Source organism: Schistocerca americana, chromosome 10 (genome assembly GCF_021461395.2).
Source record: "Schistocerca americana isolate TAMUIC-IGC-003095 chromosome 10, iqSchAmer2.1, whole genome shotgun sequence".
Lineage (NCBI taxonomy): Eukaryota > Metazoa > Arthropoda > Insecta > Orthoptera > Acrididae > Schistocerca > Schistocerca americana.
In genome coordinates this window covers 65,316,444-65,388,532 of record NC_060128.1, presented here as the reverse complement: position 1 = coordinate 65,388,532, position 72,089 = coordinate 65,316,444, and the positions used below count along the sequence as shown (strand labels likewise).

General features: G+C 45.0%; 1 protein-coding gene across 1 annotated transcript; it reads left to right on the top strand.

Moving 5' to 3' along the window:
* Positions 1–20,918: 20,918 nt before the first annotated feature.
* Positions 20,919–70,968, top strand: LOC124552534 (venom allergen 3-like). The gene is made up of 8 exons (XM_047126850.1): positions 20,919–21,114; positions 42,342–42,490; positions 45,415–45,536; positions 54,018–54,099; positions 57,831–57,994; positions 59,817–59,917; positions 63,307–63,401; positions 69,524–70,968. Exons 2-8 carry the CDS (start codon positions 42,361–42,363, stop codon positions 69,598–69,600), a joined length of 771 nt encoding a protein of 256 aa, XP_046982806.1. The 5' UTR covers positions 20,919–21,114; positions 42,342–42,360; the 3' UTR covers positions 69,601–70,968.
* Positions 70,969–72,089: the final 1,121 nt, after the last annotated feature.

Sequence of the window (72,089 nt, the reverse complement as noted above, 5' to 3'; positions counted from 1 at the left end):
GTTTCCGAAACAGGGAGAGAATTTTTATGGGTGACAATGCGAATGTCAACCGGTCATAATTTTTCGCTATTGGTGTGAAGAACGTTCTTGACACTTCGAGCTAATGATTTCGCCACCCAGATCACCAAACACGAATGCCATCGAATATTTATGGGCAGGTCAGTTCGTCCACAACGTCCTGCACCGGCAACAATTTCGTAATTACGGACGGCTATGGGGGCAGCATGCCTCAATACTTGTCGAGCGAGTGCCACGTCGGGTTGCTGCTCAAAAGGGAGTCCGACACGATATTAGGAGGTACACCATGACTTTTTTCACCTCAGCGTAGATTGAAGTAAATGCCCAAAGGGGAAATAATTTTTTCCACAAATTCCCGTCACTTCATCTTGGAGGAAGTGACACGTTTGTTGACTGTTCACCGTGGCGCGCAACGCCTCGCTTGTGTGGCTGGGCAGTTCCGTAACCCTGTCGCGCTAGCTGTACGCACCAGATATAAAACAAGGCCCTCCTATTTCCATGTGTCTGTCATTAATAATAAATACCTGTTGAAGATTCCAACCTGATGAACAATTGTAAAAAATCGGTCCAAAGACGATCGTAACAGCTTCTTTATCACCAACAGTGCAATCTGACACACTATTCTTTCCCTTACTTACGCGCATGTACCACATTCAGATTAAGTTGTTGGGCAGCTGCTTTCCAATACAGCAACCGTCCATTCTTTTGAAGGTTTCCAGCACAGCGATACAGTCTTGTGGCGCAGGGACGTCGCTGAACATAACAAAATCATCCGCGAAAAACGCAAGGAGCTTCTGGCGTTAAAAATAGGAGGTAATTAAAAATCCATAGTCGCAGTTGTCAATATCAAACATTCTTAACCGATGTCGGTTATCCAACTCTCATCAGACCTTCAGCAGCTGCCACAGTGAACTGGAAGTACATTAGTACCTAGGTAGAGACATGCCCCCTGCCAGGAGGCCCTGACAGCTTCTAACGATATCCACCAGTTTATTGAATACATCTGCATCTCAAAATGTGTCCTGTCAAGCGATGCCTTCTTCTAGTCAGGTTGTGCCACAAATTTCTTTTCTCCCCAGTTGCCTCCAGTACATGCTCATAAGTTATGTTATGTAGCCATATAATCTCCAGGAGGCAAGTGTGGGGGTTAAAAATGATGAATACACTAAGCAGATTCAGAAGGATGTAGGCTGCATTAGTTTAACTCGCGGATGAAGAGGTTCCAACAGGGTAGAGTAACATGGACAGCTGCATCAAACCAGTCTCTACACTGAAGGCACAACAGCCGGCCGGGGTGGCCGAGTGGTTCTAGGCGCTACAGTCTGGAACCGCGCGACCGCTACGGTCGCAGGTTCGAATCCTGCCTCGGGCATGGCTGTGTGTGATGTCCTTAGGTAAGTTAGGTTTAAGTAGTTCTAACTTCTAGGGGACTGATGACCTCAGAAGTTAAGTCCCGTAGTGCTCAGAGGCAGTTGAACCTTTTTTTTTTAAGACACAACAACATCAACAACAACAATATCTATATCTACATCTGCATCTACATGGATAACCTGCAAACCACTGTGAAGTGCATGGCAGAGGGTATGTCCCATTGTGCCAGTTAATAGGGTTTGTTTCCGTTCCATTAAGTTTTGGAGCGCGGGAATAATGATTCCTCTGTGCGCGCTATAATTAACATTGTCCTCGGAATGCAGGCGAGAGCAATATGAAAAGAGGATGTAGTATATTGCTATAGTCATGATATGAACCCGGTTGTTGAAACTCTGTAACAAACAGTCCTGTTAGGGGAACATCCACAAATGACCGTCGTAACAGACATGGAAATCACCGCTTCACTTGTAAGCTTCAATATTTAAATTCACAAACAGTTTATGGCTAACAAAAGCCATCGTGAGGTGCAGTTACTGAAAACAAACAAGAGAACTGCGCCAAAACATAATCTTTGCATACGCTTGTATGCATAAAACAAAGCAAATGAGAACTATCATTTGCCGGCCGGTGTGGCCGAGCGGTTCTAGGCGCTTCAGTCTGGACCCGCGAGACTGCTACGGTCGCAGGTTCGAATCCTGCCTCGCGCATGGATGTGTGTGATGTCCTTAGGTTACTTAGGTTTAAGTAGTTCTAGGGGACTGATGACCTCATATGTTAAGTCCCATACTGGTCAGAGCCAGAACTATCGTTTATAAAATTGTAACAGCGCTCGGGCTAGATATGGTGAAAAGTGACAAAGAGATAGGTCGCAATACCAGGGCGACAACTAATAATGAAGCAGAGAAACCGCTTGAGTGAAGAGGCACGGTGTAAGATAGGAAACGAAACATTCACGTCATGTGATGCGACTCCCAGTGCAGCGCAGATGACCACCGCTGGAGAGCGCAGAGCACGTCTTGGAATCTGATTGTTTTAGAATTATGTTCAGTGCTGAGTCCCGCCGCGATGACCTGTGAAGACGTTTTGTGAGTAGTCACCAAGTGACATTTCCCTCTTTTAGTACCTTTCTCGTTTTAATTGTGTGTTTAACTTCATGTACAGCTACTTTTATTTTTTCTCCGTTCTTTTAGCGCATGTGACATACAACGATTTTGTGGTGGATTCCAGTGCATGGGTGTGGAACAATTTTCGAGGATTCAGCCAAATTCGTTTCTTTTAATGAGTGTAAGTGCGCCGATAACACCGCCGTTAGCGCCCATAAGCACCAAACAACCATACACACACACACACACACACACCAGCGAACACCTATCACGAGACGCCCGGACAGCGCAGGGATACCAACCTGCGTGTCGCGCCATACGGCCCGACAACCAAGAGTGATGGTCACGGGTGTGAATTCTCTCCATACCAGGACCCCTTTCGTTGTCATCCGTGGCATCATTACAGCCGAGCGATACGTGGACGGTATTTCGCGCCGCATTTTTTTCCCAGTCGTCGCAACCTATCCGTGGCTTAGATTTCTGCAAGATAATGCCCTCCTGCGCATGGCGATAGTTTATGCTGCTCGTATTCGTACTTGCCAAACCTTACGTTGGCCAGAAAGGTCACTGGTGGTCTCTCCAATCGAGAACGTTTGGAGCATTATTGGCAGTGTCGTCCAACCACGTCGCGATTTTGGCGACGTAACGAGTCAACTGGTCAGATTTTGGTAGGACATCCCTCGGGACGACAATCAGTGCCGAGTCTAATAACTGCCTGCATAAGGGCCACAGGCAGGCCAACGCGTTGTTGACATGCTCGATTTCTGAAGCTCTGTCTCTTGAATACATCATCCTTCTTCGATTGTAATCATTTGTCTGTGCGTGTACATCACATCTGCCGATTTCCGCCCCATTCTGATAATTCCTTCCTGGTGAGTCGTTTTTTTGCCCTGTACAACAGTTATCAGCATTTATTAAAAAACTAAAGAATAAAAAATATCCTCTAACTTATACTCGAAGGAAATTGTATGTAATTTCTTTAAAACCACAGAAATCGCAGTATGTGTAAAATCGGAATGTCTTAATTTCTTAGAATCATATGCAAATGTTCGCGTGACGTTCTTTACATTGCGGCGGTACTCCAGTTTATTAACGCTGCTCTACACCATGCAAGTGTCTCTCGCCTGTGCTAAAACTTTAGCGGTAAACGACCCGCGAGAAGTAGTAATCTCGACTGAGCATCCAGTAGCACAGAGCAGTCCAGGAAAATGTAAACACTCTTCGATAGCCAATATTAATGGAACAAAATGATATGCCGTCGCAATCCTTGGAAAGGGGGACGGTTATTTTATGTATTCAAAGTGACCCCCCATTAACAGCCAAACAACGCCGACCTCGCTGAACTGTTGACTGAACCACGGCTGTCAGCGTTGGCAGTGTGATGGCCGCACAGCACGCCTCGATGGTTTCTCGTGGCTCGTTCAGTGTTGACAAAATTCATTTTTAAGGTCCCCTATAGCTAAAAGTCAAGATGTTAAAAAAATGTTCAAATGTGTGTGAAATGTTATGGGTCTTAACTACTAAGGTCATCAGTCCCTAAGCTTACACACTACTTACCCTCGATTATCCTAAGGACAAACACACACACACACATGCTCAAGGAAGGACTCGAACCTCCGCCGGGGACCAGCCGAAAGTGAAGATGTATAAGGTCTGGAGACCACGGTGAACACTCAACAGGTCTTCTTCGACCTATCCATTGTCCACGTAGATTTTCATCCAAGTACACTCTGACGTCTCTGTAGCAGCGAGCCGCAGCGCCATACTGTTCTAGGCAAAATCTTTCATTTGGAAACCCCTCCCAGATGGTATCTAAAATCTATGTCTGCAGGATATCAAGATACACCTCACCTACAGTAACTTCAAAGAAGAATGGCTCAATCAAATCGCGCGTTGGCAGACCACTCCACACATTAACGCCTGGTAGAATAACACGTTTGTCTACGTGAACGTGAGGCTTTTCAGGGCTCAATTTGAACTGCGTCTCGTAAGGCAAGATAACCAGACCTGCAAACCGTTCGTCCTCGCTAAGCACACCTTCAAATCACTCGCAGTACTCCATCCTTCGATCCGGTTCGTCCTCGTTCGAAGCGTGCAACGATCTTGGAATGTACACTTTCCACTTTGCACCCTTCAGAACTCGGCTTACCCCGCTCTCATGTTCACCCTGCATCACCGATTTCTGACGTGACGCAGTGGAATGTTGCAACACAACAGCGCCAGAAGCCGGAGTTGTTCATGTTTCTGGTCGCCCACACCTGTCCTATGGTCATCCTCAACAGTACCGTCGGCCGATAAATTTTTGCACATGTTGATGCTTTAGTTCCGTACACACTACGCCATTACCATTGTCCCTCTATCATGTTTTCGTACTTCCAGTACCACTTCAATCCAGTCTTGCCTTAGTCAAACGACAGCCTTACTTCATCCATTCCTGCACTGTCATCTACTTGGAAAATGCGCGCCGAGATCTGTTGAAGAAACAATGGACTACTTTACCGCGCGACGTAGTACCGATCTGTCTATTATTCCACCGATATTAACTATCAAAGAGTGTCTACATTTTTCTGTACACCTCGATATGTTCCCGACGGCTCGCGGTGAAAAACTGCCCGTTTAAGGTCTGCCCTGATTTCAGCTGCTGCCATCCATTTGCTCGCTCGAGCCAAGTCGAACACCTTACCACCCCCTCTATAAGGAGCCGTGCCTATTCTTCACACACTGTCATCGTGAATGCACCTAATCACCATTCGCTCTGCAGTCAGCGCATTACACCCAACTGTGTGAGATCTTTCGTTATGATGCTCCCATGTCCCACAAGCGAATGATTCGACTTATCTCAGACTCGGATAAGCTGCACTTGAACCTCCTACACTGTGTTATGATAATCACCTGAGAAGTTCCTGAGATGTTGGACACACTCAAAAGGAACCATGGACTCACTCCATTCTTTAACTGAACTAAAAATAAGAGCGCAAAAGAATAAAATATTTACTCAGTATATCGCGCAAGGGTGAAAATATCGGAGTATTCATTACACTTACTTTTGTGTATTCTGTAACTTGTGTCAACAAGAATTAAATGTTGGTTCCTTGCCTGAATACAGAACGATTCAAAACGTAGCGCACAAATATTAGGAGCTGACAATGGAGTCGAAATACAACAATTATGGAATAGAAACCTATGGTCTTGCAAGTAATTACGAGTCAGTGAAAACTAGGACAATTAATGCACACACGCTTTAGGGAGGGTCGTATGAGAAAACATACAGGTAGACATAACGTAGCTTTTGCGTTCGAGACATAATTTAACCGTAGTTTGTGCATGTTGTCATTATGATATTGGCTGCAATCTGGATTTTTTTGAAATTATTTGATCAGGACGTTGCTAGATACTTTTAGAAAACACGCTATCACTTGAGGAGCATTTTCTCGAAATTCACCTTATTGATTAGTTTCAAAAAGTGTTAGGTTATTTTTAGTAATGAGATCAATTGTGTACCAGTTTTGTAATATCAGTCTTAAAACTGTGTATGACACAGTTATTTTTATTTAATGAAATTAAATAGATTTAACAGTAATGCAATTTCAAAAATTTCGTACCAGCGGAAGTTGCACTGTAGTATGTACAAAGTATGTTAAGTCTGTAGCAAATTTAACCTCTTTATTTGCATTTGTTCAGTAGATGTTCCTTACACACTTAAAAACGTTGCTGGACATGCAAAAAGAGAGAGAGAGATTTTAATAGCATTTATGGCAGAAAAAAGCATCCTTATTTTCACCACAGCCATACGCTTGACCTTTCTGGTCTTCATCATGTAGTTCTTTTCTTCTGGTTAGTTTCTTCTGGCGTGCGCTTTTGCCAACATCGTTCGCTGACATTTCAGAACTAGCAATACGATCATCTTCAGTCTTCTTCAGTAGGTTTTGAGTGAAGCAACCTGCATGAAACTGTAGTCTCACAAGGTTCCTGATTCTTCCAGTGTTGCCATCATCGAAAACCACACAAGCACTATACGAAGAAATTTTAATGATAGTACACGAGCAAAACACTGCTATTGGACATCTCTTGTGCATGACGTTATTAAAGCTTTCGTCGGATTTTTATGTTCCACCATGTTTGCTCTTTAACAAATCGTCATTACTCGCATAGTAAACGACTCACAACCTTCTACACTCTAAAGATGTCTTCTGTGATGGCAGGGAATAACAAAATATCGCGAACAAGAACAGAGTCGTGTACGGAAAGGGGGCATCGCACGGCACGTTCGTATAAACAAGTTGGCTTATACATCGTATGTTGCACAATTTGAACTATAAAAATTGTAGACAATATTTCTAACATGCTACAGAATTATCTCCTGGGAAAAAATTAAATAAAATTAAAGGTAAAAAATAAACTTTTTACCGAATTTTACGTACAGCCGCTCTTAATCTCAGCAAAAACAATTCACTATTTATTCAAGAATGCTGCACATTACGGTATGTGTCCAAAATAGCGACCATCACATTCAATACTGACATTAACAGCTTCTTAGAAAACTCTGGCGCACTCCACCATGTGCACCAGGTATCGCACGAACGTCATCAGGCGCTGCAAGCTTCTTTGCGAGAAGATCTTCGTCGCGAACTGTTGTCACGTCCACGAGGCTTTCTATAAGCTCCCACAAAAAAGAAAATAAAATAAAATAAAAAATAAAGAGGTATTAGGTCAGGGAAACGAGGTACCCATGCAAATGGACCTCTCCTTCCGATCAAAATTCTATGATAGGCCACTTTGAGAACGTCCCCATATTGCTCAGAAAACTGTGCAGGTTCCTTGCCTATTTGCATCCACATCTCACGACGTATGTTAAATGGTACATCCTCTAACAGATCCGGAAGAACATGCACTGCTTGACCTAACTGAAGTTTCGAACTTTTACTGGTTCAGGACTTCTTCCAGGACCACAACTTCCTCTTTCAAAGATGTCATGCTTCAGCTCCTCTATCAGTTTGTGTGCAGCCCTCTGTAGAGTTCTGTAGACGCAGTTAGCGATCCTCTTTCGTCTGCATAGTTGTAATCCTGAAGGTGGTAGGACGCCAAACGGGCCGACTTGGAGCAGGAGAGGCACGACAGGACATTTTAATTTTACAAATAAATTCATAAAACTGTCAGCATGACCAGGAAGGATTCAGAATTCTCACTCATAGCAGTGGAAGTTCAAAAACATAACGAAATGATTTTTGTTACATGTGAAATTTCATCATTTTTTTCACTTACTAATGTCAGTATTTGTTGCTATAGGTGCACTTTTCTTACTAAGTAAGACAGATTCTTCGATGAATTTTGCAGACCATACAAACCATCCTTAAAGGTGTATCAAACTCTAGAATTTTCCAAATCTATTAATAACTGTGGTAAACATTTATATAACTACAAAATTTAAGTTTTTTCTAAACATTAAGTTTAAATTTTAAACAGCTCGTTCATTTTTTCATTAATTAAATAAATTCTAGACTTTCATACACCTGTAAGTAAATGACCTAGTATATAGTGCCGCAAATTCCATGCGGCTTTTCGCGGATGATGCTGTAGTTGCAGCATTAGAAAATTGTAGCGAAATGCAGGAAGATCTGCAGCGGATAGGCACTTGGTGCAGGGAGTGGCAACTGACCCTTAACATAGACAAATGTAATGTATTGCGAATACATACAAAGAAGGACCTCTATTGTATGATTATATGATAGCGGAACAAACACTGGTAGCAGTTACTTCTGTAAAATATCTGAGAGTATGCGTGCGGAACGATTTGAAGTGGAATGATCATATAAAAGTAATTGTTGGTAAGGCGGGTACCAGGTTGAGATTCATTGGGAGAGTCCTTAGAAAATGTAGTCCATCAACAAAGGAGGTGGCTTACAAAACACTCGTTCGACCTATACTTGAGTATTGCTCAACAGTGTGGGATCCGTACCAGGTCGAGTTGACGGAGGAGATCCAAAGAAGAGCGGCCCGTTTCGTCACAGGGTTATTTGGTAACCGTGATAGCGTTACGGAGATGTTTAACAAACTCAAGTGGTAGACTCTGCAAGAGAGGCGCTCTGCATCGCGGTGTAGCTTGCTGTCCAGGTTTTGAGAGGGTGCGTTTCCGGATGATGTATCGAATATATTGCTTCCCCGTACTTATACCTCGCGGGGGGATCACGAATGTAAAATCAGAGGTATTCGAGCGCGCACGGAGGCTTTCCGGCGGTCGTTCTTCCCGCGAACCGTACGCGACTGGAACAGGAAAGGGAGGTAATGACAGAGGCACGTAAAGTGCCCTCCGCCACCCACCGTTGGGTGGTTTGCGGAGTATAAATGTAGATGTAGAATTATGGTATGTATGCTGTGCAAAAGTGATCGAAGAATCTGTCTAACTTATGAAGAAAAGTGTACCTATAGCAACAAATGCAGCCACTAGTAAGTGAAAAAAATGATGAAATTTCGCACGTAAAAAAAAATTATTTTGTTATGTTTTCGAACTTCCATTGCAATGAGTGGGAATCCTGAATCCTTCCTGGTGATGCTGACAAAGTTTTATGAACTTATTTGTAAATGTATAGACACTGGAAATTAAAATGTCGTGTGATGCCTCTCCTGCTCCAAGTCGGCCCGTTTGACGTCCTACCCCCTTAAACGTTTATGACAGTCTACAATAGTACCGTCCGCAGAAATGTCACGAAGCGTCCTTCACTCTGCATCACATCATTTACAGATATGACCACCGGCTGTGTTCGACGTCAACGTGCAATAACAACTCACAAACAGCAAATGGCAGCATTTGTCGTAATGCAAAAACTGAGAGATTTGTCTGACGTACAAACGGGTGTGATCACCGGTTTTTGGGCCAAGCATTGAAGCATTTCTCAGAAGCCTAAGCTTGTAAACTGTTTGTGTTCCAGTATGGTTAAAATATACCGCAGAGCAAAATGGCGCCATCCAAAACCGACGCTCAGGCAACAGTGGTGCACCGCAGCCCATACATAGGTGACAGGAGGCGTGTGAGCAACTGACCGTCCAGGCGAACCAACAGGTTACCAACAATGTCTCCTCAACGACCGTTCAGCTGTCGCTGAAGAAGGCGCCTGGCTCATGAACCCATGCTGACTGCTGTTGACCGGCACCGGAGACTGGAATTTGCACGCCAGGACATCAACTGGACGTCCACTGAGTGCGACAGGCCGGCTTTTAAGATGAATCACGCTTTGTGCTCCATCGGACAGACGGCCTTTGTCTGTACGGCGTAAAATTTCAGAAAGCAGACGCGCTCTAACAGTCGTCCGTACGGTCCAGATCGAAGGAGGGAGCGTTCTGGCCTACACAATGTTTTCGTGCCATTCCCCGGGCGATCTCGTCATTCTGGAAGCCACAGTGGATCAACGGAAATATGCATCTTGAAATGTGGGTTCGCAGGACAGAGCGGATCAGGTTATGGTTGTGGGAAGGGGCCAAGGTCAGTTACTGCTAGTTGCACAAAACACACAAACTTTAATTTCCTAAAAACACTTAATCACACATGCCTTTAAAAGGATTCAAAAACAATACGGCTGAAAGCCCGAAGACAAGTTATTAAAATTGCTTAGGCCTTACTTTTAAAAAATTACGTAAATACTCGGCTGAAGGCCACACACTAGACATAGAAGAACTGAGGGGTAAGGCCTGGATAACAAGAATTTCAGGTGGAGAAAAATATTTTCAAAGTTTTAAACAATTGATTTTTCAAAAAAATTTCAAATGTGTGTGAAATCTTATGGTACTTAACTGCAAAGGTCATCAGTCCCTAAGCTTACACACTACTTAACCTAAATTATCCTAAGGACAAACACACACACCCATGCCCGAGGGAGGACTCGAACCTCCGCCGGGACCAGCCGCGCAGTTCATGACTGCAGCGCCTGAGACCGCACGGCTAATCCGGTGCGGCGAGTGATTTTTCAAATTTTATTTATGCGGCTGAAAGCCTTATCTTAAAATATTTCACGTAAAATTCGGCTGAAGGCCACATACTGCACATAGAACAATTCAAGGCTTAAGGCCTGGATAGTAATAAGGATTTCTAGTGGTCAAAATCCCCCTTAAAAAATTAGTCTAAACAAGAATCTTCAGAGTTTTAATTTAAGACGGCTGAAGGCGATAGCTTAACGTTAAAACAAACTAAATTAATAGACGGCTAAAGGCCTCGCACAGTACTTGAGACTAAAAGAAAATCATAATCTCAAACAACAGAACAGTGGTGCTCCCAAGGGAACTTCCCCATCGCACCCCCCTCAGATTTAGTTATAAGTTGGCACAGGGATAGGCCATGAAAAACTGAACACAGATCAACCGAGAAAACAGGAAGAAGTTGTGTGAAACTATGAAAAAAATAAGCAAAATATACAAACTGAGTAGTCCATGCGCAAGGTAGGCAACATCAAGGATAGTGTGAGATCAGGAGCGCCGTGGTCCCGTGGTTAGCGTGAGCAGCTGTGGAACGACAGGTCCTCGGTTCGAATCTTCTCTCGAGAGAAAAGTTTAATTTTTTATTTTCAGACAATTATCAAAGTTCAGGCTCTCACACATAATCAACTTCGCTCTCCACAATTCCAGGGCATGTTCAGATTTGCTTGGACATAAACAGGATTTGACGGTCTACACACGGAAACATTTGAAAACGTAAAAAACATATGTTTTGACAGAGCACAGGGAAAACTGTGCGACTGTGAAACTGTTGCATTCATTTGTTGCAGTTTATGTGACAAAGTCGTGTGTTTTCATCAGTTTTTTGCGAGAGATTATCACATCTACAAGAAAACCTAAATCGGGCAAGGTAGAAGAATCTTTTTACACATTCGCCTAGTGTGCAAGTTAGGTGGGTCGACAACATATTCCTGTCATGTGACGCACATGCCGTCACCAGTGTCGTATAGAATATATCAGACGTGTTTTCCTGTGGAGTAATCGGTTGACCTATGAACTTGCGATCAAATGTTTTCGGTTCCCATTGGAGAGGCACGTCCTTTCGTCTACTAATCGCACGGTTTTGCGGTGCACTCGCAAAACACAGACACTAAACTTATTACAGTAAACAGAGACGTCAATGAACGAACGGTCAGATCGTAACTTTGCGAAAATAAAGGAAGTAAAATTTTCAATTGAGGGAGGACTCGAACCCAAGACCTCTCATTCCGCAGCTGCTCACTCTAACCACGGGACCACGGCGCTCCTCAGCTAATAATGTCCCTAATATTGCATATGTTACAAATGGACTACTCAGTTGCTTATTTTTTTCATAGTTCCACACAACTTCTTCCTGTTTCCTCGATTGATCTGTGTTCAGTTTTTCAAGGCCTATCCACTGTGTCAATTTATAACTAAATCTGAGGGGGGTGCGATGGGGAGGTTCCCTTGTCAGAAGTGCTCCAAGGGCCGGCCTGAGGAGGTAACTCTAACGTAAGGTGAGGTGAGACACGCAGCCATGCGTAATACTAAATAATCGGATGGCAACCCGACCCAGGGACGGCTGAAGGACCGACCAACAACCACATCAATTCCCTTCCGCCCGACAACAGAAAAATCAAGGAAGGCGAAGATACCAGCAGCACCACATCTTGAAAATTGGCTTCTGAAATACAGCCAAGGCACAAAAACCACTCAAAAATATAAACAAACACCACAGCTTGTCGAACTACACGCCGTGCCGGACAGCATCGACACGGCGAGCAAACTCACACTCGCTGCTCTGTCCCAACCGACCGACTGCCTACTCCAGTACGCAGAAGCAGCACCATAACTGCTCAGTCGAAATTACGCAAGCTAGACACAGTTCCTCGTAAACACTTGCACCAAGAACTCGAACAATTGTAAAAGCAATCACTGTGGAACGGCCAGGACGAATGAAGACACAGACAGTTTCCGTAAGCGGTCGGCGACCAAATACACGTCTGGTGAGACGAGCGACCGAAGGACCAACCACTCAAGTTATGTGTCGGCAACGGTCGGGCGAGTCATGGCTGTCCGGAGCTCACTGCAGATCCATCCCGACCGTGATGTCCGTTCGGAACTCGGAGACACGGCGACCCGGGCACACTGGCTGGGACCCAACCATGCAGAGGAAACACTTGCGCGTTGGCCACCCGACATCTCTGCACAAGGAAGGGAGCGACCCACGTCCGGCAAGATGACCAGCTGATGAGGCCCAGAAACGGTCAGAAGACCAAACACACGTCGCGCGATGAGACGACCAATCGAACGACCAACCAGCGGTCGTTCCCGCTCCAGTCTCACGTGTGTCGCCAGCGGCAACACCGACTCAAAGGATGGCCTCGGCGTTTGTTGGTGACGTCACGTCAGCTAGGCACGACGAATGCCAAGTCTGTTGCAGGCATACTCATGATGGTGGTGTCTCCCTCTCTGACACGGGAAAATGTGAAACTATTGGCGGTAGTTGACCGACACACATTGTTCTGAGAGATTTCTCCAATCAATTAATTGTGCAGTTCATTACACTTCTTAACAAATAGTGTACTCCTGAACTTAAATTTCGACCTGTTTTAAGAATTGACATACAAAAACAACTTCACGGCCTCGAAGCAACAGAATTCGTGCTTCTTTACCTTATTTGTAAATCTGAGGAAGTTACGTTTGTACTGGGTTGATTTTACAAGAAACTGTGAACATATTGGTGCTCTTCTTTAGGTATCTCGGTTGACTATGGGGTGAGGAGCACTTAATGTTAATGAAATATCTTGCGATTGTACACGTTCGGGAAGGGCGTGGGGGACAGAAGAAGAGACATACTTGTTTTATCAAATAAAATTTTTTTTATCTTACAAAGTTTCTCCTTTCAGTTGCAAGAGGGGAATATTTATCTTTTCTAAGGTGCATGTTTAAAAAAGTTTAAGCTCAGCAGTATTTTCGATGTATCAAGCTATTTATTTCCTGTTTAGAATTCCTTTCGTTGAAAACGACTGTATTCTAATGACTGGCAACAGTTGGATTTTTACACATGTAAATTAGTTCGCGTTTCCAGTGACGATGTCAAACGAAAATAGATAAAAGAAACGAGTTCATTGTAAGGGGGTTGGGGTAAGTTTCGATAGCAAAATGGATCAAGTAAATATAGTTACTTGAATGTATAATTTCCGAAGCTTGCAATGGGGCAAAGGACGAACTCATATTGATCTACGTTTGTTTCGACAGGATTCAGTAATACAGAACTATGATCTTCATTTGTAGCTTTACGATAGTAAGAAAAACTTTCATCTCAATAAAATTGCAGAATCCAAAACAACACCAAACATTTTCTCCAAAAATAAGAGATTTATAGTGATAAGCACGCCCAGGGGTTTGTGCCCGCAACAGACCTGTCGTTCGCCGTGCCTAGCTGACGTGACGTCACCAACAAGCGCCGAGGCCTTCCTCTGAGTCGGTGTCGCCAGCGATGGGCGAGCCCTCGCTGTCCGGACCTCACTGGCGCTGCGTCCCGACTGAACTGCCGACAGACCACGACGCGGAAATACTCGCGGTCGCTCCAGAGATAGTACTACAGTGCACTTATCGATAAGCGCTGCTGCTGCCACTCACGAGCAAGCAAACCAGCAACTTAGTGACGCCAGTAAATGGAATAAGAAACGAGACGGCGGCACAGCCAAGACAAGCTGTCAAACAATAAACAGCACGAACGCGAGCCGCGCACGGCTGACATCTATCGTTGAGGACCATATCCATCCCTACATCCAGTTTGATTTTCCTCGGTATGATGTCATCTACGAGCGAGACAATGCAGCGTGTCATATAGCTCGCACAGTATGTGCGTGGTTCGAAGAACACCAGGACGATGCAACATTATGTGATTGCCTTATCATTTTAAATCATATACTAATCGAGCAGTCGCTCGGCAACAGCTACAGTTAGCAAATAATGTTGTGAGAATGTAAAAGGTGAACCACCTGTGACGTAACTTGTTTATTGTCGAAGCGCCGTCAGAGATGCTGTGAGTTACTGACTTTGAAAACTGCGGCGCGAAAAACGGACAGAAGAAGAACACTTTTACACATTCTTTTGATGTCGGAGATATTAAGAGTTACTGATTTTTTTCTTCTCTTGTCTCTTGTAGTTTATGTCGGACGTGCACGTCTTGCCGTCGTATTGTTATTGTTACAAATAATATTGTTTTAGTGTAAAGTAAAAGTGCAATACTAAAAGTGTAATACTGCATAGCAGTAGATTTATTGTGCGACGCGTATGTGAGAACGTCAAAGGAATTATTTTCATTACGAGAAGAGAAGTGCCAGTCAAAACGGCATCCATGTTAAATCCTTCATTGCAGTGTAAGTTCATCCATTAATTGCCATAAATTCAGAGTTAAATGGAACTGGTGTATGGACTATGTCTCACTCCTTCATGAAGTTACTTAATTTTTTTTCTGCCAAATAGAGTGTTCACAGTCACGAATTCTTTCGTCGAAATCGACCGGAGGTTGCATGCGGCGAAATATTTTCTCCGCGGCCTATTCTACTGGTAAATGCATGATAAACTACGGTCCCTTAGGAAATTCATGTTGAGCTATCCAAAAATAATTATATTTTGAATAGGCATTTACGCTTCTCTGCAGTGCAACTTCCGACTGATCAGACGACCCAACAAGAGACAGCCGCACACGGTCGGCGTTCGCAAATATATTTCCACCACTGATTATAGCTATATGTTACAGCACAAAAGTAAACATATTGTTATAATCAGCGACTACGAAAGGGGACATTTATAACTGTATGTTTACGTATACACATTACGTAAACATATCGTTATAACGAGTTAACCAAACTCACCGGATTCAAACCCAATAGAGAATCTACGGAACCCCGTCGGTACCTTCCAGAACCGCACTGCCACTCTTCCTGCGCCGCCCGCAGTGGCCGTGCGGTTCTAGGCGCTTCAGTCTGGAACCGCGCCACCGCTGCGGTCGCAGGTTCGAATCCTGCCTCGGGCATGGATGTGTGTGACGTCCTTAGGTTAGTTAGCTTTCAGTAGTTCTAAGTTCTAGGGGACTGATGACCTTAGATGTTAAGTGCCGTAGTGCTCAGAGCCATTGGAACCATTTGAACTCTTCCTGTACGTCTCACAGCGGTACGCGCTGCAAAAGACGGTCATTCGGCTTTTGGCGGGTGGCAACATTAAAGTGTCTGGATTGTCGTGAATGGAACGGTGATTTACTTTCCTCATCTTCGTGTCCATAGCCTCATCGTGTTTCCTTCAGATCAAAATCAATCTCTCCGCCATATGTTGTACACTTTACCGAAACAAGCTGAACTTACACTTTGATTCACTATTAATACGAGGGTCACTCCAAAAGAAATGCACACTATTTTTTTTAAATCCATCTTTTATTCTCCATGTTTGAAAGTTTTACAGTGTGTAGATACATCCTTTAGGAACAATATTTCATTTATACACATAATTTCCATCCCTCTCAACTGCCTTACGCCATCTTGAAACCAGCGCCTGTATACCCGCACTGTAAAATTCTGGACCAACCTGTTCGAGCCACTTTTTGGCAGCGTGCACATGGGAGTCATCATCTTCAAACCTTGTTCCACGAAGAGAGTCTTTCAGTTTCCCAAAGAGATGATAGTCACATGGAGCCAGGTCAGAACTGTAAGGCGGCTGTTTCAGTGTTGTCCATCCGAGATTTGTATAGCTTCCATGGTTTTTTGACTGACATGTGGCCGTGCACTGTCGTGCAACACCAAAACATCGTGCTTTTGCCGATGTGGTCGAACACAACAGTCGAGCTTGAAGTTTCTTCAGTGTCTTCACATATGCATCAGAATTTATGGTGGTCCACTTGGCATGATGTCCACAAGCAAGAGTCCTTCGTAATCTAAAAACACCGTAGTCATAACTTTTCCAGCAGAAGGTGTAGTTTTGAAGTTTTTTTTCTTGGGTGAATTTCCACGATGCCACTCCATTGATTGCCTCTTCGTCTCTGGTGAAAAATGATGGAGCCATGTTTCATCACCTGTCACAATTCTTCCAAGAAATTCATCTCCACCATTCTCGTAGTGTTCCAAAAGTTCGCTGCATACCGTTTTTCTTGTTTCTTTGTGAGCCACTGTCAACACCCTGGGAACCCACCTGGCACAAACCTTTTTTAACGCCAACACTTTCAGTATTCTGCAAACACTTCCTTCCCCTATCCCAACGTAGCGTGACAATTCGTTCACTGAGATGCGTCTGTCAGCAGTCACCAACTCGTTAACTCTCTGCACATTGTCTGGAGTGTGTGCAGTACGAGGCCTGCCGCTGCAAGGACAATCCTCAATATAGCTGTGCCCGCTTTCATCACGTAACATGCCTGCCCCCCGACTAACTGTACTACGATCGACAGCAGCATCTCCATACACCTTTTGCAACCTCTTGTGTATGTTTCCCACTGTCTCGTTTCCACAGCACAGGAATTCTATGACAGCACATTGCTTTTGACGAACGTGAAGTGTAGCAGCCATCTTGAAGACATGCTGTGACGGCGCCACTCACGGCAACAGATTGAACTAAGTTTGAAAACAAGCGGTAAGGATGTATCTACACACTGTAAAACTTTCACACGTGCAGAATGAAAACTGTATTTTTACAAAAATAGTGTGCATTTCTTTCGGAGTGACCCTAGTACAAGATAAATGTTGAAGTGAAAGATTTAGCTTCACACAGAATATTCGGTTCTGAACTAATGAGGAAACCTCGAAATGCACAAAACTTACTCTACAAATTTACATTATTTGCACAAAAAAAGCGAAGAACCCAGAAGGAACAGGTTCACGTTAACGTAACATCGGCGAGCACGTAAATTCTTTGCAAGAGGTACATCAGCCGTCAGTGTCGTAGCTACGTCTTTTGTGTTCCCACTAGCCCTGGGAGGGGCGTGGACGACTATCAGATGTTGAATGATCATTGTGAATAGCTCGGAGATTCCGCGTACTCGCGTGGGACAGCGTCATCAGTACCTGACAGAGCATGATAGGGGCCTCATTGTGAGTCCTCATTTGGCCAGCTGGCCGAATCGTGCAGTATCCGGATTTGTGAACCAATCGGATGGGACAGTGACTCGATATTGGTCTGCGTTGGAACTTGAGAGCAGGGATATTCGTCGTAAAGATTCCGGTCGCCCATAGCTGACCACTATTCCTGTTTCGTCGTACTCCCTTCACATCTGTGCCTGCCATCCGAGAACAAGTAAAGGGCTCCGTGCAACGGTCTATATCATCCCGGACCACTGGTCGTAGGCTAGCAGCAGCCGGACTAGGGAATCACCGCCCCATGCGCGGGCTTCCATTAACAACACCAAGAAGAAATACAGATGATGAACGGGTGTTCATTGGAAAAATACATTATACTAGAACTGACATATGATTACATTTTCACGCAATTTGGGTGCATAGATCCTGAGAAATCAGTACCCAGAACAACCACCTCTGGCCGTAATAACGGCCTTGATACGCCTGGGCATTGAGTCAAACAGAGCTTGGATGGCGTGTACAGGTACAGCTGCCCATGCTGCTTCAACACGATACCACAGTTCATCAAGAGCAGCGACTGGCGTATTGTGACGAGCCAGTTGCTCGGCCACCATTGACCAGACGTTTTCAGTTGGTGAGAGATCTGGAGAATGTGCTGGCCAGGGCAGCAGTCGAACATTTTCTGTATCCAGAAAGGCCCGTACAGGACCTGCAACATGCGGTCGTGCATTATCCTGCTGAAATGTAGGGTTTCGCAGGGATCGAATGAAGGGTAGAGCCACTGGTCGTAACACATCTGAAATGTAGCGTCCATTGTTCATAGTGCCGTCAATGTGAACAAGAGGTGACCGAGGCGTGTAACCAATGGCATTCCATATCATCACGCCAGGTGACACGCCAGTATGGCGATGACGAATACGCGCTTCCAATGTGCGTTCACCGCGATGTCGCCAAACACGGATGCGACCATCATGATGCTGTAAATATAACATCGATTCATCCGAAAAAATGATGTTTTGTCATTCGTGCACCCAGGTTCGTCGTCGAGTACACCATCGCAGGCGCTCCTGTCTGTGGTGCAGTGTCAAGGGTAACCGCAGCCATGGTTTCCGAGATGATAGTCCATGCTCCTGCAAACGTCGTGGAACTGTTCATGCAGATGGTTCTTGTCTTGCAAACGTTCCCATCTGTTGACGCAGGGATCGAGACGTGGCTGCACGATCCGTTACAGCCGTGCGGATAAGATGCCTGTCATCTCGACTGCTAGTGATACGAGGCCGTTGGGATCCGGCACGGCGTTCCGTATTACCCTCCTGAACCCACCGATTCCATATTCTGGTAAGAGTCATTGGATCTCGACCAACGCGAGCAGCAATGTCGCGATACGATAAACCGCATTCGCGAAAGGCTACAATCCGACCTTTATCAAAGTCGGAAACGTGATGGTACGCATTTCTCCTCCTTACACGAGGCAGCACAACAACGTTTCACCAGGCAACGCCGGTCAATTGCTGTTTGTGTATGAGAAATCGGTTGGAAACTTTCCTCATGTCAGCACGTTGTAGGTGTCGCCACCGGCGCCAACCTTGTGTGAATACTCTGAAAAGCTAAACATTTGCATATCACTGCATCTTCTTCCTGTCGGATAAATTTCGCTTCTGTAGCACGTCATCTTCGTGGTGTAGCAATTTTAATGGACAGTAGTGTGTCAAAAATAGATCTAAGTCACAAAGGAACTGCAGAGATTGGTTATGAGTGGACACAATCAATGGGGAAACTTGGAAATTTGTGTCGGACCAGTATCCCAAACCAAGTCTCCTGCTTACTAGACAGATTTTCTGATCACTCAGCCATCGGGACACAGTGGTCATCGCAAGTGCACGGACTACCCTAGTACGCCTCTCGTCAGACACAAATGCTCAATTTATCCACACATTAGTAAGACAGTGCCCCTTGCCCATTGTCCTCATTACTCGCACCATTTCTCCTATTCCAGTTCGAGCCTCGTGTGAATCCGTACTGAAGAGGTCATTGGCTGTCTTCGCCATAACTATATACACACATGTGGTCTCCAAAAGAACAGACAGCACATATATATAGATTTAAGTGTTAGGAAGTAATTTCAAGACGTATTTGTCTAGAGCAGTGGTTCCCAACAGGGGGTCCCCCAGGGGTCCGCGAGCTATGCCAGAGGGGTCCGCAAGATGCTATTAGAATAAAAAATATATGAAATATATTTCGTATGATAACAGATTTTTTTGTTTTGGCCACTCTATATCTTTCAATAATGAATATGTCAATGTTTTTTTCTAAGTACCAAAAATAGAAAAGGTATAAAAAGGCTATTAATTTGGCTCTTTTAGGTACTTGATACTGTGATATGACAGGGTACCAATCAAGCTCGATAGCTCGATGGGGGGGGGGGGGGGGGGCGAGAAAATTTTTTTGGGAACCCCTGGTCTAGATTATAACCTTGTATGCAAGTGAAACGTGGACGATTAAAAGTTCAGGCAATGTGGTGCTACAAAAGAATGCTGAAGATTAGATGGGTAGATCACATAACTAATGTCGAGGTACTGAAGAGAATTGGGGAGACAAGAAATTTGTCACAGAACCTGACTAGAAGAAAGTATCGGTTGATCGGACACATTCTAAGACATCAAGGGATCACCAATTTAGTGTTGGAGGGAAGTGTGGGGGGCAAGTGTCGTAGAGGGAAGCCACGAGTAAATACACTAAGCAGATTCAAGAAGGATGTTGGTTGCAGCAGCTGTGCGGGGACAAGGAGTATCGCTCAGGATAGAGTACTGCGGAGAGCTGCATCAGACCTACTTTCGGACTGAAGACCGCAACAACAGACAAGAGAACATTAGTCCCTAATGTTGCGAGAAAACACCCTCTGCTATGCGCAGCACACTCTGTTGTGCAGTGGAAGCGTAGGTGTAGATAATGTCGACGTCGACGCTGCGTTGATGTTCGAAACTAGGTCAAAAAACGGAGGTCTCACGAGTTGTTGACAAAGCTACCGCGCAGTCACGGCCGTAAACAAGAGTAACGATCGAACAGTGATTAGCTGATTCGTCAGTGTTGTTGCGCTGCGTGCTGTTCCGAAATATTCCCGCCGGCCCTGCGCGCCGAGTTCTCGACCATTACTCCGCCCGCGGCAGCGTATAAAGCTACGGCGTTTGTGTTTGCGCCGGTCGGGTCGTGTGTTTTGCGCCCGCGGCGAATCAGCAAGCCAGTACACGGCGGCGAAATCGCCCATGATGGTGCGGCCACACCGACGCGCCGGATCACGTGACCCGCGGGTCCAGTCCTGCGATCGTGTGTGTGTTTGAGAGGGAGGGAGACAGCCGGTGGCGGTATATAAGTGGATGCGGCGCTCGGCAGTCGTCACCTAAGAGGTTAGCGTCCACTTCGCGACAACGCGCGCCCGACATCCGCCGAGGACCAGTCGCCGCCGCTGACATTCCGAACAGCGCCGGAGAAAGCCGATCGCGCCCGATCTACGACGGCGTCCCGCGGGAAAGCGCTCCAGCCGGCAATTGACGGCCACAGCGATTCTCGAAAGCAGTGCAGCAATTCAGAACGCTTCCGTACACCAGGTATGGATTTTGTTTAGTTTCTAGCATCCACAAGATACAGGCAGAGTCGTTACTCTGATCGCCAGTGAACATCAAGCTTTTATGCTTATTCGCAATAACATTAGTATCAATATTTTCGCTATCTCCCGCCCTCGTTACCACATCAATATAACGTTCAAAGAAGTACCAGATTAAAATGTGACGGAAGTATCTAAAAGTCGCGAAATCAAGCAATCAAGCTGTACATGTGTACCGATTATAAATATTGACAGTGATTGCAGTGATATAGTCGTTGATTTTTCGGTATTTTCTTCAGATACTTGGTTAAAAACCATGACTAATATAACAATTAGTCTAAGACTACAATTAGTCAAGACTACATATGTCTGAATTGTGTCAATTGTTGCGGTTGATCTAAATTGTTATATTATTCTTAAGAACCAGTTTCGTCGAGATCGCTTGTAAATCTTTTTATTGATTACCAATTTCGACAGATCTCTGCTGTCCTCATCGGATCTTGTGAGCTATTAACTTAAGTTTATGATCTTTACAAACTTTCACGCCACATACTGGGGTAGCGTCATTTTACAATAACATGGTTTGCATGTTTGTAAAGATCATGTGTTACAAAACACGATGAAATGATGACAGCACACATCTGTCGTAACCGGTGATCAATAGAAAGAATTACATGCGGTCTTGGTGAATCTGATTTTTAAGAATAATGTAGTCTCTGAAGACACAGAACATTGCCTCATATGTTCGCGAAACGTACAAAATACCGCGTCTGGTGGGAATCTCTCTATGCGGAAATTTACTATCGCAGCTATTCTCAACAGAGTTCTTACAGTTCAGATGGCTTCGATATGCGACGTAAGATTTTTGTTTAACCTCTAATATCTGCAGTATACGGTTATATTCGTCATGAATTCTGATCACTGTTGGACACTATGCTTCAATGCTTATTCTCATTAAAAAGAAGTCTTACTGATTAGGTTGTATCTCGCCCTTGATAACAATAGTGATGAAAGTTCTTAGAAAGATTTTAATGGAGGTATCTGAATGAAGTCTTCGGCGATAAGTCATATGGACAGTGAAATGAATCTTCCAGATTGTATATTCGTACCGAACACAAACACTGGCAGTGATGCTAAGGATTTAGTTATTTTTCGTAATTTCGAGCTCATCTTTAGGACGGGATAGGACGGGAAATCTGCCCTGCCCTTTAGAAGGAACCATCTTGGTATTTGCCTGAAGCGATTTAGGGAAATCATAGAAATCCGACATTAGTGTTTATATGTACAGCGAAGTTTTGCTTAACTGCATTGTACATTCCGACAAAATGTCTGACAGGGAATCTATGCGGCACACTATTAAAGATCAAAGAGAATCTTAACAGAAGTTCCACAACTTGGAATACTTCCGTACACACAGTGACATTCTTCTTTACCTTTAGCATACGCATACAAATTCAAAGTCGTTAATAACCCTGAAGACATTCGAATACCAAGTTTATTCGCGGTACAGTAGATTTCACTGTTTCAGCTATCTCACGTCCTTGTTAACAAATCGGCGTTCGTGCTTACAAGTATTTTAATATAATGTTTGTCTAAAGTCTTTGACGACGATTTCAAAAAATAGCAAAATGATCTCAATATGTCCATACCGTAAGGAACGTAAATATTGTCAGTAATCGAAAGGACTGAAAATGGCTCTGAGCACTATGGGACTTAACATCTATGGTCATCAGTCCCCTAGAACTTAGAACTACTTAAACCTAACTAACCTAAGGACAGCACACAACACCCAGCCATCACGAGGCAGAGAAAATCCCTGATCCCGCCGGGAATCGAACCTGGGAACCCGGGCGTGGGAAGCGAGAACGCTACCGCACGACCACGAGATGCGGGCTCGAAAGGACTGATTCGCTGTCTTATCTTACGTGTTTCGTTATGATAATTGCCTAAACTGGGGTGAACAACACCACACAATAATTGAATCTGGCGTTAGTGTTTATTAGTGGTATTTTTCCTGACTCTATTGTAGAATCCGGCAATATATCTAATGAGACAGACAGTAGTCTCAAAAGCTTTGGTTCAGGATACCAATGAAAACATGAAATCAAGAAAGCCTAATAATACTTAAAATTGTAGTAGCCGTGTAACTCACAGACTAAATGATCTGCCTTTAGAACCTTAGTTTCTCACAAATAAATTGAAAGTCATCTTTGTTACCCACCGCTGTTAGACCTTGTTTTATACAATATAACTGGTTTCACTTTAATTTACTATCCTTTTATTTCAATATAGTATGAATACACTCCACCGAATACTTTTTTCTGTGATTTATTGTTATTGGTTTCTCCCTTTAATATAATCATGTGGATTTTTTTCCCCACGACGAAGTTTTTTTTCCCTCTTTCGATACAATATTCTCTTCTGAATCTATAGGACGATTACGTTATGAATCTGCAAACTTTCAAGGACGACGGAGATGGGCAAATGTATCACATTGAGGAAACGACCTAGTCGAAAGTTATAAGCGAAAATCCTTGTAATACCCCTGCCAGTAGAATACATGTACCGGCACTGTTGCTGCTGAGTTTGTACGGTAGTTAATTTTCAGAGGTGGTACTGTAGACCAAAACAAGACAAATTGTGCAGTAAACACGGCTCTAAAATGCGTACCTTAAGAACTATGAACATTTATTCAACTTCGCTGCTGTGAAACACATCTTATCTGGTGAACAAGTGCCGACAACTTCTAAGGCAGGCAGTTTAGGGCCTATGTTTACTGGACATTTTTGTCTTGTTTTGATCTGAAAGTTGCCTACCATACAATCCTAGCAATAACAGTACCGGGTCATATATTCCACTACCAGATGTGTGAGAACGATTTTCACTCGTGATTATTAACTCCGTCGTTTCCGGACCAGGGTCCCATCAAACTGAAACATTTAGCTTCTCCAACGTCTCTGAAAGTTTTTAACATCATTGAATCACCCTGTATATCCACACCCTCCAAACAATAGTCACATGCATGGCAGAGAGTGTGTCCCATGTACCGGTTATTAGAGTTTCTTCCTGTTTCATTCAGGAGCGGGCCGCGGGAGAAATTATTGTTTGAATGCATCTGTGCGCGCCGTAATTATTCTATTTTATCTTCACGACCCCTATGTGAGCGGTGCGTAGGGGTTGTACTATATTCCTCGAGTGATCATTTAAATTTCTAAACACTGTAAGGTCGGTTTCTCGGGCAGTTTGCGTCCTTCTTCAAGGGTCTCTCAGTACAATTCCTTCAGCATCTCTGTGACATTGTTCCATGGCTCAAAGAGACCTACGACTATTAGTGCTGTCTATACGTTCAGTACCTGCCGATAGTACTGTTTGGCGCGAGTCAGACACACTTGAGCAATATTCTAGGACGGGTCGCACGACTATTTGGAAGCAGTCTGATTTGCAAACGGATCTCAGCAAGGAACCGAAGTAGACCACCTGCTTTGGCCACGACTGAGCCTCTGTGATCTCTGCAAAGTGCTACACGTAGGTATTGGTATGAGTTGACCGATTCGAATTGTGACGCACTGATATTTTTGTCATATGATGGTCGGGAAGGGAGTGAGACAGGGTTGTAGCCTATCCCCGATGTCATTCAATCTGTATATTGAGCAAGCACTGAAGGAAACAAAAGAAAAGTTCGGAGTAGGTACTAAAACCCATGGAGAAAAATAAAAATTTTGAGGTTCACCGATGACATTCTAATTCTGTCAGAGACAGCAAAGGGCTTGGAAGAGCAGCTGAACGGAATGGACAGTGTCTTGAAAGGAGGATATAAGATGAACATCAACAAAAGCAAAACGAGGATAATGGAATGTAGTCGAATCAAGTCGGGTGATGCTGAGGGAATTAGATTAGGAAATGAGACACTTAACGTACTAAAGGAGTTTTGCTATTTGGGGAGAAAAATAACTGATGATGGTCGAAGTAGAGTGGATATAAAATATAGACTGGCAATGGCAAGGAGAGCGTTTCTGAAGAAGAGAAATTTGTTAACATCGAGTATAGATTTAAGTGTCAGGAAGTCGTTTCTGAAAGTATTTGTATGGAGTGTAGCCATGTATGGAAGTGAAACGTGGACGATAAATAGTTTAGACAAGAAGAGAGTAGAAGCTTTCGAAATGTGGTGCTACAGAAGAATGGTGAAGATTAGATGGGTATTTGACATAACTAATGAGGAGGTATTGAATAGGATTGGGGAGAAGAGGAGTTTGTGGCACAACTTGACCAGAAGAAGGGATCGGTTGGTAGGACATGTTGTGAGGCATCAAGGGATCACCAGGGTAAAAATCGTAGAGGGAGACCAAGAGATGAATACACTAAGCAGATTCGGAAGGATGTAGGCTGCAGTAGGTACTGGGAGATGAAGAAGCTTGCACAGGATAGAGTAGCATGGAGAGCTGCGTCAAACCAGTCTCAGGACTGAAGACCACAACAACAACATGATACTTCGTTGGATCGTTTCGTGAAACGCACAGTTTTCTATTTTTAAACATTATAAACAAACTGCCAATCCTGACACGACCTTATCAGTACGTGACAGAATATTTCTGCAGCTTTTTTTTCAGGCAGCAGTCCGATGTAGATACGGTAGCTACATCAATCGCGAAAAGTCTGAGGGTACTATGAAATCTCTCTACAAAACATTAATATACAACATAAACAGCGAGGGTCCCAACATACGACCGTGGGGAACACATACAGTTACATTTACATCTATAGATGACTCACTGTCAAACCTGACTCGCTGCGTCTTCTCTGCGTTTCGGACAAAATACATAGACGCAACAAGTGGAACACGTTAAGTTTACTAGAAGTATATCACATCTACCGTCTTTGTGAACCGTGAACGTCATGAACAAGCATAGCCTGATTGCTCTTGAAGTGTGTCTGCTCTCTCGTCTTCGACGCGCGAGGTGGTACGTCACATTAGCGACAGTAGGCTATTTGCCAGCGCCATTGCTGTTGCCCTGTTGCAGCTCTGGTTCTTATTTATTCTTCCCCACCTCTTTTCCTTCACCCCCACCCCCCCCCCTCCCCGCCACGTTCCGTTACACTGTTTGTTGCCCGCCTTGACGCCCATGGTTCTTTGGTCTGCCACCAGTTCTTTTCACTTTTGACATGAGATATTTTAACTTAACCTGTGCAGTCGTTTACTCCTTTCTTGCCGTTTTCTCCTAGCTTTTCTTGTACAATACCTGTCTGTGGTTCTTTACCAATGCATCCACATCGATTCTCTCACTCCTTTTATATCCTCCGGTAGCTCTTATAGTCCTCATTTTAGCTCTTTGAATATGTATTTCGTGTATCATATTCAAAGCTCATATTTAAAGCTCTGTCAACACCCATCTTATAGCGTTTTTCTATAAGTATTTCATCGTGCTGAAGCTCTTTTAAAGTGCCTGTTAATCCTTAGAGATGCAACGTTTAACTTGTTCACTTTATTACTCATATCTTATTCATGGTCATAAAAAATTCTCGATCAATGTAACTGAAATGGTTTACCTGGCCTCGTAGCTGTCCAGTCATAGGCGGATAGGTGTCATCATTGCCCGTCAGAAGCTGATACGAGTTGGAATCTCGACCTGAAACACAGTTTCGTTTATCAGAAAATTTGCACTCTCGTGGGTGAAACAGTCACTGTTCATGTAAATCGACATACAGTACATATCCTGCCAGCCACCAAACGACGCTTCGCGGATGGTACTTTTAATAGCCCTAGTCATTTCCTTTCCTGATCTTATCGCAAAAGGAGCAACTGGAATATAGCTGTGTATATGCTCCCGTCTGATGCTTAATTTCTCTCACCTTGCCATCGCGGTGCTTACGCGAGATGTACGTCTGTGGTAGAAGAGCCATTCTGCTGTCTATCGCACGTGCCGGCTCTAAACTTCTTCAGTATTGTTACGCGAAAATGGCTTATTCTTCCCTCCAGGTGTTCCCATGTATTGCTGTGTTGGTAAACATATGTGAAAAGTCGAAGCAGAAGAAATAAAGTAAAATTTGTGCTCCGGCCGGGACTCGAACCCGGGTCTTCTTGCTTGCTTGGCGGAAATGCTAACCATTAAACCACCATGGTCAACATTGATGCACGAACTACTTACGAGATCACCGCCGTCAGCGAGAGACAATCCAAAAAATACTCCGGGTATCTGACGAAACAATTCACGGCTTTTGCACCGCGATAATGCAACTGTTCACACTGCGTTCTTTGTTCGTGAATTTTTGCCCAAAAACAAGAGATACTGTAATGGTGCACCAGCCTTCATATTCGCCCATGTGACTTTTCTATTTACCCAGAAATGTAGAAAACCTTAAAGGGCTATCGTTTTACACGTATAGATGAGCTGAAAACCGCGTCACTCAGAGAACTGAAAACTATCTCAAAGATCGAGTTCCAGAACTGTAAAGAGGACTGGAAAAAGCGCTGGTGAAAATAAAATTGGCGCGATAAATACTTATAGGACCGATGTGCAGTTGAGTCTTATTAATGGTTCAAATGGCTCTGAGCGCTATGGGACTCAACATCTGAGATCATCAGTCCCCTAGAACTTAGAACTACTTAAACCTAACTAACCTAAGGACAACACATACATCCATGCCCGAGGCAGGATTCGAACCTGCGACCGTAGCGGTCGCGCGGTTCCGGACTGAAGCGCCTAGAACCTCTCGGCCACAACGGCCTGCGAGTGTTATTAATTAACAGTAGAACTGCCCATCAGGGAAAATGCTGGAAAGCATGATTTCGATGCGGTAAATGGTTGATGTCGCATGTCGGCAAATGTCATTCCCCGTCATGTTCTGTCTCAGTACTTGGTTTTACCATTACGTCGAGAGGAACAGATGTGCTCTGTGGCTAGTTCAATGCAACGCAAAAGGGTGCTGACGATAAGTAAGGGCGTGTTTACTGTCGAGTGTTATATTAAGCACAGTTCATGGAAATCGTATAAGGAACTGTGTGCGTGAATAAATTAAACGGAAAACAGACGATAGCAGGTGTTTTAATTTTCATTTCGTACTGGACAACAAAAGTCCCTATAAGCATCTACTACTAGTAGGGTCACACAAAGATTTGTTCGTGCAAGGGTTTACGGCTGGAAGTGTTTTGGAAAACATCCAGCAAAGTCTGCAATGCCAAACTTATTAGTGGGAAAATGGTGTGAAACGATCTCTGTAGCGAATAAAAACAGTAAGTACCCAAAAAATGTTGTAACACCGGTAAAGGAAAGCCTCTAGCGTAGTCTGACAAAATCTCAACGTCATTTGTCTGTATAGCCGACAATTAACAGAGCGTAGTATCGGAAAATTATGAAAAAACCTGCAAATTTACTGTTGTGCGTGGATTACGGCGTCCAGACGAACTTCCGCTTGCTAACTTTTGGCCGTGGCGTCTGGGTGAAGTGGAATCAGGGGACCTCTGTGTCCTGTTTCAGCCTGTCAGAGTATGTGAACTGACACAACATGTTTCACTATACAACACAAAAGCCCCATCTGTAGTTTCTTTAGTCGCTTTACAATCTCAAGATTGGTCCTTGGTGCGCAGTGTCTAATGTCTGCATCGTAACGTAGTTCTTTCACCAAACTGTTGATGACAATCAGTATGTTTAGAAACTGTTTAATCTGTAAGTCGATCATCTCACAGAAGTTGAACGGATGCATGGATATTTTCCATAAGATGGAGCAATAGCACACACCGCTTCTTCGACAACCTCGTCAGCAATGTGCGAGTATTTCCTGGACACCTCCATCGACTGACGACGTATCTCCCTGAGGGACAAACTGAAGCGCCAGGTATGCTCACACAATCCTCACACACTAGAACAGCTACAGCAGAACAATAAAAACGCTATCGCTGCTATCCGACGGGCAGAGGTGCTACGCGTGTCTCACACTTCGATAAATCGAGCATAGTGCCCCATCGATGTCAACGATGACCATTTCCAGTTTCATTAGCAACAGTAAATCCCGAGTCACTAATGGTAAATATTTCCTGGGGCACGTTAGAGGAATAAATAAAATCTTCCACCCCCTCCCCTCCAGGTTCCTTTAATATATCTCGTACACTTGGATGGGTGACCATCCGCTCTGCCGCGCGCTGTTGGCAAGCGGGGTGCACTCTGCCCTTGTGAGGCAAACTGTGGAGTTACTTGACTGAGAAGTAGCGGCTCCGCTCTCGGAAACTGACGCACGGCCGGGAGAGCGGTGTGCTGACCACATGCCCCTCCATATCCGCATCCAATGACGCCTATGCGCCGAGGATGACACGGCGGCCGGTCGGTACCGTTGGGCTTTCATGGCCAGTTCGGGAGGAGTTTAGTTTTAGTCACATTAATGTGACCACCTTTCAATAGCCTGAATAGCCACCGTATGCAGAGCGAGACGTGCAAGAAGAGTGCCAATGAGGTTTTGGGAAGTATCGACAGGTATGTGGAGCCACGCCGACTCCAGCTGCGCTAGGTTTCTCGGTTGGGGATCCACTGTGCGAACAGCCCAATCGAGATGATCCCACATATTCTGGATCTCGTCTAAATCCGGCGAGTTTGGTGCCCAAGGGAGTACGAGAAAAACTCATCCTGGTACTCTTCGAACCACGCATTTATGCTGAGAGCTGTGTGACACGTTGCATTGTTCTGCTGGTAGATGCCATTGTGGAGAGGAAACACAAGCTGTGTGTATGGGCGTACATCGTGCTAAGGACGGATGCACATTGTGTTGATCCATTCTGCTGTCCAGAAAATGAGGTGACCTAGGGAGTGCCACGAAAAGATTCTCCGGACCATAACCCTCCCTCCTCCGGCCTGTGCCTTTCCGACAATTGTTGCAGAGTGTTTTGTTTCAGTCTCATAGGGCATGAAACGTGATTCACCTGAAATGGCCACCTGTGGACATTCAGCGGACGTCCAGCTGGCGTCCGAATTCAGGTCTACGTCGCCGATGAACATCACACAGCAAGCGCGCATGAACCAAGCGTCTTTTGCGGAGGCCCATACGCAACAGCTTTGGATGAGCAGTCGTTCAGAAGACACTGTTGTTAGCCTCTTGCTTCATGTTGCTGATCAGTTGCTCAACAGTTGCACGTTCATTCGCCCGCACACATCTCCGTGGCCATTGTTCACGTCATCTATGGCCTGCGATACGCCACAGTTTCCTCGGCGCTTCTTTTGCATACCGTCATTTTGCGATCCACAACACACTTCGACCACTCTGGCACGCGAACTGTTTACAAACGCCGGCCGGTGTGGCCGAGCGGTCCTAGGCGCTTCAGTCAGCAACCGCGCTGCTGCTAGGGTCGCAGATTCGAATCCTGCCTCGGGCATGGATGTGTGTGATGTCCTTAGGTTAGTTAGGTTTAAGTAGTTCTAAGTTCTAGGGGACTGATGCCCTCAGATTTTAAGACCCATAGTGCTCAGAGCCCTTTGAGCCATTTGTTTACAAACGAAGCCGTTTCGGAAATGTTTCCAGCTTTGGCTCAAAGCCAATGATCACGCCCTTTTGGACGTCAGATAATACGCCTCCGTATCACCACAGAAACTTCACTGTCGTCCGCACTCTGCCAGCACGCTATATATACTCTCCACTGCGTGGATGGTATACAAATGGTTCAAATGGCTCTGAGCACTACGGGACTTAACATTTGAGGTCATCAGTCCCCTAGAACTTAGAACTACTTAAACCTAACTAACCTAAGGACATTACTCACATCCATGCCCGAGGCAGGATTCGAACCTGCGACCGTAGCGGTCGCGCGGTTCCAGACTGAAGCGCCTAGAACCGCTCGGCCACCCCGACCGGCGGGTGGAACGTAGGCAGCGGTCACGTTAATGTCACTGTTTGAGTACAAAGAGCAGCAGTTGATTTTAATTCCTTTTATTCTGCAAAAGTAATACTTTTTTCTGTGTACGCCTTTTGGTTTTATTATGAGTAGATGCGGGAATTACACGAGCGAGTGGTCTATTTATATCAGGCATTACAAAAACATGAGCACTGTACTGATTTTCTCTCTTTTGTTGATGTTTTCCTAGCCGAGCGGTCTAAGGCGTATTTGCGAAGAATTTGTTGCTCTTCAGCCAACACAGAATCACTAATGACCAGGTCTTTATGCCCCGCAGCAAGAGCCCGATTGTCAGAATATCCGCCGGCCTGGGTGGCCGAGCGGTTCTAGGCGCTACAGTCTGGAACCGCGCGACCGCTACGGTCGCAGGTTCCAATTGAACCATTTTGTTAGCATATCCAAATTTTTTTGATGTTGTACATATCTGAAATACTCAGGGAAAACAGAAGAGGGTCTAGCACCGATTCCTGTGGTAGGCCATTTTTAAGCTTCATTAAAGGACTCATCTTAATAGTGTATGTATATTAGAGCTACAAGTTTCTGTTTATAGACTTCCGTCCCCTCTTTTTTTTTTTTTAGTGTCCCTCATATATTACGCCGCGTGCTCGAGGTGAGCTCGCGACGAAGTTGTGAGTAGGGACTCCTCGCAGAATACTAATGCGCTCGCCATATTTGCCTCGCATCGCAGGTCCTTCGGAGCGGTTCTCTCGAATCACGACAGCACACACTATCCGTGCGCTACAAGGCCGCCCTCGGCTTCTCGCAAACGAGACACGCACTCCGGAGTCACTTGTCGCGCGCGTGTTGCGGTCACTTTTACACAGAGGAGATGCAGCGTGTTCGAGACCCAGCAACTAGTCAAACATACTCCATTACCGCCACGACAACTTTCAGCAGACGACATGCCGTACACACTCTCAGTTGAGTAAATGAACAGCAAAGGCATCGAGCGAGCAAAACCACAAGGAATACAGCGGTGACTACAGCGGCAGTTGGCTGTGTAGGAACAGAAAATGTGGCGAAACGAATGACACAATGGTCTTTGTGCTATCTATATCACGAAACAGACAAAAAACGTTACACGGTACTTATCGAATGGCTTCTAGCGGTAACGAAAATGCGATTTTCTGTATTTCATACAATAATTGACCGAATTTAAAAATTTAAAATACTGGAATATCCTATTCTTTAACAGGTATTATCGTACGTTAAACGTCTAACACAAAAAGTCGCCAATTAAAATTCGGGACTGTTTATATGCCTTGAGGTGCCGTAATCATACGGCCCGCAAAGTACTCAGAACATATTCATCGAGAATTTGAGAATGGCAGCAGTTAGTGACTAGCAAAAAACTTTACACACAGCTTCAAACATTCTCAAGACTTATTCTCGGTAACACCCTCCCACAAAATAACAAAAGAAAAAAATTTCATCGGTACTATATTTTCACGGTTCATGTAGTAATACTATGGTATCAGGTATGACGTTTTAATATATCACTTTTTTGTTACGAACTCTATTGGCGACACATTTTGCAGAGGGTATTCACATACACGACTAATGTACCTCCAAAATTGATTCTATGACATATACCTCACGAGGTATGATGTCATACATACTGAATGACTTTTCTTAAAATGGAACGCGGATTACCCAGAGTATACTGAGAATATTTAGAGACTTCCATCAAACCTTAATCACGCTGTTTGATGGATGGGAGTTCGAATCTTTAAAAAATCTTGTGTCGAGTCTGACTTCCAGGCATAAACGATAGATTGTGTGTGTGACGTCAATAAATGAGTGACTCGCGCGGACCTGAATTTCTTCTGCATCTACACACATACTGCGCAAACTACTGTGAAGTGCATGGTAGAGGATACTTAGCACTGTACGACATGTTAGAGTTCCTTGCAGTTCCATCAGAGTACGGAGTGCGGGAAGACTGATTAGTTAAGGGCCTCAATGAACATTGGGATTGTTCTGATCTTGTCTTCACAGTAACTACAGCACGGTACTTCGGGGGCTGAAACATATCACCATATCCTCCTTTTTTTGTTACATTTTATTTGTGACCTCAGGACATGGAGCACTCAGCCAAGTATGGCTACATGATATGCTGCTACAAATTAAATGACTCATACAATCAGACACACAGATACGCATTCTTTGTAAGCATATAATTGTATCATGATATGTTCATCCGCTAAAATTTATACATTCCTATATATTATAAAAGTGTGTGTGTGTGTGTGTGTGTGTGTGTGTGTGTGTGTGTGTTTTTCACATCTCCTCGTAAACCATTGTACCGATTTCACCCAAATTGGGTACACATTCGCCTCACACTCTCAGGCAACAATCGCAGTCGGAGTAAGAACCGCCTACCTATCATAGTTCAGCAGATATGACATCACGGACAATGAATTGCGTGAAAAAGTGTTGCATTGCGCATGACGTCTAAATTTATTACTCGTAATAAATTTCGCAGACAGTATCCACATATGTGACTAAATGTACTTACAAAATTATATCAAGAAACCAGACATTGTTCAAGGTGATATGACGTCATACACACTGAGATGCCTGTCGGAGGTCATACTGGGAAAGTAACGAACGAGCGGTCTCGAAATGGAAGCCACAGTGAAAATCCGATGAAGTTTCGCACAGATGTGTGGGGCAGCGTCTCTAGTATGGCCACCGACCGCGTCACGTCGCTCTACTAGGTTCTGAATGCGCAGTGAGCACGTAAAGATGCCTTAACCACGAGGTTGCCTGCCGAGAGATTTCGCCTGATTCCATGCACCACCACATAACGCACCTGTGATGCAGTTCCTTACTCATGACAGTTCTCGGCCGCACGCTGCAGGGGCAATAAGGAGGCCGTACCGTGTTTTCGATGGGAAGCCTTTGATCACCCACCGTACAGCCCGGATTTGGTTCCTTCGATTTTCATCTGTGCCCACATGAACCGCTGGCTATGAAGGCAACGTTTTGGCACAGACAACGAGCTGCAGTCCAGCGTAGAAAATAAAAAAAGGCACAAGTGGCTGCTTGGTATTGGAAAGTTGATACCACGATACAACAAATGTGTAAATCCGACGCGACTATGTAGGGAAGGGGCTGGAAGATGTAGCTAATTGCTGCAAATAAGAAAGTTTCGATTTTCAATGTGGTTTCCATTTGGCGACTGGTCGTTCCTCACTTTCCGAACAGGCCTCGAACATTTACTTTTTACTGTTAAGACACTCCTATAGTCGGATCAACTTAAAGAAATCTCTGACACGAGGCAGCCCTTTTGACAGCTTTCAGCTGCGAAGAGCAAATGGCTGCAGGACAAACAACAGCTGTCTGTAGAACTGTGAAGAGGCGTTGTTTCATAATTTCAAAGTAGTTTTAAGGAGTACAAGGACAGGAAATATTTTCGATATTACATTACAGACCCATATAATATTACTAATATTAGAACATTATATTATGATCTTTTACAGGCGAGGAAGTTAATTTGAAATATTGAGTTTAATATTAGCTGCGAAAGCTAATTTCTGATATCTTCTTTAAATATTCTTCATTGAAATTAATTTAATTCCCCAAAAGACATTTACTGATTGTTAAACAGTAAGTTATATTATAAAACTTTTAAGCAGGTCTGCTGGTGGCAATGCTTCTGAAATGGTGAAACGGAGCATAGAAAATTGCTACTTGCTTGTTAATTGATTTGTATTCAGCCATCCTGCATTAGATTCCCATAAAACCGACCAGAAAGTTGACCGACGGCATTGTTCAGAGGTCAGTGACCGATCTCAAAATTACGCAGTCTGCGTAACTACGTTGCACGGATATAGAAAAGATCTCAGGGACGCTGCAATAACACTAGTAGCGTTCGGCTGTAGCCACCAAATAATTCGTCGGCAACTTTGGTGCAGCCTGAAAAAGTTCTAAAATGCAACATAATAAACTGAGATGTGGCATTAATGGAAGATGAAAGTAGGTTTCTTGATTCAAACACGGCTGTTATCGTTAACGTAATCATTTAACCAAAAGTTTCAGATATGAGAGCGACTCTTACATTTTATGAGACAGCAACCAATAACAAACGAGAGAGAGACAGAGCGAACAGGATCGCAGCTCCTGCTTTTACACAGTGAAAACAAATTACGGCGACTGCCTTGCCTTACAGAGTGTCTTTTACAAAGTTTTGATATATAAACATTTCTCTGCAACATTCTTTATATGAACAGTAAAAAATACATTTTTATATTAAATTATGACCTTTTCTTCATAATTTACAGATTTATTTACACAGAGAAACTTTATTCTTAATGTTTTTTAGCACTGATTAAACGTTTGGCGCATATTTTATTAATTATTCAAATCGCAACATTTCACACGGTTCATTTTTTGTCTCTGTTTTTAAGAACATTGGGAAGATGAATACCCGGGCAATGCCGGGTTTGGAAGACAGTATGTTTACATAGTGCAGCATCATGTGTTACGAGTTGCGTCATCATTCTGGTGGGCAGTCATCGTGCACGAAGCAGAAAACTCTGCAGGAAATCGGTTGTCGCGTGATACCGCAGTGGGCAGCCGAAAATGATGTTGTCCTGTCGGCGCCACAATCACATGATAGTGAGCCAATCAGTTGTAGCCAATAGAGGCGCAGTCAGAACCGTCCGAGGTTAAAGCTGAACAGTGTCCAGAAAGTTACTGTAGTAACCACCGACAGACTACCACGGTCATGCAGGTACGCTTGGTACTATGGCTGCGTAATATCTTCCCTCTCGTTGGTACAACAGGCGCCATTTACTGTTCCGCAAGGTCCTGATGTGCCACGACACGTCTTGAAGGAGGTCCGTGTAAGTAACACGTCCGCCTATCTCTGTACCACGGTGACAACATCGAGAGTTGCATTCCCCCTGGGACCATGGTTCTTCCCGTTGATCAAAGCTCTGTGATTTCTCGTTACGGCGCTGCAGTTCAGCCCTCCGGTCTATTATCTGGTGTTATTGACAACACGATTCTGTGTCAGCAGCAATGCAGATTGCGGGTATTTCATAGACACTTCGATAACTATTAGTTCTTTAAAGGTAAAGGCACCAGAGGGGCAATTCTGACATTGCGGTTTACAATGGGAGAAAGAGCAAAGAAAATCAAGACACGTTCACAGGATCTGTCGACGTGGAAAAAGCGTTCGACAATGTAAACTGGTGCAAGATGTTCTAAATTCTGAGAAAAAGAGGTCGATCTTTACGGAAAAACGGGTGATGTACAATATGTACAAAACCAAGAGGGAAAAATAAGATTGGGAGACGAAGGATTAAAAACGGCGTAAGACAGATATAGTCTTTCGTTCCTACTTTTCAGTCTGTGCATCAAAGAAGTAATGAAGGAAATAAATAAAAGGTTCAACGGTGGAAATAAACTTTAAGGTTAAAGGATATCAACCGTAAAATTCATTGATGACATTCGTTGTCCTCAGTGATAGTGAAGAAGAATTACAGGATATACTGAGTGAAATGAGAAGTCTAATGAGTGCAAAATATGGACAGAGTAGATCGAAGGAAGACGAAAATAATTAGACGGAGCAGAAATGAGAACGGCGAGAAAGTTAACATCGGGATTGGTAATCACGAAGTAAACGAAGTTAAGGAATTCTCCTACCTACGCAGCAAATTAATCCATTACGGTCGGAGCAAGGACAACATATAAAAACAGACTAACAATGGCAAAAAGGGCATTCCTCGTCAAGAGAAGTGCACTAGGATCAAACATAGGCCTGAATTTGAGCAAGAAATTTCTGATAATGTACGTCTGGGAGCACAGCATTGGGTGATAGTGGAACATGGACTGTGGGAAAACCGGAACAGAAGAGAATCGAACAATTTGAAATGTGGTGCTACAGAAGAATGTTGAAAATTAGGTGGACTGATAAGGGAAGCAATGAGCAGGTTCTTCGTAGAATTAGTGACGAATGAACTGGTGAGGAAAGGACTATACGAAAACCACTGAGAAGAAGAAGGGACATTATGATAGAATATGTGTTGAGACATCTTGGAATGACTTCCTTGGTACTAGAGGAAACTGTAGAGGGCAATAAACTGTAGAGACAGACAGGAAAAAAAAAACTTTTTAAGTTCGCTGTCGTAAGACGTGGACTACTATCTTCAGTGGTTTGCCAGTTCAGTTTGTTCAGCATCTCTGACAATCTCTCACGGGCCAAACGAACCTTTGACCATTCCTGCTTCCCCTCTCTGTATTCGGCCAGTGCCCCCTGTTGGTCCTATTTGCTACAGAATGTATCGAAGTCTAGAACCTGCCTTACCTATGACTCAGCCTACGTGACCATTCCACTCCATCTCTCTCTCTCTCTCTCTCTCTCTCTCTCTCTCTCTCTCTCTCTCTCTCTCTATTAGTTTAGTCGGTTCCGACTCTTCGTGACCCCATGAACCAAATCACGCCACTTTTTCCTGTCTTGCACTTACTCCCGTAGACCTTCCAGGTTGGAACACATTGCTTCTGTGATTCCATCGATCCATTTCGTCCTCTGACGTCCTCTTCTTCTAGTTCCTGCAATCCTCCCCAGCATTAATGTTTTCTCCAGCGAGGCATGACTTCGCATTGTGTGTCCAAAGTAGGTCAGCTTTTGTTTAAACTTTAGACCCTCCAGGGATAAATCCGGTTTTATTTGCTCCAATATTGATCTGTTGGTTCTCTTTGCAGTCCATAGAACTCTAGTTTCCTTCAATACCACAATTCGAAGGAGTCAATTCTTCGCCGTTCAGCCTTTCTAATGGTCCAGGTCTCACATTCACACATCACAACTGGAAAGACCATAGCCCTCACAATACGGATCTTTGTTGCTAGTGTTACATCTCTGGACCTCCATATTTACACAAACACTTGCGCCCCGGTGTTTGTAGGACTTGAGTGATTCCAACTGTCACTATCTGACATCCTACTCATAACCTTAACTGTTAACCGTTATTTCTTAGGTAACTACAATATAGAAAAATATACTGTGTGTGTGAGGTCCTGGTGTGATGTAAGAGAGGGCCTGGTGCCCCTAATCAGATCAGATAAATAAACAAATAATGTAAATTTACGCATGATTACTATTAAATTTCGACTGCTCACAACATACAGTTCTCAAGACATCTGTGTAATTTTCTGATTTCCTTGACACTAGGAGTGAATCGAATTCTGTGTTTTCTGTACACGATAAATTAGATAGACATTTATTGGAAAACAGAAGTGCACATAGTTAATAATGACACAATAGACTCTTTAGTGTACTGTTTGATTCAACTTAAGTGTTGTGATTCACATAGGCCATATTACATCAGTTTGATTAAATGATGTAGGAGAGTTATTGTGCTACTAAAGACTATATCTCGGTACAGGCAATGGAATACATATAAAAAATAAAATTTTAACTGTAGCCGCAGACAAACATTATTTTTTAATTCTTAAGTATTTCATGTTGTTGTTGTTGTGGTCTTCAGTCCTGAGACTGGTCTGATGCAGTTCTCCATGCTACTCTATCTTGTGCAAGCTTCTTCATCTCCGAGTGTCTACTGCAACCTACATCCTTCTGAATGTGTTTAGTGTATTCATCTCTTGGTCTCCCTCTACGATTTTACCCTCCACGCTGCCCTCCAATACTAAATTGGTGACCGAGCGAGGTGGCGCAGTGGTTAGCACACTGGACTCGCATTCGGGAGGACGACGGTTCAATCCCGTCTCCAACCATCCTGATTTAGGTTTTCCGTGATTTCCCTAAATCGTTTCAGGCAAATGCTGGGATGGTTCCTTTGAAAGGGCACGGCCGATTTCCTTCCCAATCCTTCCCTAACCCGAGCTTGCGCTCCGTCTCTCATGACCTCGTTGTCGACGGGACGTTAAACACTAACTACCTACCTACTAAATTGGTGATCCCTTGATGCCTCAGAACATGTCCTACCAACCGATTCCTGTTTCTCGTCAAGTTGTGCCTCTCCTCTTCTCCCCAATTCTACTCAATACCTCCTCATTAGTTATGTGATCTACCCATCTAATCTTCAGCATCCTTCTGTAGCACCACATTTCGAAAGCTTCTATTCTCTTCTTGTCCAAACTATTTATCGTCCATGTTTTGCTTCCATACATGGCTACACTCCATACAAATACTTTCAGAAACGACTTCCTGACACTTAAGTATTTCATGAACAGTGATATTGTTGGTGTCTGTGAACGCATTTTGGGAGTCTTTCAACGTGCACACCAGAAAAAGGTTTAACTAACAAACTGTATGGAAATACCTGTCCTATCAGACAGCTACATCTGTAACACTACGTGCCGAGAAAGAAAAGCTCCTCACTGGTAACTCCGTGCTGGATTGTTTGGAAACTTCATCGTTCCCCACACAATCTGAGTCAAACGAATGGCTTCGTATTCTCAACTGGACTTTGTTCCGTTCGGGAAACAATGCTTGCTGCGAAGTACGCGACTGAGGACAGTCCGCTCGCAGACCACACACCAAGTTTGCACTGCCTGGCTGCCGACCTGTCAGGGGCATCAGCGCTGGTCGTTCCCTTTCCGATCTCAATTCTTTCTCATTACAATCAGTAATCCCTTCCTACTGTTCCCACAACAACCTGCAAGACATAATGTTAACAACACACAACATTTTATCAAGATGTCAATCTGACCGTAACGAACGTTTTGGACAGATTGGTGTCGCAGTTGGAGGAACAGAATGACCATCTCTTAAACGACTTTGTAAAATTATTTTAGTTGTTTGTACCGTAGGTATTGAAATTAACCCCTTGCATTTAAAAATCTTAAAAACGGTGAGCCGAAAACGTACGTAACACTAGCGGCTATTTTTTTCTCGATCCAGTTATCGTCTCATTTGATCTGGCCCTCTAGACGTATACTAAACTCAGCAGTGACCTCCGCGTCAGTGGTTTTCATATTGGATACGAGAAAATCTTTCTAATATCCGGTTGTCTCTATCTGAAAGTTTGTTTTATATTTGAGTACCATTATTGGCAGACGAATTTTGGGCACAGACTACGTACTCTTCTGGCCATTAAAATTTCTGCACCAAGAAGAAATGCAGATGATAAACGGGTATTCATTGGACAAATATATTATACTAGAACTGACACGTGATTACATTTTCACGCAATTTGGATGCACACATCCTGAGAAATCAGTACCCAGAACAACCACCTCTGGCCGTAATAACGGCCTTGATACGCCTGGGCATTGAGTCAAACAGAGCTTGGATGGCGTGTACAGGTACAGCCGCCCATGCAGCTTCAACACGATACCACAGTTCATCAAGAGTAGTGACTGGCGTATTCTGACGAGCCAGTTGCTTGGCCACCATTGACCAGACGTTATCAATTGGTGAGAGATATGGAGAATGTGCTGGCCAGGACAGCAGTCGAACATTTTCTGTATCCAGAGAGGCCCGTACAGGACCTGCAACATGCGGTCGTGCATTATCCTGCTGAAATGTAGGGTTTCGCAAGAATCGAATGAAGGGTAGAGCCAATGGTCGTAACACATCTCAAATGTAGCGTCCACTGTTCAAAGTGCCGTCAATGCGAACAAGAGGTGACCGACACGTGTAACCAATGGCACCCCATACCGTCACGCCGGGTGAAACAGCGATGACGAATACACGCTTCCAATGTGCGTTCACCGCGATGTCGCCAAACACGGATGCGACCATCGTGATGCTGTAAACAGAACCTGGATTCATCCGAAAAAATTACTATTGCCATTCGTGCACCCAGATCCGTCGTTGAGTACACCATCGCAGGCGCTCCTGCCTGTGATGCAGCGTCAAGGGTAACCGCAGCAATTGTCTCCGAGCTGATACTCCATGCTACTGCACGCGTCGTAAAACTGTTCGTGCAGATGTTTGTTGTCTTGCAAACGTCCCCATCTGTTGACTCAGGGATCGAGACGTGGCTGCACGATCCGTTACAGCCATGCAGATAAGATGCCTGTCATCTCGACTGCTAGTGATACGAGGCCGTTGGGATCCAGCACGGCGTTCCGTATTACCCTCCTGAACCCACCGATTCTATATTCTGCTAACAGTCATTGAATCTCGACCAACGTGAGCAGCAATGTCGCGACACGATAAAGCGCAATCGCGATAGGCTACAATCCGACCTTTATCAAAGTCGGAAACGTGATGGTACGCATTTCTCCTCCTTACACGAGGCATCACAACAACGTTTCACCAGGCAACGCCGGTCAATTGCTATTTGTGTATGACATATCGGTTGGAAACTTTCCTCATGTCAGCACGTTGTAGGTGTCGCCACCGGCGCCAACCTTGTGTGAATGCTCTGAAAAGCTAATCATTTGCATATCACAGCATCTTCTTCCTGTCGGTTAAATTTCGCGTCTGTAGCGCGCCATCTTCGTGGTGTAGCAATTTTAATGGCCAGCAGTGTAAGTTGTTATCAAAGTAAATACACCTGGAAGGGTCAAGCTGACAGACTCGCCAGCTTCTGCCTTTCGGTAACATTGCTCTGCTTAAGCAGTATGAACCGAAAGTGGAAATAATATGTTCCTGATTGGGGTCTCAGCAAAAAATTTTGCGTGAAAGTGAGACTGCATTGCTCAGTTTTCTAAAAATAACTTCAGTCCGGCGAATAAATGTTTCGTGTTCACTGACTTCAATTTCGATGTCTCAAGAGCAAACAGTAGTGTATCAGCAAGCAATCTCGAAGTACCTACAGCATAATTCGGTGGCATTCGCTCCCGTCAGCGCAATCTGTAGGCATTTCAGAATGATAGATTCTCTTGTAGTATTCATGTAACATGGATTCGGATGTAATCGTGAAGAACTCGAGGACCCAAAGTGAGACAGTAAAAATATTCGCCACAGTACAAGTGCAAATCGGCAATAAATTGAAAATTACAAAATAATGAAAGATGCCGTTTCATACCACTCGTAGACATCCTCGAAATTATAGAAAACGCCAATCAGAGAAAAGCTCACTTCAAAAGTAATCCAAAAAGCCTAAAAAGTCAAGTGCCGGCGAATACGAGAGTAACCGCAGCGTCGAAAATCGAATTGAAAAAACGGAGCAAAGTCCTTGCGTATCTGCTCCATCGGGCATTCAGTAGCCATCTAAAGTTGTGATTTATCAGTCCTCTAACCATGAAACTGCTTTGTGTAACCTCTGTATTAAAAAGAACGCTAGATAAATTACATATTAGCAGGAAATAATTATGATGTTATTCCTGAGTTTTCTCGAAAAATGGACCCGAACGGCACAGACATAAAACTTTTCCATTAGCTTTGCACTTTCAGTTACCAGATGATACATTGTTTTATGGTTACTTTTATGTTTCAGTACAGCGGCAACTATCGAGATGTATCTCGCCGTGAACTGCAGGAGGTTGCTGCTGTGCGCCGCCGTGGTGCTGCTGCTGCCATCTAGCGGCGACGGCTTCAGCGCGGCAGGCTACAGCGGAGCCGCCTGCCGGGGAAGCTCGCTTCTACGTGAGTACCTCTCTCTGATGTCTGTATCCGAACCCGTCACGCGTCGAAATGGGCGCGTATCAGAGAATGCGTACGCGCGTGCACAAATGAGTGGGAGTTCGGATTCGTGCGAGGAGTGGGTGGCAGTGGGTGTCTTCGGGCACGCGGAACAATCTGCCTCATGGGTCACAAGGCCCACCTCAACGGAACTGCCACATCCCGAATACGGCGCGCGTTAAAAGTGGACTCTCAATGGACCTTACACCCGTCAAAGCGAAGGTCAGTTGTGCTGTGAGCACCAGTCCGTGATACATCTTCGTACGTAGGAATCTAACTAGGTACCCAGTACAAATGACATTTTATGTGATTTTTGACGATGCTTTAAGCCGAAACGGTCACTAGGCAAGTATGGTCTATGAAAACGAAAAACAATCAAGATGGAACGTTTTATTTACGTACATTACCTGGTAAAGCGAACTAAAAATGTGGCCACGGTGGCAGCACCGTCGTTTCACAACTGAGAAAGAGGGAACAGACGTAGTAACAGAACACATCCTGGCATTCTTACAAGTGGAGTGTCACGCATAGCTGAATTACTTTCCAAATAGGAACCGAACAGAAGCAACGCTTGCCTGGCTGTTTCTGTGATTTCACAGTGATGTTCTAAGCTTAGCACCCCTAGAGAGGTCACTGGTTGATTGGTTGGTTTTGGGGAAGGGGACCAAACAGCGAGGTCCGCTGTCCCGTTGGATTGGGGAGGGATGGGAAGGAAGGAACCATCACGGCATTCGCCTGAAGCGATTTAAGGAACTAAGGGAAAATCTAAATCAGGACGGCCAGAGGCGGGTTTGAACCGTCATCCAGAGAGATCATTACGAGCATCATTTAATACCGTGTAATTCCCCACCTGGGCTTGGCAGTCGCCTGGATGCGGTTAGGATGTGATGCCATAAGGTTGTGTAGGCACGCCGCATCCAGTTTAAGCCATTCGCTGAGAATTCGATCTTGCAGTTCCATAGAATTGCGGAGAAGCTGATATCGGCGTTTTAGCAGCCGTTGCAACGTGTTTCAAAGATTTACGACGTGGTCATGTGATTTTATAGACCAACAGAAATGTAAATGGGGCTTGTCAGTAAACCAGCCGCATATTCTATCAGCGCGATGAACTTTGCTTCTATTGTTCTGAAAAATAAGGGGATCAGTGGTACACTCGTCATGCAGATGTTGAGTGGAAGGCAACACCTGATCATTCAGAAAGTTTAAACAAACATCCTAGTTCACGTTAGTGGTCAGATACTGTCCACGTTCGATGATTTCTACCCCACTGAAGACACGAGCCTTCTCGCCCGACTTTACATCTTAACACTCGCCAACGAGAATTCAACTCCATGTGGGAGTGAACATGGTCCCCAAGGATAGGCGCATGGTTGCGTAGAGCGCCTGTGCGTTCCAGAATTACGAGATCACCCAGGGAACGCCACGAAAACCTTCTTCAGAGCATAACGCTCCCTCCTGTGCGACTGGACCCTTATCTGATGGACCATAAAATATGATTCATCTGAAGTGGCCACATGCCGCCAGTCAGTGGACTTCCGTTACCGTATCGGCGTGCAAGTTGCAGCCTTCGTCGCCAATGACCAGCAGCCACCTCGAGTGTATGAACCAGGCGCCTGCTGCGAAGGCCGATAAGCAGCAACTTCTGCCGAGCAGCCGCTGAGGAGGCCGGCCAGCTGCACGTCTGCTCGCACGCACGCGTCTCCACAGCCGCCGTTCTCCCGTCTCATCTGTGGCGCGTGGTGCACAGCAGTTCCCTTCGCTAGCGTCATTTTGCCACGCACGGTATACTTTAACCACTGCGGCACTCGAGCAGTTTACGAACATAGCCGTTTCGGAAATGCTTCCACCCCTTGCCCGAAAGCCAATGATGACGCCCTTCCGAACGTCAGATAAATCGCACTGTTTCTGCATTACCGCAACGACTACACTGTTGTCCGCGTTTCCCTGCCGCGCTTTGTGTACCGTCCGGTGCCAGTGCTGCCACGTGCCATCTCTCGGTGATTATTGCCAGGTGACGTCGGTCACATTAAGGAGGGTAGGACTTGGAGCAGGAGAGGCACCACACGAAATTTTAATTTCCACTGTCTATACTTTTACAAATAAATTCATAAACGTTTGTCGACACGACCAGGAAGGATTCAGGATTCAAACTCATAGCAATGTAAGTTCAAAAGTATAGCAAACTAAATTTTTTTTACGTGTGAAATTTCATCATTTTTTCACTTACTATTGGCTGCATTTGTTGCTATAGGTACACTTTTCTTCACAAGTAGGAGAGATTCTTCGATGAATTTTGCACAGCATTAAACCATACTTACAGATGTATGAAACTCTAGAATCTATGTAATTAATGATAAAATGAATCAGCTGTTACATTTTAAACTTCATGTTTCGAAAAAACTCAAATTTTATGGTTAATTATCTCAATTTTTAGCACAGTTTTTAATAGATTTGGAAAATTCTAGAGTTTCATACACCTGTAAGTATGGTTTGTATGCTGTGCAAAATTCATCGAAGAATCTCCCTTACTTATGAAGAAAAGCGTACCTATAGCAACGAAGGCAGCCAATAGTAAGTGAAAAAATGATGACATTTCACATGTAAAAAAAATATATTTTCTTATATTTTTGAACTTCCAGTGCTATGAGCGTGAATCCTGAACCCTTCCTGCTCATGCTGACAAAGTTTTATGAATTTATTTGTAAAAGTATAGACAGTGCAATTTAAAATGTCATGTGGTGCCTCTCCTGCTCCAAGTCGGCCAGTTTGACGTCATACACTTCTTAAGGGGACTGGACCGTGTATTATGATTATTCATTTGTCACGAGATATTCACTAACCCGTTGAGACGGCAAACGATGACAGCAGATACTCCATCTTGATTGCAGAGAGCGGAGGCCTGTCCTGCGACGTGAAGAAGTCCATCCTGGACGCGCACAACAAGTACCGGCAGTCCATCGCGCTGGGTTACGTCGCTGGACAGCCTGGAGCCGCCAGAATGCTGGAAATGGTAAGACGTTTCTACATATCCATCTAAATGATTACTCTGCAATTCACATTTAAGTGCTTGGCAGAGGGTTCATCGAACCTCAATCATACTATCTCCCTACCATTCCACTCGCGAACAGCGCGCGGGAAAAACGAACACCTAAACCTTTCTGTTCGAGCTCTGATTTATCTGTTTATTTTGAAGATCATTCCTACCTATGTAGTTTGGACTCAACAAAATATTTTCGCAATTGGAAGAGAAAGTTGGTGACCGAAATTTCTTAAAAAGATCTCGCCGCGACGAAAAACGTCTTTGCTTTAATGACTTCCATCCCAACTCGCGTATCATATCTGCCACACTCTCTCCCCTATTACGTGATAATACAAAACGAGCTGCCCTCTTTTGCACCCTTTCGATGTCCTCCGCCAATCCCACCTGGTAAGGATCCCACACCGCACAGCAATATTCTAACAGAGGACGAACGAGTGTAGTGTAAGCTGTCTCTTTAGTGGACTTGTTGCATCTTCTAAGTGTCCTGCCAATGAAACGCAGCCTTTGGCTCGCCTTCCCCACAATATTATCTATGTGGTCTTTCCAACTGAAGTTCAAAAATGGCTCTGAGCACTATGGGACTTAACAGTTGTGGTCATCAGTCCCCTAGAACTTAGAACTACTTAAACCTAACTAACCTAAGGACAGCACACACATCCATGCCCGAGGCAGGATTCGAACCTGCGACCGTAGCGGTCGCGCGGTTCCGGACTGCGCGCCTAGAACCGCGAGACCACCACGGCCGGCTCCAACTGAAGTTGTTCGTAATTTTAACACCCAGGTACTTAGTTGAATTGACAGCATTGAGAATTGTAGTATTTATCGAGTAATCGAATTCCAACGGATTTCTTTTGGAACTCATGTCGATCACCTCACACTTTTCGTTATTTAGCGTCAACTGCCACCTGCCACACCATACAGCAATCTTTTCTGAATCGCTTTGCAGCTGATACTGGTCTTCGCATGATCTTACTAGACGGTAAATTACAGCATCATCTGCGAACAACCTAAGAGAACTGCTCAGATTGTCACCCAGGTCATTTATATAGATCAGGAACAGCAGAGGTCCCAGGACGTTTCCCTGGGGAACACCTGATATCACTTCAGATTTACTCGATGATTTGCCGTCTTTTACTACGAACGTCTTCTTCTGTCATCTAGTAATGCGGTACCAGTATGATAATTGGGCGACTCCATATAAGATTTTATTCTAAAGAGGTCTGCTCTTAAGAGCACACCTCTGTAGATTTTTTCGTGACTATGATAAACAGATGGCCCAACTCATTACTGCCACAGCGGTATGTAGCAGCACATCTGTCAGGTCAACAGCTATTTACCGATCACACTGGTTAACTGTACGTGGTGACTTCTGAAAGTAAGATACACAAAACCGGGTGGACACGATTCTGCTACGGTATGGATACCAGGTGCGTTACAGCGTGCGAGTGAAATGGAGGCGCAAATTGAAACGTAATCCAAAACTAAAGTACGCCGGAAGCAGGATTCTCGTTTAATCTAAATCGCACACAGATTCAACGAGTAATTTCGGCGGTATGTGGATCAAAGGCAGCGTCGATTCCAGTCGTAGAAAAATGGTGGCAAAAACTTTGACCAAAGCCGCAGACACGTGAGTGATGGTGATCGAGGAGTAAGGCAGCCGACAACGATCATAGACGAGGATGTCCAGGCAGTGGAAGAACTCAGTCGCAGAAATCGCGGATTTTCCAACGAGCGCGGTTATCGAATGGGCCCTTGATCAAAGGGCGGATTTCTATCGTTAATGAACTGAACTATTTGTAAAGCGTTCCGAACGTTGTCTATCAAGACTTCGCGATTATATTCAGCAATAGCATAAATCATATGAGTGTTTTCGTCGGCCACAATAACGTTTACTTATTTTTTGAAATCCACTCGATAAAAATTTAGCCGCCGGTCTACTCCGTGGCGTTTCATTTTCAAAAATTCTGCTCCTAGAGTTTATTACAATATCCCCACCTCTTACTTGCCCGTGAAAGGCTATGGTCTCGAGTTCGAGTCTCGATCCGGCACGCAGTTTTAATCTGCCTGGAAATTTCATATCGGCGCACACCCGGCTGCAGAGTGAAAATTTCATTCTGGAAAGTCTACATGCATATTTTTATTTCACAATGCTAGTTGCTTAAAAATGTCTCGTATTTTCAGCTACTCGGCAGACGAACATCCCTGTAAGTGTGATTTTAAGCACAGATGTTTCGACTCGCCCCAAGGAACGTGTTGGTTCTAGTGGTGGAAGTGACAAAATACAGAAGTTGTCCTTTTCTCCTCTCATGCAACTGTGCTAAATGTACGTGCAGCATATGTAACCCAAGGGGCAGTGCTGCGTTGCGGGTAGCCTGCGCGTCGGGCGCCAGCGGATGCTAGCGTACGCAGACAGACAGAGGAGGACCTGTGTATTGAATGCTTTATGTCTGCTGTGCGTGACGTCATTGCACATCGACCCAGCCGTACGCAACACGTGTGATGCTGCCGAACTTGCGGCGGAAAGATGCCTTTTATCACGGCCCGTATCGCAGAGTTATATACACGCCTTTCAAACGCCACAATACATTCTCCCTTCGACAGGTTTTCTTTCTTGCTGCCTCCATTTGGCGACATTTGCTATAGGCAGTATTTTCGAATCTCGCCTTGCCCTTTTGTATTCTATACGTTCCTATACAATATAGATTTCCACTAGTAATTCTGAGCTAAGCTATTTCCGAATATGTGTCTTTATTTTTGAGTACTGTAACTGTGTAATTTATTGCAATGATCCACAGTGCACATTTTTTATCAGTTTGTTAGTCGCCACAGTACAACTGCCAGTAATTGCCACATTCAGTTAATTTTGATGTTTGTAATTAGCTTCCAGTGAGTATGAGAGCTATTTGGAAAGTAAGGTCCGATCAGTTGTGAAATGGAAACCACACGTAAAATCAAAAATATTTTACTTGCGACCGTTAGCTACAAATTCCAGCTACTTCTCTACACAATCGCCGATCCGACTTAAGACATCTGTAGTATCGCTGTAATACCTTTCCGAAACCATCATAGGAGGCAGCCGCCTGTGTTTACCGCCAAGTTTCTACGCTGGTCTGCAGCTCTTTGTCTGTGCCAAATTGTTGTCATTGTAGCAAGCGGTTCATGCGAGCAGAGATGAAAATGGGAGGGAGGTAAGTCCGGGATGTGTGGTAGGTGATCAAACACTTACCGTCAAAAACGCTGCAGCAGCATCTTTATAGCCCCTGCAGAGTGCGTGACAGGTATGTTATGTAGGGTTGCATGGAATCAGGCGAAACCTAACAACTTGCCAGGGGACACTATTGTTGTAGGCATCTTTACGTGGTCACTGACCTCTGAGAACTGAAAAGAGCGACGTGACGCGATCGATGGGCATACTAGAGAAACTGCCCAACACTTGTGTGCAAAGTTGCCCCTGGTTTCCACTGTGGTTTCCATTTCGTGCCCGATCGGGCCTTACTTTCTGAATAGCCTTCGTAATCCGAGTATCCAATAATCACAGACTATCAGCTGATAGCGCCACTGTTATCACGTTTTAAATGCGCCACACAGACAAACAACTCAGTATATGGTAAACTTGTCACTCCAGCAAATTTCAGAACCCCAGCGACACACTCTGCGTTACTACTCGCCATACAAAATGGACTACACTGCCTGACAACGTAAAAGAGAAGCATGTAGATGAACAAAAATAGACATCACAGGTTAAGTCAATTTTATAAGGAGCTTGGCAATATGAGCCCACTTATCGATATGACATTGCAGCCGCTGTGGCCTTCGTATATGCACTGATTCAATTTGGTAGGCTGTCAGAAAGGCGTTGTATTCTCTCCTGGGGCAGGCAGTTGTAAATGGTCCTTGATATCCTGGGTAGTGGCAGTGGGACGGACTGATGTCGAAACTTGTCTTATACACGATCTATCAAATGGTTCAAATGGCTCTGAGCACTATGGGACTTAACATCTGAGGTCATCAGTCCCCTAGAACTTAGAACTACTTAAACCTAAGGACATCACACACATCCATGCCCGAGGCAGGATTCGAACCTGCGACCGTAGCGGTCGCGCGGTTCGAGACTGAAGCGCCTAGAACCGCCCGGCCACACCGGCCGGCCACGATCTATCGCGAACGTATGTGCGGATCTCGCTGGTCGCAAAAATACCTCACCATGACGGAGGCAGTTCATAGAGACACCTGCCGTCTCTGGATGAGCATCGTCCTATTGAAAAATGGTTCTTCGATACTTTCACACGAGAGGTAACGCATGAAGATGCAGGATGTCCGTGAGGTACCGTTTGCATCTTTAGTGCAAAAAACAAGCATATGGAATTTGGCAGAGGGTGTATACGTAGCTTGTCCTGCAACTGTTATTACCTACTATTTTGACCTAGAATGTATGTCCATGACTGTGAATCGTGGTCAAGAAGAGATATAAGTACACTGCCTGACAGAATAAGTGAAGCACTCAGAAGACATGAGCGGATGTCAATGTAGCTTCGTGCACTTACACACCACTGGTGGATATGTAAATCATTAGTGTTGCAATACAATGTGACAGGCAGAATGGCCACCAGAATATCATAGTGCTGTTTGTGTCTGCTGCAGTTACCAGGCTTGGTGCAGTATATAAGGGACGTGAACAGCGTCACAAGCTGAGTAAGCACTGTGACGGATACGGAGACACCTCGCACTCGTATAAGAAAGCATTATGAGCACTGGACAGGGTTTCAGAGGAGCCTCGTGGTTGGCCTCCATTAGGCGGGCTGCTGGAATCCTGCAATTTCCAGATTTGTGGGGCATTCGGATGTAAAACTGGCCTGATGACTGGGCGTACTCATCATCAGGGGTCCAGCTGACGGGGTGCTGATTACCAGTGGAGGATCGCCCTACCTAGCACCAAGCACGTCTGCGTCCGTCACGCGAGGATAGCTAATGGCCTCTCCGCAACATTCTGTGTCACCCTACAGCGGTGATCGGGAAGCAGATACTGCTTGTAATTTTTTCTCCTATCTATGTAATTATGTAGTTCTCAATTCGTTCGAGCAATCAATCATTCATGATGTGAAACACAGTCATAGCTCAGTCACTCAAAATGATTCAGAAATTTCACTTGTTAGAATGAAATCAGGCGATGATTCTTCTTCTCTGCAGGCTCGTGCTCTGCGGCAGTCTGCTACTCTGTACAAATAAAATGCCTCGTATTTTTGGGAGCGTTGTATAATCAGTCGGGAAGCCTCAGATCAAGCGGATATTTGGCTTTGATGAAGTTTAACATTCCGAAAAAGTAATGGAGCTCTTGGATTATTAAATGCAGGTTCGTATCCAGTCTTTCGGACGTTCCCTTCTGATTAACAACTACGCAATATATCGATGAATATCATTAATTCTCAAATGTCAAATACATACCTTTTGTATGAAGGAGCAATATATATATACACTCCTGGAAATTGAAATAAGAACACCGTGAATTCATTGTCCCAGGAAAGGGGAAACTTTATTGACACATTCCTGGGGTCAGATACATCACATGATCACACTGACAGAACCACAGGCACATAGACACAGGCAACAGAGCATGCACAATGTCGGCACTAGTACAGTGTATATCCACCTTTCGCAGCAATGCAGGCTGCTATTCTCCCATGGAGACGATCGTAGAGATGCTGGATGTAGTCCTGTGGAACGGCTTGCCATGCCATTTCCACCTGGCGCCTCAGTTGGACCAGCGTTCGTGCTGGACATGCAGACCGCGTGAGACGACACTTCATCCAGTCCCAAACATGCTCAATGGGGGACAGATCCGGAGATCTTGCTGGCCAGGGTAGTTGACTTACACCTTCTAGAGCACGTTGGGTGGCACGGGATACATGCGGACGTGCATTGTCCTGTTGGAACAGCAAGTTCCCTTGCCGGTCTAGGAATGGTAGAACGATGGGTTCGATGACGGTTTGGATGTACCGTGCACTATTCAGTGTCCCCTCGACGATCACCAGTGGTGTACGGCCAGTGTAGGAGATCGCTCCCCACACCATGATGCCGGGTGTTGGCCCTGTGTGCCTCGGTCGTATGCAGTCCTGATTGTGGCGCTCACCTGCACGGCGCAAAACACACATACGACCATCATTGGCACCAAGGCAGAAGCGACTCTCATCGCTGAAGACGACACGTCTCCATTCGTCCCTCCATTCACGCCTGTCGCGACACCACTGGAGGCGGGCTGCACGATGTTGGGGCGTGCGCGGAAGACGGCCTAACGGTGTGCGGAACCGTAGCCCAGCTTCATGGAGACGGTTGCGAATGGTCCTCGCCGATACCCCAGGAGGAACAGTGTCCCTAATTTGCTGGGAAGTGGCGGTGCAGTCCCCTACGGCACTGCGTAGGATCCTACGGTCTTGGCGTGCATCCGTGCGTCGCTGCGGTCCGGTCCCAGGTCGACGGGCACGTGCACCTTCCGCCGACCACTGGCGACAACATCGATGTACTGTGGAGACCTCACGCCCCACGTGTTGAGCAATTCGGCGGTACGTCCACCCGGCCTCCCGCATGCCCACTATACGGCCTCGCTCAAAGTCCGTCAACTGCACATACGGTTCACGTCCACGCTGTCGCGGCATGCTACCAGTGTTAAAGACTGCGATGGAGCTCCGTATGCCACGGCAAACTGGCTGACACTGACGGCGGCGGTGCACAAATGCTGCGCAGCTAGCGCCATTCGACGGCCAACACCGCGGTTCCTGGTGTGTCCGCTGTGCCGTGCGTGTGATCATTGCTTGTACAGCCCTCTCGCAGTGTCCGGAGCAAGTATGGTGGGTCTGACACACCGGTGTCAATGTGTTCTTTTTTCCATTTCCAGGAGTAATATATATATATATATATATATATATATATATATATATATATATATCCCTTTTAATCGTACAATTTCGTATCAGTTATCTTTTGTCATAAATCTCAATATTCAGATTACAATTCTTCAAACAAAGCTCAGGCTAATCGGCACGAAGATAAACTCGGAAGTTTTTTTTTTTTTTTAACAACCCCCAGAGAGAGTAGTACAAAGAATAATTATGCGCTCATGGCATAGCTATTGTATGAAACCACTTTGCGCATGGATTCTGCGAGTATGAAGATAGAAAATCAGTAAACGTCATTCAAGGGTAGAATTGTATCAGAATAATTCATCGAATATAGAGAGATATTACATGCTGATGAGTGGCGTCGCATGGTATTCAGCGATAAATCGCGGATCTGCTCTACGCCGGATGACCATGATCGTTGAGTATAGTGGCGATCTGGGGAGAGGTACCATACTTGCAATGATTTGGAGGAGAGGCACACCGGCGTAATAGCACGGGGAGCCGTTGAGTATAAGTTCAGGTCACGGACGGTAGTGACTGAGTGAATGGTGGAGCAACGGCGCCTGTCGGACGTCCTCGCTCCTCACGTATTATCCCTGATGCCATTTTTCAAAAGGACAATGCTCGTCCAGACACGGCAGGTGTCTCTGTCAACTACCTGCGTGATGTTTATGTACACTGGTTGCCAGCGAGTTACCCACCTGAAAGAACATGTGCCGCACCAGTTCGATCGTCAAATCATCCCAGTGCCAGTATCAAGGATATGCAGGACCAGTTACAATAGTTGTGGGCCAGCTTGTCTCAGGAGAGAATTAAAACAATTTCTGACAGCCTACAAAATTGAATCAGTGCGTGTATCAAAGCTACAGTGAGTGGGCTCATATTGCTAAGTTCTTTGTAAATTTGACTTGACTTTGTAATCAGTAGCATAACATCACATACTCTCGCCCCCTTCTAGATGTTTGTCACTCTCTCTCTCTCTCTCTCTCTCTCTCTCTCTCTCTCTCTCTCTCTCTCTCTCTCTCTCTCTGACGGCCGCTGTGGCCGAGCCGTTCTAGGCGCATCAGTCAGCAACCGCGCTGCTGCTACGGTCGCAGGTTCGAATCCTGCCTCAGGCATGGATGTGTGTGATGTCCTGTACCATAGTGCTCAGAGCCATTTGAAACACTCTCTCTCTCTCTCTCTCTCTCTCTCTCTCTCTCTCTCTCTCTCTCCTTCTCTCTCTCTCCTTCTCTCTCTCTCTTTCTCTCTCTCTCCTTCTCTCTCTCTCTCTCTCTTTTTACGTAGTGTAATCTATTTTGTATGACCTGTGGTATCGCATAGTGTGTCACTGGGGTTCTGAAATTTCCTGGAGTGACAGGTTTACCAATATACTGAGATGTTCGTCTCAGTACAGTTCGTGGTACATTTAAAAATAACAGGGGCGCTGTCAGCTGAGAGTTTGTATTTAACGGATCTCGAAATCCCAGTCACATCAGCGTTGCACCAGTGACAGCGATAGTAAATACTGAAAACTTAGCTGGCTGTCAGGACTCACCCTTGTGTTGGTATGTTGCAGGTGTGGGACGAGGAGCTGGCGTCGATCGCACAGCGCTGGGCTGACCAGTGCACCATGGGACACGACCACAACCGCGACGTCTGTGAGTACCAGTGCCGCACTACCCGTCCCTCCTCTACGTTCAAACTCTACGAAGATTGAAACTTCGTGGCAGGATAAAGCTGTGTGCCTGACAGGGTACTCGAACCCAGAACCTTACCTTTCTTAGCGTCTGAGCTATCCATGTATGGCTAACGCCTCGCCCTGGCACTTCCTCTTCTGTCATTATCTCACTCCCATTTTTTCATTGAGAGAAGCTTCCATACACATCTCGCTGGACTCGCGCAACTACAATAAAGAACGGAACTTTAACTTTCCAGGGGAGAGTCAGCTGTCTTTTAAACTTTCTCGCTGATGTATGCTGGACCGTGACTCCAACCTTAAATCTTGTATTTCGGTAACTGTATTGCTCACGGAACCAATTGTGGTAATTAATCAGAATTGAAGTTGTATTCGTCAAACATCCGTAGCACAGAGTTATGTACATATATTCTAGATTATATATTAATGCCTTATTTGTTCTATACTTATCGAAAATATTGTCCCAAAAGGCTAAGTGCTTCTATGGTCAAGATAACATACCGTAATACTGATTTTATTCAGTAAATAATTTACAATAAATGAATAATGGAACGTTTCTCATGAAATGGCCCTTAGCGCAAAACTAAATGGTCGCCTCGTAAGACTCTACCTTACTGCTCCTTTTACTCCATAAACAAACTCTAATGAGTGACTATTGCACAGAAACGTGTTAGGCCTAACGGACAACCCTCGATCTGGACGGCGAACGTTCAAGGACGTGGGACGGCTTGATGACATAGTAAGCAACCGAACCGTCCTGCTTCGTCTATATCGGTCGATCGTCCGCTCCAAGCTGGATTATGGGAGCTTCGTATACTCCTCTGCACGGCCATCCATCTTACGCCGCCTCAACTCCATACAACATCGGGGTTTACGACTTGCGATCGGAGCGTTTTATACCAGTCCCGTAGAGAGTCTTCATGCTGACGCTGGCGAATTGCCACTCACCTACCGGCGCGATATACTGCTTTGTCGGTATGCCTGTCGGCTACTGTCAATGCCCGACCACCCGTCTTATCGTTCCTTTTTTGACGACTCTCTCGACCGTCAATACGGGTTGTATGTCTCTGCCCTGCTACCCCCTGGAGTTCGCTTTCGTCGCCTCCTTCAACACCTTAATTTTTCACTCCCTGCAACCTTTCGAGTGGGCGAGAGCCACACGCCACCTTGGCTCCAGGCTCAGGTCCGCGTTCACCTTGACCTCAGCTCGCTCCCAAAAGAGGCTACCCCCGGTTCGGTCTACCACTCCCGTTTTGTTGAACTTCGTTCAAAGTTCATCAATATGACCTTCGTTTATACAGATGGCTCAAAGACCAATGACGGGGTCGGGTGTTCTTTTATTGTCGGGGCACAAAGTTTCAAATACCGGCTCCACGGCCATTGTTCGGTCTTCACAGCTGAGCTCTTTGCCCTCTACCAGGCTGTTCTTTACATCTGCCGCCACCGACATTCTGCTTATGTCATCTGCTCCGATTCCCTGAGCGCCATCCAGAGCCTCAGTGATCCGTATCCGGTTCACCCTTTCGTGCACCGGATCCAACGCTCTCTTCAGCAGCTGGTGGACGTCGGTTCTCCGGTTAGCTTTATGTGGGTCCCTGGCCATGTCGGTATCCCTGGGAACGAAGCTGCAGATGCCGCGGCCAGGGCTGCGGTCCTCCAGCCTCGGACAGCTTCTTGTTGTGTCCCTTCATCAGATTGTAGCAGGGTCATTTGTCGGCGCATTTTATCGCTGAGAGAGCGGCGGCGGGAGGAGGTCGTTTTGGCCCGGTTACGCATTGGACACTGCCGGTTCAGCCATCGCCATTTGCTGACGGCTGCGCCGGCGCCGTTCTGCCCATGTGGGCAATTGCTGACGGTCCGCCACATTTTAATGTCCTGTCCTGATTTTAACACACTGCGTCTAGATCTTAACCTACCATGTACTTTAGAAGCCGTTTTAGCGGATGACCTATGTGCAGCTGCTCGTGTTCTTCGTTTTATCAATTTGACAAATCTCTCTAAGGACATTTGATGATGCTGTTTTTTAATCCTATGCCTGTGAGTCTGTCTTGTGTTTTCCCTTTTAGTTGTTGTTTTAAACTTGTGCCTCGCGGTGCATTCTTAACGTAGTCAGGGCGCTAATGACCATTGAAGTTGTGCGCCCTAAAACCACAAAAAAAACATAGTAAGCAACCCACGAATGACAGCGCGGGTGTGGCATTGGAGCTCAACGTCACCCGTGCTACTGTAGCCAGGAAGTTGAGGAAACTGGGTTACGAAAATATTCGAGGTGTATGGGTTCTTCATCAACTGAGTGAAGCGAATTTGATTCAGCGCGTGTCCCTCTGCATTTCCTTACGGAGTCGCAATCAGAATGCTCCTTTTCTGGAACGGATGGTAACTTAGATGTGGTTCGTGTACACGACAACCAGAAGAGCAAAGACAGGGCAGCCACCAGGTCCTAAAAAAGGGCTTTATCCGGGAAAGGTTCTGCTACTCATCTGGTAGGGCTGCAAAGACGTGCTGTACTACGAACTTCTTCCGAATGAGATCCTCACTTCCGAGACACATTTTTTGCAGCTGGATAGTCTCAAGGCTAGCATCGATGGGAAACGGCTGATGTCATCTTTCACCACGACAACGCCAGACCACATACCTCTATACTGACCCATCAAAAGCTGCAATCATCTGAGTGGGATGTGTTACCCCGACCGTTCTATTCGCCAGACATTGCCCCTTTCGACTTTCACCTATTCTATTCCCTGCAGAATTTCCTGGATGGCAAACGACTTTCATCGCCTTGGAGGACTGCAGTTGATGTTGTTGTCTTCAGTCCTGGACTGGTTTGATGCAGCTCTCAATGCTACTCTATCCGAATGGGGGACTATTTTACCTCCGGAATATTTTACCCAAGAGGACGCCATCATCATATAATGATACAGTAAAGCTGCATGCCCTCGGGAAAAATTACGGCTGTAGTTTCCCCTTGCTTTCAGCCGTTCGCAGTACCAGCACAGCAAGGCCACTTTCGTTAGTGTTACAAGGACAGATCAGTCAATCATCCAGACTGTTGCCCCTGCAACTACTGAAAAGGCTGCTGCCCCTCTTCAGGAACCACACGTTTGTCTGGCCTCTCAACAGATACCCCTCCGTTGTGGTTGCACCTACGGTACGGCTATCTGTATCGCTGAGGCACCTCCCCACCAACGGCAAGGTCCATGGTTCATGGGGGGAGGACTGCAGATTGACCCGAAAAGTCCGTCAACCTGCTCCCCCCCCCCCCCCCCCCCCCGTCCTCCATTTTGTAAGAATGCCATTTATAAGCTTCCAGAGAAAATGAAATAAATATTGGCGACCATAATGGTGTATACTGCACCAAATAATTAGTTTGTTTACAAAACCGATCCGTCTTCTTTGGTTAAGTTGTGCACGAAGTTGTGCGTGAAGCGTGTATGCAGACAGTCCGGCAACCTACCTGTCGTCGCTGTACTGCGGGCAGATGTGTTCCCAGGCGTTCTTCGTGACTGCACTGTAACGAAAAGCGAACGATCTCATGAGACAGCCCAGTACTTCCACAATCGAAAAAGCCTTCTGCGGGCATAACCTTTATATTTCTGGGTGTCGACTAGCACACATCTGGTGTGGGGACGGTAGCACAGCGATGACACGGCAGAGCCTGGGCCGGCGCTGACGCCCCGCGCACCTGTGTTGCAGCGCGCTTCCCGGTGGGCCAGAACGTGGCCGCCACGTGGACGACGCGCCGGCAGGTGAGCCCGGAGCCCGACTTCCCGCGGCAGATCGCCGCCTGGTACGGCGAGGTGGCCGCCTACCGCTACCAGGACGGCAGCCTCGGCGCCGCCACCGGACACTACACGCAGGTACGTCACGCCACCCGCCCACTCCTAGTGCCGCTCTACCCGCACCCGGCCATGGGCTTCACGCATAGACTTTACGTTCATCACATTTACGCCGCATATAATACTAGTTTACCACGTTCTGCTTCGCTCGCATACCCAGTATTGCAACATCATCTAAACTTTTCACTTTAATTAAGGTCAAGCCGTCCGCTGTGGCAGAACGGTTTTAGGCGCATCAGTCCGGAACCGCGCAACTGTTACGGCTGCAGGTTCGAATCCTGCCTCGGGCATGGATGTGTCTGATGTCCTTAGTTAGGTTAGTTAGGTTTAAGTAGTTTAAGTTCTAGGTTTGGGAAGGGACTGAGACAGGGTTGTAGCCTATCCCCGATGTTATTCAATCTATATATTGAGCAAGCAATAAAGGAAACAAAAGAAAAGTTCGGAGTAGGTATTAAAATCCATGGAGAAGAAATAAAAACTTTGAGGTTCGCCGATGACATTGTAATTCTGTCAGAGACAGCAAAGGACTTGGAAGAGCAGTTGAACGGAATGGACAGTGTCTTGAAAGGAGGATATAAGATGAACATCAACAAAAGCAAAACGAGGATGATGGAATGTAGTCGAATTAAGTCGGCTGATGCTTAGGGAATTAGATTAGGAAATGAGACACTTAAAGTAGTAACGGAGTTTTGCTATTTGAGCAGAATAACTGATGATGGTGGAAGTAGAGAGGATATAAAATGTAGACTGGCAATGGCAAGGAAAGCGTTTCTGAAGAAGAAAAATTTGTTAACACCGAGTATAGATTTAAATGTCGGGAAGTCGTTTCTGAAAGTATTTGTATGGAGTGTAGCCATGTATGGAAGTGAAACGTGGACAATAAATAGTTTAGACAAGAAGAGAATAGAAGCTTTCGAAATGTGGTGCTACAGAAGAATGCTGAAGATTAGGTGGGTAGATCAAATAACTAATGAGCAGGTATTGAATAGAATTGGGGAGAAGAGAAGTTTGTGGCACAACTTGACCAGAAGAAGGGATCGGTTGGTACGACATGTTCTGAGAGATCGACGGATCACCAGTTTAGTATTGGAGGGCAGCGTGGAGGGTAAAAATTCGAGAGGGAGACCAAGAGCAAGCAGATTCAGAAGGATGTAGGTTGCAGGAGGTACTGGGAGATGAAGAAGCTTGCAACAGGATAGAGTAGCATGGAGAGCTGCATCAAACTAGTCTCAGAACTGAAGACCACAACAACAACAACAACAAGTTCTAGGGGACTGATGACCTCAGATGTTAAGTCCCATTGTGCTCAGAGCCATTTGAACCATTTTTGAATTAAGTCCATAGCAGCATGGTCGTTTTCGAATGTACTTCTCACTAGCTGGTACCTGGGATCGGAAGTCTTTGTTAATACGTCCTTTTCAATATTATGATAACATTTCTGTACAAACGTTCATGTCATAACACATATTTCTAGAGGAGACAAATACCAAATTTGATATATTTAGCTCTAAAAATGTTGTAATATAACGAACCATTCACATAAAAACTTTCATCCCCTATTTCACCCCCTTGGGATTGAATTTCCAAAAACACCGGAACATGCCCCTCCGCATCTGGTGATCGCTCTCACTTGAGGATGACACGGCAGTCGGTCGGTACCTTTGGGCCTTCCGAGGCCTGTACGGGCATGGAGGGGAGGAATTTGGAAAAATCACTTCTTAAGCGATACCTGCAGTATAATTTTAAACACCCCCTCCAAATTTCAAGTTTTTGTCGTGTCCGTGAATTTACCGCTCGCGGCTAGACTGGCTGCTCCCTCACAGCCCCCGCTGTTGTGTTGCAGCTGGTGTGGGGAGACACGTACCTGGTGGGCTGCGGCTACAGTTTCTTCTACGACCGGAGCCGCGGATACACCAAGCTCTACGTCTGCAACTACGGCCCTGGGTAAGTCTCTCTATTATTAGGGAATTTTGCATTTATGTAACACTAACATCTGCTAATTTATCACAAATTTTAATCGCTACCAGCTTTCTTAGAAACGATCGTCTGACAACATAAAACTGGTGTTGTAACTGTTCTGATCGTCATTCCGTGGTAGTCTATCCTGTGCAACCGCAAAGCTATTGCGCCCTACATATACCTGAACCACCTTATTGTATTCCAGCCTTCGTCTCCTGCAATTCCCCTCCCCCCCCCCCCTCCCTCCCCTCTCTCTCTCTCTCTCTCTCTCTCTCTCTCTCTCTCTCTCTCTCTCTCTCTCTCTCTCTCTCTCTCTCTCACACACACACACACACACACACACACACACACACACTTCCTTCCTTTACAAAACTGGCATTCCCTTCTTCTAGTCACGTTGCGCCATAAATTTCCTTTTTTCCCCAATTCGGTTCTTTCCCTAATTGTTATTCATTTGATCTACTCATCTACTCTGCAGATTTCTTCTGTAGTACAATGTCCCAAACGCTTCTGCTCTCTTGTGCTTATCGACCATGTTTCACTTCCGTTCAGGGCGACACTCCAGGCAAACATCATCAGAAAAAACTTTCTGATTTTATACACGACTAGCGACCCGCATCAGCTTTATACGGATAGCACCAAGTATACACAGTCAGCCTAAAAACACTTGGTCTTAAGTGTTTGGGATGTAAACTGTTGTAATGGAGTTTAAATGCAATATGTATTTTGATAAATATTCGTATTTTGTAATGCAAATCACTCACCTACGTTGAAGTTTTTCACGTGTATCTTACATGCTATTCACTAATTTCTCTTAACAGATAAACATACAATATGGTGGCTTTTATTTAGCTTTTTTTAGAGGAACAATTCCTTCACATCAATTTTCGTACAACTTAAACGATTTAAGCAGAGCACGCCGAAAAACTTCTCATGAGGCACGACCAAATGACAATCATTATCGTAGCTCAGCCAATTTGTATGAAATCTTTGTAAATTATACACACAAATCTTCCACGTGAATCGACCTAACATATTAGTAAAAACCTTATGAAAATAGCTACAGAAGTACCTGAGGTTATCGTTCACATACAGACACAAAAGCGTGGCGGGGTACTTTAATTTATAATACGTACACACATTAGCAAATTTCTATTTTTTAGTAATGCTTTTCTTCCCACACCCAGTCTTCATTTTACATTCACTCTGTTTCGGCCAACACCGCTCACTTTCCTGCCCAAATATCTAAACTCGCCTACTCCTTTTTGCGTCTCATCTCCTAATATATTCCGCCAGTATCTCCCCATGTAATTCGACTGCACTACATTTCCCATGTTTCACTTCAGTAAATGATCATCTTGTACCACCGTTCCAAGACGTTATCCTTTCCGTTCAACTCCCGTCCTTGCTCCTTTGTCGTTTCTGAGAGGATTGCTATGTCACTGGCAAGCATCAAATGTTTTATTTTTTCTTCCTGAACTTCAAATTCCGTCTCCAAATTTATTCTTACTCTCCTTCACAGCTTGCTCACTGTGCACACTAGATAACATCGAGGATAGATGACTCACTACGTTCTCGTCTACTGCTTCACTTTCATGTCCTTTGCCTTTTAATAACCGCAGTCTTGCTTCTGTATTTTACTACTGCAGCTTATCCCCAAAATTCTTAAAGGAGCCTGCTTCGGTTTTCGCGCTTGCTGTACCGTCAACAACAAACACAAAAGTTTAAAAGGAAATGTTTTGTATTTACAATTCTTGGTGCTTCCGTGAACCTGATGCTTTACAGGCTGCTACATGAACTGAAGAGACTGGTGCAAGTACGTGCTAACGCATAAGAGCGTGTTTTGAGTTTTTTCAATGGTGAAATTGAAAGACAAGAACGTAAATACAACGGCACAAAACAAAGACGAGAGCCGCTTCTCGAAAAAACCTGTTACTAGCAAGAGGTTCATTGGACACATTCGTTCCTTTTAATGTGTGTCAGGGCGCTGATGACCTCGATGTTGAGCGCCCATAAGCCCCAACACACCACAGAGGTTCATTGGAAAAAACAATACGCAAAGTGATAAAATTAACTCCTTCTAACTATTTAAGAAACAGTCGTAGGTCGCAAAATGTTCTTTATTAACTTATGAACGATGCGTTCTGCCCGGACAGGGCATCAGCTGGTTATCTGAAATACGACGGCTGTCCAGTAAGTAAATTCCTATCGGTCGCGAAATGGTAAACACAGTGAAGTCCAGAAACGTTTTATTTGCAACAGTTAGGTACACCTTCCACCTTCTTCTCTACATTGTTGCCGCTCCAACTTCGAGTTTTGTCGTAGTGTTGTACCAACTTTCCAATATCCTCGTCATAGAAAGCAGCCGCCGGTGCTTTCGGCCAGTTATCTGCACTGGTCTGCAGCTCGGTGCCTGTGGAAAAATTTTGTCTTCATAGCCAGCGCTTCTTGTGAGCAGAGATGAGACTCAGGGAGAGCCAATTACGGACTGTATTGTGGGTGATCAAACACTTCCCAGTGCTGCAGGAGCGTCTTCATTGCCCCTGCAGTGTGCGGCCGAGAACTGGCATGAAGAAGGAACTGCTCGACAGTTGTGTTATGTGGGCTGCATGCCACAGGCGCAGTCTCTAACCAGGCCCTCATACTTGGCGGGAGGCGCTATTCCCTACGCATCTTTACGTGCTCACTGTTCACTCAAAACTGAAAAGAGCGACGCGACACGATCGACGGGCATACTAGAGACACTGCCCAGCACGTCTCTGCAAAGCTTTACCGGATTTTACCAGTGGTTTCCACTACGCGACCGATCGGAACTTACTTCCTGGACAACCCTCGTATATGGGGACAATGCCATTACAATAAATCCGGTGTGGTGCTTCCCTGTACTACTATAAAAGCAAATTGAGCTTAAAAAGCAGTAAACACGAACAACAGTCATGCAATGCGTGGCCGCTCTATCGGTCACAGAAAATTGCAGCTCTAGCAAGTTAAATAACGGTCAATGGTGCGTACATGTGCCAAGCTACAATGGTGTCCGACAATGTCTTCTGGGTGCTCTTCTCTTCTTGTCGGATACTATGTAACTTCATTCAATATGATATTTTGAGGTAACCCATGAACCAAACAATTTTTTTTCTCATTTTTCCAAAACTTAATTGTCTGTGTGACTTAACAATTCTTGCAGATGCTTCATTAAATAACTGGATATGCTAACTACCGTTTCTCATCACATTCAATCATTTACGAAATTTGTCGTAGGTCTGTGTGCGTGTATGGGGGGGGGGGGGGGGGGGGTGTTTGTTTTCAGACATGTTACTGTTGAGGTGAGCTGCGTTCAGCGTTGTATTATGTTGTGTATGTTGTTGCTGTTGCAGAGGTAACGTTGTTGGAGCAGCCCCTTACGAGAAGGGCAGCCCATCCTGTTCGTCCCAGGGCATATCCCCGTCCAAGCGCTACCCTGGACTCTGTGGTAAGTTTCTCTCTTTCAAGTGCTCCTATCACATGTGGAAGGAACTAGCATTTGTGTGTGTTTTCTCCTCCCTATTAGTTTTCTTCACATTTCGTCCTTCTACCTCCCCTTCCTCTCTCTCTCTCTCTCTCTCTCTCTCTCTCTCTCTCTCTCTATATATATATATATATATATATATATATATATATATATATATATATATATATATATATATCACTCTCTCTTTCTGTGGTTATCTACTTTTTATCTACCTATCTATCAATCCATACATCCCTGCACCGCTTTCTTCCACTTCTTTCTAAATCTGCTCGACGAAAGATGCCATTTGTCTCGTAAGAACCTTCCTAAACACTTCAGTGACAGTCTTTCGGGGTACAAAACAGGGAAGATTCAGGTTTAACGTCACTTCCAGGTCTTCACAAAGGCAGCGTAAGATCATTGAGGCAACAGCAAGCAAGTCAACTGCCCGTGTCGTTAAAAAACAATCAAGTATTAAACGATCTAGAGAAACAGCAGAAAACGTATATCTGGATGGCCAGACGGGGATCTCAGCTGTCTACTCCAGTGGGCTGAATAGCAAGTGTGAAACTACGAACATTATTCATTTTCCCATATACATTGTGCTTGAGCTCTGCTGGGGACACTCTTAGTGATGTATCTGAATGTTTACAGAGGAATGGTAGCCCATTCTTCGTCAAGAGCCGGAACAGCAAAGGATACTGGTGGTGGACGCTGAGGTCTGGAGAGAAATCAACATTCTACTTCACCCCGTATGTGTTCCATTGGGCTCAGGTTGAGCTCCGGTCAGGCTAATGCATTTCAGAAATGTTATTGTCCAAGAAACATTCCCTCAAAGATGCTGCTCTGTGACAGGATGCATTGTCATCCTGATATAAACAAGCGTCGTCTCCGAACATTCCCCCCACTGTATGTAGAACACAATTCTGTAAAATGTGTTATGTAGAGGTCGAACGAGTGTTTTGTAAGCCACCTGCGTGGTTGATGGACTACATTTTCTAACGACTCTCCCAATAAATCTCAACCTGGTACCCGCCTTACCAACAATTAATTTTATATGATCATTCCACTTCAAATCGTTCCGCACGCATATTCCCAGATATTTTACAGAAGTAACTGCTACCAGTGTTTGTTCCGCTATCATATAATCATACAATAAAGGATCCTTCTTTCTATGTATTCGCAATACATCACATTTGTCTATGTTAGGGGTCAGTTGCCAATTCCTGCACCAAGTGCCTATCCGCTGCAGGTCTTCCTGCATTTCGCTACAATTTTCTAATGCTGCAACTTCTCTGTATACTGCAGCATCATCCGCGAAAAGCCGCATGGAACTTCCGACACTATCTACTAGGTCATTGATATATATTGTGAAAAGCAATGGTCCCATAACACTCCCTTGTAGCACGCCAGAGGTTACTTTAACGTCTGTAGACATCTCTCCATTGATAACAACGTGCTGTGTTCTGTTTGCTAAAAACTCTTCAATCCAGCCACACAGCTGGTCTGATTTTCCGTAGGGTCTTACTTTGTTTATCAGGCGACAGTGCGGAACTATATCGAACGCCTTCCGGAAGTCAAGGAAAATGGCATCTACCTGGGAGCCTGTATCTAATATTTTCTGGGTCTCATGAACAAATAAAGCGAGTTGGGTCTCACACGATCGCTGTTTCCGGAATCCATGTTGGTTCCTACATAGTAGATTCTGGGTTTCCAAAAACGACATGATACTCGAGCAAAAAACATGTTCTCAAATTCTACAACAGATCGACGTAAGAGATATAGGTCTATAGTTTTGCGCATCTGCTCGACGACCCTTCTTGAAGACTGGGACTACCTGTGCTCTTTTCCAATCATTTGGAACCCTCCGTTCCTCTAGAGACTTGCGTTACACGGCTGTTAGAAGGGGGGGGGGGGGGGGCAAGTTCTTTCGCGTACTCTGTGTAGAATCGAACTAGCATCCCGTCAGGTCCAGTGGACTTTCCTCTGTTGAGTGATTCCAGTTGCTTTCCTATTCCTTGGACACTTATTTCGATGTCAGCCATTTTTTCGTTTGTGCGAGGATTTAGAGAAGGATCTGCAGTGCGGTCTTCCTCTGTGAAACAGCTTTGGAAAAAAGTGTTTAGTATTTCAGCTTTACGCGTGTCACTCACTCCAACTGCACACGCGCCACACCATTACAGAGCTTCCACCAGCTTGAACAGTCCCCTGCTGACATGCAGAGTCCACGGATTCATGAGGTTGTCTCTGTACTCGTACGCGTCCATCCACTCGATTTAATTTGGTACGAGAGTCATCTCACCAGGCAATATGTTTCCAGTCATCAACATTCCAGTGTCGGTGTTGACGGGCCCAGACGAGGCGTAAAGCTCTGTCGTGCAGTCATCAAGTGTACACGAGAGGGCGTTCGACTCCGACAGCCCATATCGATGACGTCCTTGAATGGTTCTTACGCTCACACTTGTTCATGGCCGAGCATTGAAATGTGCAGCACTTTGCGAAAGGGTTACACATGTGTCACGTTGAACCATTCTCTTCAGTCGTTGTTGGTCCCGTTCTTGATGTTTTACCGCATTCCTGATATTTACAGTACACTCGTGAAAATCCCCAGTTCATCGGTACCTCGGAGATGCTATGTCCCATCGCTCGTGCGCAGACTATAACGCCACGTTCAGACTCACTTAAATCTTGATAACCTGCCATTGTAGCTGCAGTAACTGATCTAACAACTGCGTCAGACACTTGTTGTCTTATATAGGCATTGCCGACCGCAGCGGCGTATTCTGCCTGTTTACATATCTCTCTCTATTTCAATACGCATGCCTGACCCAGTTTCTTTGGAGCTTTAGTGTACGACAGCTACTAAAGCTGGACCTAAAACGCTGCCCTATGGCACTCATAGGCGTGTACACGTTCGAAGTTCCCAAGCGACCAAAGCGAGACACTGCGTCCGATAGGTAAGGCCAGGGCCAGGAGTGGGGCCGGGCAACGCTCATTGGTCGGCAGAGCACGCCTCGGCGACGCTTGGAAATTACTCGGGGCGGACTGCCGGGGAAATTAGCCCCCTCGCAATTTCCTCCGCCGTCAGCCTCTGGCAGGTGCGCTGAGTGGCCCAGCGGAGTAAGGAGCACCCGGAACAGGACAGCCATTCTCATCGCAGATGTGTCCGTCCCCGAAACAGATACGACATTTGTCTTCGCGAGGTACCGTGAAATAACAATTCGATGTACGTCAAAAAATTTCACTCCTTTTTACGGTAAGTGCCGTCTCGGTGAGAGGCCTACTGTTCAAATTGACGGTATCATGATCCTAGTGCTAAAAATAAAGTGCTAATACACGTCTGAGTCGCATTAATGTGAACATCAGCTTCGTTTGTCGTCAGCGTACACTACTGGCCATTAAAATTGCTTCACCACGAAGATGACGTGCTACAGACGCGAAATTTAACCGACAGGAAGAAGATGCTGTGCTATGAAAATGATTAGATTTTCAGAGCATTCACACAAGGTTGGCGCCGGTGGCGACACCTACAACGTGCTGACACGAGGAAAGTTTCCAACCGATTTCCCATACCCAAACAGCAGTTGATCGGCATTGCTCTGGTGAAACGTTGTTGTGATGCCTCGTGTAAGGAGGAGAAATGCGTACCGTCACGGTTTCGACTTTGATAAAGGTCGGATTGTAGCCTATCGCGATGCGGTTTATCGTACGGCGACATTGCTACTCGCGTTAGTCGAGATCCAATGACTGTTAGCAGAGTATGGAATCGGTGGGTTCAGGAGGGTAATACGGAACGCCGTGCTGGATCCCAACGGCCTCGTATCACTAGCAGTCGAGATGACAGGCATCTTATCCGCACGGCTGTAACGGATCGTGCAGCCACGTCTCGATCCCTGAGTCAACAGGTGGGGACGTTTGCAAGATAACAACCATCTGCACGAACAGTTCGACGACGTTTGCAGCAGCATGGACTATGAGTTACCCTTGATGCTGCATCACAGACAGGAGCGCCTGCGATGGTGTACTCGACGACGAACCTGGGTGCACGAATGGCAAAACGTCATTTTTTCAGATGAATCCAGGTTCTGTTTACAGCATCACGATGGTCGCATCCGTGTTTGGCGACATCGCGGTGAACGCACATTGGAAGCGTGTATTCGTCATCGCCATACTGGCATATCACCTGGCGTGATGGTATGGGGTGCCATTGGTTACACGTCTCGGTCACCTCTTGTTCGCATTGACGGCACTTTGAACAGTGGACGTAACATTTCAGATGTGTTACGACCCGTGGCTCTACCCTTCATTCGATCTCTGCGAAACCCTACATTTCAGCAGGATAATGCACAACCGCATGTTGCAGGTCCTGTACGGGCCTCTCTGGAAACAGAAAATGTTCGACTGCTGCCCTGTCTAGCACATTCTCCACATCTCTCACCAATTGAAAACGTCTCGTCAATGGTGGCCGAACAACTGGCTCGTCGCAATACGCCAGTCACTACTCTTAATGAACTGTGGTATCGTGTTGAAGCTGCATGAGCAGCTGTACCTGTACACGCCATCTAAGCTCTGTTTGACTCAATGCCCAGGCGTATCAAGGCCGTTACTACGGCCAGAGGTGGTTGTTCTGGGTACTGATTTCTCAGGATCTATGCACCCAAACTGCGTGAAAATGTAATCACATGTCAGTTCTAGTATAATATATTTGTCCAATGAATACCCGTTCATCATCTGCATTTCTTCTTGGTGTAGCAATTTTAATGGCCAGTATCGTATAATAACCACGTACAGGCAGCAGTTGGCAGAACTACCAGTGGAAGGTATATAGAGCGAGTCGGGGGGCGCGCAAAACAGTGCAGTCGTTGCCGTAACGTAAACACGGAGCGATTTATCCGTCGTACAAAAGCGGTACGAGGGTGCAAACATTTCTGGCATGGTTAAGTTTGTAAATAGTTGGTGTGCCGTCGTAGTTAAAGTATGCCGTGCTTGGAAAAGTGACACTATCCAAAACTGGAGCCAAAGCGACTGTGTTCCACCGCGGGCACAGACAAAAGGAGTGATTGACGGCTGCGGAGACGCGTAGGGGCGAACGGACGTCCAGCTGTTGAGCAACCGGCAGCCCAGATGAACCGAGGGCCTACCGCCAGTATCTGCTCAACGGATGTTCACCAAACGCTGCAGTAGGCGCCTGGTTCATGCAACCACGCCGACTCCCGTTCATCGCCGGTGAAGAGTGGAATTTGCACTCTAGTACAGCCAGTGGACGTCCACCGAGTGCCCACAGATGGCCTTTTCAGATGAATCGCGTTTTATGCTCCACTTGGCGTGAAACGTCTGAAAGCAAACTCACGAAAAATATCTTTTCTGACGTTCGTTATCCGACTGTTTATCCGTCCATCTGTTAGGACCTTTTTTTTTCGGGATCGGATAGAGGTATCAAGTTCAAAACCTATAGTCCCTTGGCGGTGTATTAAATGTAAGCTTCTAGGTCAGTGAAATGAAAAGATACGGCCATTTATATCACATATTTTGATGCTCGCAAACTCACTCATCAAAAATTTAAGGGTGTCTCCATTTCGTCTACAAGAATAAAATATGGCAAGCAGCAAGGTTTCCCGGGACAAGCAAAGAAAAAAATTGTCAATTGTAATTATATCACACGAAAAAGATATTTCTTTTGCCATTTATTACCCGATTTCAGAATTAAAATTAAAATAGACTCGAAAGTCTTGGAATTCCCGGGGCCAACATCTTCTCAGTATCAATATGAGGCAAAAATCGTCGATATTCTCGATTCGTGGGACGGATGAGCGGTCTGTATACAGAATTTAAGTTTGTACGGAATACTCGGAGTGCGAGACCTTCTCAAACTTGACCAGTTTTTTTAAACAACTTGTGTGACACCTGTAGTGCTTTATCCTGATGAAAACTTCCATAAGGTTTTCAGTCCAGCACACGTTTAACTTCTGCATAAGCTATGAAAACTTGTTAATGGCATCGATCTAGTACAGCCTTTTTGAGACGTCCACACATGACGTCCATTCTACTGGTAATTGACATAACTAGACAGCGTTGCCAACCTGGTCTCTCCGTGTCTGTTGCAGAGGTGCGCGGCTACTCGCAGCTGGGGTCGCAGTGCAGCTACACGACCTTCGGCGGCTTCTCCGCCTTCTGGGGATGAACACGCCGACGTCGACGGCGCACGCTCTCCGCTGGTCACCGGTTCGACACTCTACGGCCTAGCCAGCTGACACCGCCTGTCCACAGCAGAGCTGGAGTGGGCTGCGAGGAACTGGAGATTTTCCAGCAACTTCTCCATACGGAAGCGACGCTGAGTCACTATGGGGAGGAGAAATTCACCTCCCACGTCGCCCCACCGCAGTCTCTAAACGCTTTCCTCAAGGCACGCCGCCTCTGTTCTCAGAAGAAATTCTGCTCTTTGTTCGCAGTAAACGTTCTGCTTCTACTGCCTTTGTACAAAAGCGACATTGTGTGAAAAAAACAACCAGAATTGTGGATCAAATCGCGCTACATCACCAGGAGCACCTACCTCACGTCATCATTCCATTACTTCACGCCATTTGCTACGCAATTTCTTCCTCTGCTCCTACGTAAACATTAAGAACTACTATACCTAAACTCAGTCTTAAACCGCCATTATCATAGCCCTATCAATAAACATTATATTCTAAAATTGTCAGGCATAGTTTTCCTCGTACTTTTCTTTAGCAGATTACTCATCACTTCTATCATCTTTAGAGAAGTCTGTAGCTAGTACCAACACTTCTTGTTGCCAACCATCAGCTGAGGAAAACAACCACGACAGACGTATAATACAAATACTATTATCTCTCTTTGATAATAGGGTGCACGTCACGCCATTCACGGGTGCTCTCTATATCTCCAGTATACGGCAACTATGTTTGGACTTGTCATTTTCTTTTACAGTCATACAATTCGAATTACAGGAGACTCATTTCACACCAGTTATGCACAAAAAGACAATAAGCTGTCACGCCTTAGAATCAAAAAATAACCTGCATAATATTAGTTACTCGATCATGTCACCCCGTACCCCCTTTTAGCAGGTCTTTCATTTTGATCTTCTTAATGTTGTTTTCACCAGAACATTCAGAAACCTTTCCTTGTCGGCATTAAATAAACAGTGCCGATCAGGAGTCGAACTGTTACTCAAAACGTAACGTTGTGTGCTTCAAAAGTCTTCGCTATTGTTCACCTCCCATTGCATCTTCGGTCGAAAGCATATCATTTCAGAGTTTAAGAACTCTGGAAAGTACACGCCGTGTCTTATTTTTCCGTCCCATATTGGGATCTGATATTAAAGTATATATCTCTATGCTTCATGTGTCAATGCTACGAGTACATGAAATAAAATATTCTACTCTTGTAACCTGAAATATGTCACGCTTAGCGATATTCTAAATAAATACCAAAATATTTATGTACGTACTTACATAGTTACAAAACATATATGGTTTTGGTTGTGCGCTTATTTAAGGTCTTGTATTAACTGTGATCATTTGATAATTTTGTGAAACATAATAAATGATAATTAAAATATTAAAGTGTCCTCACTTTTCACTATTTTCCATTGTATAACTATCCTATTTAAGTCTGCAATTGACAATGCAGACATGGCGATCTGCCTAGTCATTATTGGCAATTAGCAACTTGTTTGGAGCCCCCATGAAGGTAAATCCACAAATATACGTATTTCGTGGCTATCAAACTCATCTTTAAATATTTCGTCTCATCGTGTGTTCGAATGATGCAACCAGATTTTTTTAGTTGTTGTTGTTGGTATGGCCCATTTTTAAAATAAATGATGAACATTACGGTAGGCAAAAACACACACATCTGTTAAAAATCAGAAGTAATTGAGCAGTCACAGTTTCCTCAATAATAAGTTATCATTTATCCACCTGCCTGAAGATTCAGTCACAGCTACAAGTCACAAGTAGCACTATCACATTCAACGCCGTAACCACAGGGCCTACATTTTTATGACCTAAAATACCAAGAAAACTATCACTTAAATTACATGAATCTATCAAGAAAACGACGTAAAACTGATATACAGCGCATGTAAAGTGAGTTATAAAATTAACTAGAGAACAGCGGTTTTGAAACTGTGCGTTGAAGCTCTCAGGAGCGTCGAGGTGTTCCCCTATGTGTGTCGCAGTGACTTCAAATAATTTATTTTGTTTTCTTTGTGAGTAAAAGAACAACACGTGCGCCGGCAGTCACATCTGGCAGTCGAATCGTACTACGTGACTCATTTCCTTTCATTCAATAAACATCAGTTTGAAGATTGGTTTTGTCGAATGTTTATCGTTTTCATTTATTGATTGTCTCCTGTGATTTGTGTTTGTTAGCATCTACAAATTTTTAAATGTAACTACGAATTGCGATATTTTAAATGCATCTTGCAGTACCAATGACACGTATACACGAAAATGCAGAAAGTATGACGGCAGATACCCGAGGGCAGGATTTAAGTGTACGTCTACTACCGTTGAAAATGAGAAAAGATCACAATGTGTCATCTGTTTCGAAGCTCAAGTTACTTAAAGCATGATTCCTAATAAAATGAAACGACATTTGAAATCTAATCACGGTAGTTTGGCAAAGGAAACAGTGGAATACTTT

Bases quoted from the DNA above. Each gene is read 5' to 3' on its own strand.
- LOC124552534 (XM_047126850.1), top strand. From the start codon at position 42,361: ATGTATCTCGCCGTGAACTGCAGGAGGTTGCTGCTGTGCGCCGCCGTG. The intron at 45,537-54,017 runs GTAAGACGTTTC...GGTATGTTGCAG, and splicing joins CCGCCAGAATGCTGGAAATG to GTGTGGGACGAGGAGCTGGC. The intron at 57,995-59,816 runs GTACGTCACGCC...GTTGTGTTGCAG, and splicing joins CCACCGGACACTACACGCAG to CTGGTGTGGGGAGACACGTA.